General features: G+C 38.7%; 2 protein-coding genes and 1 long non-coding RNA gene across 3 annotated transcripts; 1 reads left to right on the top strand and 2 right to left on the bottom strand.

The window, feature by feature from the left end:
• Positions 1–18,664: 18,664 nt before the first annotated feature.
• LOC107764638 (uncharacterized) lies at positions 18,665–19,114 on the top strand. The gene is made up of 2 exons (XR_001643264.2): positions 18,665–18,853; positions 18,953–19,114. It is a non-coding gene; the product is annotated as an uncharacterized LOC107764638 (long non-coding RNA).
• A 1,356-nt stretch (positions 19,115–20,470) lies between these two features.
• Positions 20,471–23,738, bottom strand: LOC107802417 (glycosyltransferase BC10-like). The gene is made up of 2 exons (XM_016625921.2): positions 22,349–23,738; positions 20,471–20,859 (listed from the first exon to the last, which is right to left on the bottom strand). Exon 1 carries the CDS (start codon positions 23,496–23,498, stop codon positions 22,359–22,361), a length of 1,140 nt encoding a protein of 379 aa, XP_016481407.1. The 5' UTR covers positions 23,499–23,738; the 3' UTR covers positions 20,471–20,859; positions 22,349–22,358.
• Positions 23,739–36,864: 13,126 nt separating this feature from the next.
• Positions 36,865–37,497, bottom strand: LOC142165775 (uncharacterized). Its single transcript, XM_075224147.1, has one exon. The coding sequence runs from the start codon at positions 37,495–37,497 to the stop codon at positions 36,865–36,867; it is 633 nt and encodes a 210-aa protein (XP_075080248.1).
• Positions 37,498–72,089: the final 34,592 nt, after the last annotated feature.

The raw sequence follows: 72,089 nt of genomic DNA on the forward strand, positions 1-72,089 counted from the left end.
GCGTCTCCTATTGGGAAAAACTGTCCTTAGGAAGTGCGTCTCCTATCGGTAAAACTGAACTTTAGGAAGTGCGTCTCCTATGGTAAAACTGAACTTAGGAAGTGCGTCTCCTATGGTAAAACTGAGCTTAGGAAGTGCGTCTCCTATGGTAAAACTGAACTTTAGGAAGTGCGTCTCCTATTGGGTACAATAAACTTAGGAAGTGCGTCTCCTATTGGTAGAACTGAACTTAGGAAGTGCGTCTCATATTGGGTGAAATAAGCTTAGGAAGTGCGTCTCCTATTGGGTAAAATGAACTTAGGAAGTGCGTCTCCTATGGTAAAACTGAACTTAGGAAGTGCGTCTCCTATTGGTACAATGGATCTAGGAAGTGCGTCTCCTATTGGTAAAACTTAACTTAGGAAGTGCGTCTCCTATCGGTGAAACTCAACTTAGGATGTGCGTCTCCTATTGGTGAAACTAAAACCAACTTAGGAGGAAATGCATCTCCTATGGGTGAAACTAAAACCAACTTAGGAGGAAATGCATCTCCTATGGGTGAAACTAAAACCAACTTAGGAGGAAATGCATCTCCTATGGGTGAAACTAAAACCAACTTAGGAGGAAATGCATCTCCTATTGGTAAAGCTTGCTTAGGAAGTGCGTCTCCTTATGGGCGAAACTATTCTTAGGAAGTGCGTCTTCTTAGGTGAAACTATTCTTAGGAAGTGCGTCTCCTTAGGAAATGCGTCTTCTACTGGTAAGACTTGCTTAGGACGTGCGTCTCCTATTGGTACAACTATTCTTAGGAAGTGCGTCTCCTCTGGTAAAACTATTTTTAGGAAGTGCGTCTCCTACTGGTGAAACTTATCTTAGGAAGTGCGTCTCCTATTGGTGAAACTAACTTAGGATGTGCGTCTCCTCTTGGTGAAACTAACTCAGGATGTGCGTCTCCTCTTGGTAAATCTTATCTTAGGATGTGCGTCTCCTCTTGGTGAATCTTATCTTAGGAAGTGCGTCTCTTATTGGGAAAAACTGTTCTTAGGAAGTGCGTCTCCTTAGGAAGTGCGTCTCCTATTGGGTGAAATAACTTAGGATGTGCGTCTCCTATTGGGTGAAATAACTTAGGAAGTGCATCTCCTATTGGTAAAACTTGGCTTAGGAAGTGCGTCTCCTATTGGTGAAACTATTTTTAGGAAGTGCGTCTCCTTAGGACGTGCGTCTCCTATTGGTGAAACTTTTCTTAGGATGTGCGTCTCCTTAGGAAGTGCGTCTCCTATTGGTGAAACTAAAACCAACTTAGGAGGAAATGCATCTCCTATGGGTAAAGACGTGGAATGTATTCCCTTGTTATACAGGTGGGCGCCTAATGGTAAAGACATAAAAGTATTCCTCTCGTTATTCAGGTGGGCGCCTAGTATGAAATTTAAAGACTGAAATGTATTCCTCTCGTTATACAGGTGGGCGCCTGGTATGGACAAAAAATAGAATCCTATTCGAGGGCGGATGAACCCAAAATATCCTATTCGAGGTCGGATGAACCCAAAATATCTTATTCGAGGGCGGATGAACCCAAAATATCCTATTCGAGGGCGGATGAACCCAAAATATCCTATTCGAGGGCGGATGAACCCAAAATATCCTTAAGGCTTGAAAATGTCTTACCTCAACACTTGCTGGGGATTATTTACTTACCTGCTGGGGGATAAAATGTTATCAGCTGGGGGTACCTGACTTCCAGAAAATTTTTCTAAATGGAAGGAAAATTTTCTGCCCCAGTTTGATAATATCCCTTGTGGCATGCAGTTCTGGCATCAATGCCATTTCCGTTACCTGCTTCAAATTAAACAAAATTTTGTTAGTTTAAAACGCGGTGGTTGGTTGTGATACTCCTACTGGGATGGCTTTCTCTTTCTCTCTTCCTTGCTCTATGCTCCACAACTTGTTGGGGATGATATTATGTGTTGGGGATAATCCCTTCCTGCTGGGGATATCCCTCTTCTTTTGTGGCATAGCTTGGAAACTGGCATTTCCCCGACCTTTTAGTCTAGTATGGATTTCGCCAAATCATGCTCACTGCTCTCCTTGCTTTGTTCACGGGCCTTGTCTTTGAGGTTTATAACCTTGGTTTTGGCAAGGATATCCCTCTTGACGCTCGTCAATCCTTTTGTCAATTCCCTTTTGCTGGGGATATCTTTATTGACACTGGCCTCGCGCTTGTTCCTTGCTGACTATACCATTTGGATGTACTAGTCAGATCTCATCTTGAAAAGCTGATGGCATATTTGAAGTCATTTCATACTTGTTCTGACCAGACAGACTCTATTGAGGAATTTTTCTATGAAAGGAGAAAGATAAAAGAAACAAAATAAAAGACAAAGGAAACGATGACTCTTTTACAAAAGAAACTATAAATAAAAATCTATCAAACGTAGATACCGACTCTAATGGCCATGACATGCGTATGTGGCCTATCCTCTACCGTCAATCATCTTTCAAGATCTTCAATTGGCGATTCCCCATCTGATTCTCAATCTTATTCGACTTGTAGTGCCCGAAGGGTTTTCACTATCAAGCCTCTCTCATTTTGGTTTTCTCTCAGCTTTCATCGCCTTACGGTGCCTGTGAAGGTTTTCACCAATAAGACTCTCTCATTTGTATCACTTTCTAGTTGGGGATTTGGAGTGTTGCCGGTATGACTCCCTCTGCTGGAGATTAGAGTCTTTTCTGCTGTGGAACAGAATGTTAGGTTCGCCGGTAAGACTCTTCATTGGTCTGACTTGACATCTTTTGAAGACTGATCGGAAGGTCTTTCTTTGGACCGTAATGTGGGTTTTGGATAGTGCTAGAAAGAAAGGGTATAAAAGGCTCAAAAATTCAAAATAAATTCGGGGTTAAAAATTACAACCTTCGGAACTAGATTTATTTACAACAAACGCAACCTCTGCCCCGGTTTCTTGCTTGGGGATATCCTAATTGATTTTTTTTCATTTTTTCAAAACTATGACCGAGCCGTGAAGCGCCTACGTATCCTCTTTGAGAAATCAGGTCAAACGTAGTTCCCAATTCCTCTGTTTCATTTGACTTTTTTCTTTGTTATCATTTTCCTTTCTTTTCTTTTTCTCTTTTTTCTCTTTTTTCGTTTTGTTGTTTTCTTTCTTTCTCTCTTTTTTTTTTCGTTGCTACTGATTCCGAACGAGGGGTATGAAAGAAAATAAATAAGGCTCAAAAGGGGTAACGAAGAATAAAGTGTTTAGGTAGCAGAACAAAATGCCTTCGTCATTCCAGTCTTTAAAAACATGCCAAGTGCAAACAACACAATTAAACAATAGATTTATAGTCTCTTCCGATGGTGCTGGACTTGATAATTATGTTAAACATTTTATTTTTCCTTGTCATTTCAAAAGCACAGTTGGGTGACACTCTCACCCTCATTATCTTGAACGGCCCTCATGCCAATTTGGCGAATCTTGCTTTTAACGGTTTTTCTTTGTGTTTCACTTGCCCCTAGTTCCACATGACTCGGGCTCTGAATAACCTCAAACCGATCTTATTTTCTTTAAATAGTCTGATCGCCTTTACAGGGTTTTATGATTAACTTTAAAGACTAGGCCCAAAGTGTGTGCGCATGTCATGTCACTAGAATCGGTGCTGAATAAAAATGACATAATGACTAAACAGAAAGATGACTGGGAATAATCAAAGACTGAATTTTTTGCATTGGACTGAACAAATGGTTTTAAAAACAAATCAAACCGGAATAAAATCCTAAACAACTTGGACAAAACTTAAACAAACCGCTATGACAAAACGGAAAGATAAGCGGAAAGATATTGACACAAAACAAATCCGAATTACAATCCTAATAATCCGAACAACGGAAATGACAACAAAATAGACCATCAAAGATCCTCTCCGGTTGACCCAAAATGGAGTGTCTTTCCAACTATCCAAGCACGGCATCTCCGGCTGACCCAAAATGGAGTATCTTCCAACTGCAAAGCATGACATTTTAGCCATTGAGCTCTATATCAACATTGCCAAGACCATCCCCAACTTCAGTATTATCAACATCAATCAACAAGTTCTCAAGATGATTCGCCTGCTCCCTGTCACTGTCGTCGATCACAATTGCCCCTTCCTGAATCATTCTTTCGATTTCCTTTTTCAAAGAACGACAGTCTTCAATGCTATGTCCTTGGACATTAGAGTGGTACATGCATCGTACATCAGGATTGAACCCTTTTGCATATGGATCTGGAGTATAGCCAAGGAGCGGCTCAATCAGTCCTGAAAGCTTTAGCTTTTCAAACAAACTTGCGTAGGACTCCCCAATTGGCGTGAAATTGTTTCCTTGCCTTTGTTTTCCCCCATGCCCCTGTTTTCTAGGGTCGTTGGGTGCTTGGAAACGATGTGAAGACAAGAATGCATTACGTGGTGTTAGCTCTCGCCAGCGGGGGTGACCTGATGGTTGACCCTGCGACCGGACCTTGTTCGAAGGATAATACTGAGGCGGATTATGTGGAGCTCAGGGGCAGGCTTGGGCATGATGGTCTGAAAAGAGTGGCTCTGATGGTGGGTAGTAGGGTTGTGGAAGGTTGTATGGAGTGTGTGGATAATTTGTATGACTGGGCCTGGGCTGGTAGTGAGGGGAAGGACCTCTGAATTTGGACCCAGTACCTGCTTCGACTGATGCGACCTCGAGCACACCTCCCGCGCCGCTCTGAATAGCTTGGGTCGTTGCCTTGAGCGCTGAGTAATTTAGGATTTTGTCAGACCTTAGGCCCTCCTCTATCATGACCCCTATCTTTACCACTTCATTGAAGGATTTCCCAACCGTTGTCACCAAGTGACCAAAGTAAGTTGGATCAAGTGTTTGCAAGAAGTAGTCCACCATTTCTCCCTCTTTCATGGAAGGATCAACTCTGGCCGCTTGTTCTCTCCAGCGGAAACCAAACTCACGAAAACTTTCCCCAGGCTTCTTTCCAGTCCTCAGCAATGTGAGACGGTCAGGGACTATCTCGAGATTGTACTGGAAATGACCTGCGAAAGCCTGCGCCAGATCATCCCAAGTATACCACCTACTGGAATCCTGCCTGGTATACCATTCTAGTGCAGATCCGCTCAGACTCTGGCCGAAATAAGCTATTAGCAGCTCATCCTTGCCGCCTGCCCCTCTTATTTTGCTACAGAATCCCCGCAAATGTGCCATGGGATCACCGTGCCCTTCATATAAATCAAACTTAGGCATCTTGAACCCAGCTGGGAGTTGGACGTCTGGGAAAGGGCATAGATATTTGTATGCTACGCTGACCTGGTTGCCCAAACCGTGCAGGTTCCTGAAGGACTGCTCCAGGATTTTGAACTTTCTCAACACCTCATCCTGTTCAGGGGCTTTAACCGGCTTTTCGATCTCTGCCGGTACCTCCAAGTGTGGATTGTAAGCATGTGGCTCGGGGGCATGGAATGTAGGCTCAAGGGGATAGTATTGCGTATCGTGAGCCTGAAACAATGGCTCACTGGTCGTTCTGTGCAAGATGGCTGATGTGGGTCCCACAAAAGTGGGAACATTTGGTGTTGGGAGAGGTTGATGGGATGGTGGAGCTTGGGAATCATGGGAGCTTCTCTCCTGAAGACAACGGTGATTTGGGAGGCTTGTTGAAGGGCCGAAGTGGGGGTATTCGGGCACGTGCCCTAGTGGCTCAGGGCTCTTTTGTGCTTTGGCTAGAGCTAGCTGCATTGCATTCATCTCTAGTCCCATCCTTTCTATCTTTTCCATCGCTTCCTTTAACAACTGGCTCATCGGCCTTTCTTCCTCGGTACTATTCTCTGAAGTAGTCATGCTTGTTGTTATCGGTCCTTTGGATCTAGTTTGGTAAGGGTGTGTTGCCAGAATTCTTCAACAACTAACTGTTTGAGATTCGAAAAACAACAAACTTGTTAGCGTTTAGAGTTTAACAGATTTGATAACAACACATTGAGGATGCAATGCCCCTAGGCAGTTAACCGTTTCTAACATGCTTTGCTTCAAACAACATGCGTCATCCCGGCTTGCTTATTTGCCCCTTTGAAGTACTTTGGGAACCCCTGTATTTTATTATATTTTGTATTTTCTTTTTCTTTAGATTGTTTCATTTTTTTTCTTTTTTCTTTTTTCTCTTTTTTCAAAAATTTTTTTTCTTATTTTTTTATTTTTTTGTTGTGGTCGAATCTTATGGAGATTGCCTACGTATCATGCCCCCGCATGAATCAGACCTTGCGTAGTTCGGACCAATAAAAGATAAACAATAATAAACATTTTTTCACAATTTCCATATTAAAACAAATTGGGTTTCAAAGGTTTGAAGATGACCTACATACTCGAAAATCAAACAACCCACATATTCTAATCAAAAGATTTACAAACGGCCAGTTTCTTTCCCCGTTTGACAAATGCAACCAAACGGCTATTTTTGCAAATGTGGCCCCTTCCAAATTTCACATGAATTTTGAGGCCGGGGAGGATTATTTTATGACACCTTACAAACTTGTCCGTTCTTTTACGAAAATAACCTTTCGACAACTGAAAGATACTCTAAGGCTATTTCGGCAAGAACGGTTTAAGACGCGACCGAGGCTGGCTCGGCTTATTATGACAAAAAATCCGAACGGTATTCACCTAACTGCTGACTCTTTGGTTTTTTTTTTCAAATTACAATGAAAACGTGGAGTTGCAAACACGACCCTTCAGCGCCTCGGGGACGAAGATTATTAAGGCTGTGCGGGTCAACTGGACCAAACTCCTAAACATGACCCAAAAGGTGGCCGTTTATGCAAAGTCAGCCTTCCGGCGTCCCTTTCGGGAACATTCGGCTATTTATGACAAAACAGTATCACCTGACTTATTTATGACTCTTTTTATCGATTTTCAAATTAGAAAACTCAATACTGCAAACACGGCCTTTCAACGTCTCGGGGACGAAGATTTTTAAGGTTGTGTGGGTCAACTGGACCAAATCTTAAATATGACCCAAAAGTGGCTGTTTATGCAAAGTCAGCCTTCCGGCGTCCCTTTCGGGAACATTCGGCTATTTCTGACAAAGCAGCATCACCCGACTTATTTATGACTCTTTTTATCGTTTTTCGAATTAGAAAAGTCAATATTGAAAACACGGCCTTTCAACGCCTCGGGGACGAAGATTTTTAAGGCTGTGTGGGTCAACTGGACCAAATCTTAAAAAAATGACCCAAAGGTGACTGTTTATGCAAAGTCAGCCTTCCGGCGTCCCTCTCGGGAACATTCGGCTATGTCTTGATAAAACAACGTCACCCGACTTCTTTATGACAAAATTAAAATTTGACATATTATTCTTTTATTATTATTTGTTTTTGGCTTTTTAGCAAAAGGTGGGGTTGGGCCCGATGAGGGTTGCCTACGTATCTCACATCCGGTGAGAATCAAACCCGCGTAGTTCGGGTTATAAACTAACTTGGAGAAGACCCTTTTCCATTTTCTATGTTTTTTATTATATTTTTTTCCACAACAATCAAATAGACTATTATTTTTCATTCATAACAAACAAACAAATTAACAAAAAAACATACAAAAAACATAAAACATTCCTTCTTTTTCCTTTGTTTTTCTTATTCTAAAGAAAAAGAAATTTTTTTTTTGGAATTTTTACCTTGCTTAAAAAATATTTTTTTTTGAATTTTGGATTTTAAAGAAGAATCAAAATGTTTTCGGATTTTTTTTTAATTTTGAATTTTCTTTTGAATTTTTTTTTGATTATATATATATTTATTTTGGAACAGATAATAAAATCACGTTAACGCCCGACTCTTTTTATTTTTATTTGGCATTTTCATAGACAACCAAAATAAGATTAAAAAAACATTTTTTTTAAAAAAAAAACAGACTTTTTTTTTATTTTTATTTAATGGCACAACAAACTATTTTCTTTTTGGAAGAAAAAAAAACAAGACAGAACAATGATGATTTTTTTCTTCTATTTTTCCTTTGCTTTTAATATAACAAACTAATAAGACATTTTTTTTTATTTTCTCAAAATTTCGGCAGAGTTTCGATACTACTTGGACATTGCTTTTTTTCTAAAAATAAGTAGTTATATCTCTACACTGTTATTTTCTCATCTTTTTCACGATTTTCTAATTTATGGAAAATGATGACAACATACAAAATCTTTTGAATTTTCATGCTCTTTTTTTTTTATATATTTTTATTTTTTATATTTATTGTATTTTTTCAAAAATGTGGCATGGGGGACATAGGGAATTCCAAGACTTCTTGGATTCCGCAAATGTTCCCCATGTGCTTTTCCCAAAAATGAAGCATGGGGGACATAGGGAATTCCAAGACTTCTTGGATTCCACAAAGGTTCCCCATGTGCTTTTTCCCAAAATGTAAAGCGTGAGGGACATATGGAATACCAAGGCCTCTTGAATTCCACAAATGTTCCCCATACTTTTGATTAAAATAAGATCATGCTGGAAAAGCGTGCGGCCTTCTTATTAAACGTGATCAACATAACAATTCACCCTTGAATAAGTACAACATGTAGCACATAGGATGCCAAAAGATGGTCTATTATTTTCAGGTTGCTTGTCCTAGACGGACCCAACTCCTGTGTTGAGTCCCCTAAGTCAAATGCACATGATGCAAATAAACGTTCCTACTAGGGATCCGGCATGTGGCTTTGTTATACTAAGTTCAGAACCTGGGTGTTTGTTCTAGACCTGGCTTACCCGAGCGGACACCTCGAGCCGAGGGGGGGCAGCGTACCGGGAATACAGAAGCTTCACTGGCTTAGCAACTTGTCCGAACCTCGTTCTAAATTGGGATTTGACACTATACAGAAAAGAAGTCGTACGAAGTACACCCTTCTTCATGATTTAGAAGACTCAGAAAGGATAGGGGTTTCGGCACAGTTTATATACAGTTCACGTAATATCAAAGCGGTAAAAGACAACCAATTAGCACACTAAGCACAGATCATGTAACAAAATCAGATAAAACCAAATATAACAATTTATCTAAGCTCGAATTTCTAACCCTGAACCAGTGGTTCTGGGCCGATCCCCAGCAGAGTCGCCAGAGCTGTCACACCTCCTTTTTCCGCACCCGCGAGGGCGCAAGGGAGTTTTTTCCAATTAAAGGACAATCGAAACGGGATTGGTTTATTTATTTCAGAGTCGCCACTTGGGAGATTTAGGGTGTCCCAAGTCACCAATTTTAATCCCGAATCGAGGAAAAGAATGACTCCATATTACAGTCTGCGTACCAGAAATCTGGATAAGGAATTCTGTTAACCCGGGAGAAGGTGTTAGGCATTCCCGAGTTCCGTGGTTCTAGCACGGTCGCTCAACTGTTATATTCGGCTTGATTATCTGATTTTATACAAATGTGAACTTATGTGCCAATTTTATCTTTACCGCTTTATTATTATTATTTCAAAAGAATGTGAACATCGCTTAAAACATGTCTTTGGACTGCGTCACATGAAATGCACCTACAATCCGGAATATATTTTATTTGATGTTTTGGGATTTGGATCTGGGTCGCATGAAATGCACACCCAAGTTTTAAGAAAGTAAATTATTAAACACGCGCCTAAAGAGACTATCGTGTTATTATTTTGGGGAGACCGTGAAATTCGTTAAACGACCCTCCTGAATTCTAAGTAATTTAAAACAAATATTTACTGAGGGCCCCGCAATTTGTATTTTTATTCGGCGAGGCTCATCTCCGTCTTATTTTTTAAAGAAATTTGCAACGTCGTGGACATGCATTTCGAACCACGTTACAATCAATGTACCCGCGATTTAGAGACATATTTCAACTCCGTTGAGATTTGGATTTGGGTCACATAAATGTGCACCCGAGTTTAAGAAAATAAATTATTAAAGGCGCGCCTAAAGCAACTAGCGCATTGTTATTTTGGGGAAGGCCGTAAAATTCGCTAAACGGCAAGTCCCGAATTCTAATTATTTTAATATATTCATTTAGAGGGCCCCGCAACTTGTGGATTTTCGAGGCTCGTCTCATTTTATTAAAGGCGAACCTAAAATACAACTATGATTCTTTATTTTTTTTTTATTTTTTTTTATGAAGTCATGCGAGGTTAACTAAAGCAACAATTTTAATAGGGAATAATATCCAGGGTAAATGAAAAAAAGCAATTCAACCAAAAACGACACACAAACAGTTAATAGGAAATCCATATCATTTTTCCATTCCATTTAAACAAATATCACAAATTTGGAAATATGTATGCACCTGTTCGAAGCATGAACAATAACCGGACTGGACCGACAACTATCGGAAACCTCTCCAACGACGGAATATCGGAACCTCGATGTCAACCTCAACGTACCGGACCTCGAGCACAACCCAACGACGACCTCGAACGGAAACGAAAACTCGAAACAAGATTGTCAACGACCTCGACGCTCACATTCTCTCTCTACGACCTTGACGGGCAGTGGGTTATTTGGGCAATGGAGAGAGCTGGTGACGAGCCCGTTTAATGGTAGTGTTTTCGTTTTGTTTTGTTTTTCGAAATGGAGACGTTGGCTTGGTGGGGGTGACGACGGGTCTTGAGGCAGCTGGTTGTTTGACGACAAGGGGGGGAGCTGTTGGTCGTGGTGCTGGTTGGAAGCTGGTGGCGATGGCGGACAGCGGGAGGCAGAAACAGTGATGGGTCTCGACGGGGCTCCGGTGGTTATGGTCGTTTGAACAGTTGATGGAGGTGGAGGGAGCTGGTAGCGGCGGGGGTTTGTGACGACGAAGGTGACGCAGCAGGGCTCATCGGATTTAATGGAGGAAGGAGGCGATGGTCGTTCGGACGTGGAGGAGTGGCGTCGCGACTGGTTTTGGGTTGCGACGGGTGTGATGGAGTTGGGAGGAGACGGGGTGGTTTGGGTGAGTTTGACGCTTGGTGGACTGGTTGGTCGCGAGGGAGTAGGGGGCAGGGACGACGATGGTTGCTGGTGGGTTTTTTGCTCGTCGACTGGTTAGTGACGACGGTGGAGGGGGTTAGGAGGAGGAACGATGGTGGTCTGTCCGGTGGCTGCTGGGTTTTGCTCGCTCAACAGGTGGTTTTGGGGTAGGGTTTTGGACGTGAGGGAGTGGTCGTTTTTGGACGTGGAGGGGCGTAGGGTTTTTGTTTTACTTTCTTCAGGAAGAAGAAGCATGAACAGTGCTTCATCTTTCAAAATCTGTCCGTTTTTCAATTTTTCAAAAGTCCCCCTCTGCTTTGGCCTTGTCCGTGTATTTGATACACAATGCCCAGAAAAATGAGCCCCACGCGTGGTGTGGTTCAAGGTTTGTGTCCCCCACGCGTGGTGGGGTTCCCCATGTGTCCTGGACTCGGTTTATTATGGGCTAGGTCCGAAATTAGGCCTAAAACCGGGTAGTTTGAACCCGAATATTATTCTTTTGCCCGGACCCGAGAAATAGGAAACGTTGCTTAACTAGCCCTATGTAAGCAAAACAACTACCAAAAATAAGACTAATATTTAAACAACACTATATCTTTTTTTTAAATATTTTTTCAAGATTTAAAATAGCTACAAAATATTACTAAAACTATTTTTGTAATTTTCGTTTTTATATGTAAAGATAAAATATGAAGTAATATTTTTTGTATTTTTTCAAAATTATAATGACTGCAAACATTAATAGAACTATATTTTTGTGATTTTCGAATTTATATAAAGTACCAAAATAAAGTACAATTTTTGTATTTTTTTCAAGTTTATGAGAAATACATAAACTAAAATTTATATATGTATTTTTGTGATTTTTTCTTTTTGCAACGAAATAAAGTAAAATAGTTAAAATGGCTATATTAGACCCAATTACATATTTATGCTAACAAAATGTGAAAATCCTCGGGGAGGGTCAAAAATCACGTGCTTACAAGACCCACAATTTTATACGAAGACAATGCTGCATGCATAGCACAATTGAAGGGAAGATTGATAAAAGGAGATAGAACGAAGCACATTTCACCAAAATTATTCTACACACACGATCTTCAGAAAAGTGGTGACATTGATGTGCAACAAATCCGTTCAAGTAATAATCCAGCAGATTTATTCACTAAATCTTTGCCAACTTCAACTTTTGAGAAGATGGTATACAAGATTGGAATGCGGAGACTCAAATATTTGAAACAAGGTTTTCATCAGGGGAGTAAAATACGCGATGCACTCTTTTTCCCTTGCTAAGGTTTTTCCCATGGGGTTTTCCTTATAAGGTTTTTAATGAGGCACCTAACAATGCGTCTTACTAAATATGTGTACTCTTTTTCCTTCACTGGGATTTTTTCCCACGTGGTTTTTCCCAGTAAGGTTTTAATGAGGCACATTATCTTTTTAATGAACATCCAAGGGGGAGTGTTATAAATATATTATATTATGGATGTTCATTTAGTACTCCGTTGTAAATAAGCTTCCTGAAGAAACTTATCCATATGGGACTCCACCGTAAATATGTTTATCTATTTAGTACTATATTGGAAATAAGCTTCGTGAAGAAGCTTATCACTTCGGTACCCAGTTATGGATAAACATTACCCCCGGTAGAAGATTATCCATACCAGGTATAATGAACTTATCTTTTCAGTACCCGGTTATGGATAAACATTACCCCCGGTAGAAGATTATCCATATCGAATATAATAAGCTTATCCATTCAGTACTCCGTTATAGATAAATATTGCTCTCAGTAGAAGATTATCCATATCTGGTACAGCAGCAGCTTATACAGCAGCTTGTAGCAGCTTACACAGCAGCTTGTAGTAGCAGCTTACACAACAGCTTGTAGTAGCTTACACTGCAGCTTGTAGTAGCAGCTTACACTGCAGCTTGTAGTAGCAGCTTACAGAGCAGCTTCCTTTCTTCTATAAATAGAAGAAATTTCAGTTCATTATGTACATCAGTTTGAATTCGAATAATATATCAGTTTCTCTCTATACTTGTCTTTACTTTATAGTCTTTATCTCATAACACTCTTTTTATTTTTCTTGCAATTTATGAATCTTTTAAGCCACGGCCTAAAGATTCTTTATGAACAAATTGAAAGTCTTATAAGAAACGTAAGATCACAATCTAAAATCTTATAAGTTATCGCAAATATTAGGTGATAGACTAATGTTTTACCTGGAAAGTTGAGCAATATATGAATAAATATTAGACTCAAGTCTAATATTATCGGGAAGAGTAAATTTTTAAGGGTTGTAGTTGCACAACTTTTAGAAATAGGGACAAAATCTAAATAGCGACCTGAAAAAGGGGACATTTGCATAAATCAACCTAGTACAATACTTGTATCAAATTCAACATTAGTTATACCTTGTTTGGTTACTTTTCAAGTGTCCCCATAAATTATGCAGAATTTTATGTATTAACTTATCCGTGATAGAATATGAAATACGAATATAACTATCAGTAATATATGGATTAGAACACTAAAATAACAAAATTAATTCTCATAATAATTATTGCATTATTAATTCATGCACAACTTATCTTTATACCAAACAAATCATTGGAGGGGTAGGAGAGGGAGTCAAGGGATTGAACCCTACCCAAATGGAACTTCAGAGTTTTCTATTACTTCTTACTTCGTAGGTAATCCTTTGCCCAATTCCTTCAAAGCTGACCTAGAAATCGGATAGTTTTTTTTTTAAGAGTAATATTTAAAATCTTCTACTATTTCTTTATATGCCCAACATAAAATATTGAAACACCAGTCTTTATTGCTATTGTTCTTATCACTCAAAACTTTCAGTTTGTCAACTACCACCACTTACTAATTTGAAAATTTCAGCTTTTCTTTTGAAATTTTAATTAATAACTCCCTAAGTTGGCAAATTAGAAAGTTGCATTAATTGTTCCAAATGTTTTGAGAGTCAAATATACGAAAATTCAGATTTTTTTCTCTTAGGTTCTCCTTTGTCCAATTCCACCAAAGCTGACCTGAAATCGGAGAGGAGCTCTTTTTTGAAAAACTAAAAATATTTTGCAGTACTATTTTTGTTAAATTTATTTGCTTTACTTAAAGTATTGAAACACTTAGCGTTATTTATTATTTCTATCACTCAGAACTTTCAATTTGTCAACTACCACTCCCTTTCATTTGGTCACACTGATGATTTTAAAATTGGCAATAATTTCTTTGTTTGAGTACGAAGAAATCTTGATTAATCAGTAAACCTTTAACAAATCAACTGTGATATAAATTTAAGCCAAAAGAAGATATGCCTTTTTCCTAAACTTTTTTAATAACAAAGGCTAACTACTACACGCACCCTCGTCAATTGACCAATTCGAAGTGACAATTCAATACCTTATGGTGTGAAAAGTAAATTGTTATTTGAATCTATAATTTAGTCTTAATAATAATTTTATCTTTGTGTTGTCTTTCGTTCTTATAGGGTGTTCATGTTTGATAAAAACTTATCTACATCAGGTATTTACATAATTTGAGAAACACAAAACTTCATAAATGGACTTTTCTTGTACCAATTTAAGAATTGTTTATGGCTTCTTTCATTCTAATGATTAATTATTTGTTATTGGTAATAAGTCATCTAGTTCAACACATTTAAAATCGGAGGCTAGATCACGAAGATGTAACAGAGATGAAATAAAAGATTTGCAGGAGTTTCAATTTAAGAAACAAATCAAGGATCCGAAAATTTGGCTGTCAATATTAAATATATGGGATTATATCATAACCTTTCTCAAATTATTGCCATTTAAACTTAAGTAACTGGATTAAATTATGGGGATAATTGCCATAAGTATGTTTCAAATTATTTAAAAATAAATTATAAATAACTTTCTAAAGTAAGTTTTGAAGAAGATGATAGTAACTTGTTGCGACTTACGATTAATAAAGTATAATGACTCTGTAAGAACTTGCATAATCAGTACGTACATGCATGTAAATGTAAGTCCATTTCCTTTAATTCACATTCTATTATTTTTTTTTGGATTCAGCTTTGTACATTATCAATACATTTTAATATGTTGTGCTAAATCATTTATCTATTTTTTTAAGTTACTAATTCTACTTATGATAAACTTATTATCTGTACAAAAAATCAATTACGTGATAGCATGAAACATGCTGAAGTTCAGCAAATATAGAACAAAACTTCAGCTAAAACATGCTGAAGTTCAGCAAATAGAAAACAAAACTTCAGCTACTAGAATGCTTAAGTTCAACAGTTACAAACAAAAACTTCAGCAAATAGAGAACAAAATTTCAGCTACTAAAATGCTTAACTTCAGCAACTCAACAACAACAACAACAACCCAGTGTAATCCCACAAGTGGGGTCTGGGGAGGGTAATATGTACGCAGACCTTACCTCTACCCCGAGGGGGCAGATAGGTTGTTTCCAGGAGACCCTCGGCTCAAAGAGGCAACAAGAGACACTATATTAGTACTATCAATAGACTCATAATAAAACAATATAAAATACCATAAAATCCATAACATAACATAAATACTATAAAAACAAAGTAACAACAATATAAGCGATATAGGAAATACGAGAAAGATGTAAGGTATTAATACACAGCAGATAAAGCCCATCATCAGTAGTTGATCAATAGCATCCTAAGACTAATTCCTAACTGGCTAGTCTCACTCTAGTGCGCTGTAAAAAAGACGTCACAATTTCCCCTAACCTACAACCTTAATGCTCGATCTCCACAATTCCCTGTTTAGGGTCATGTCCTTAGTAACCCTAAGTCGCGCCATATCCTGCCTGATCACCTCTCCCCAATACTTCTTAGGTCTCCCTCTACCTCTCATCGTACCCACCACCGCCGGTCGTTCACACCTTCTCACCGGTGCATCAGTGTTCCTCCTCTGAATGTGCCCGAATCATCTGTGTCTTGCTTCCCGCATCTTGTCCTCCATGGGGGCCACACCCACCTTCTCTCGAATATCTTCATTTCTAATCTTATCCTTCCTTGTATGCCCGCACATCCACCTCAACATCCTCATCTCTGCAACTTTCATCCTCTGGATGTGTGAGATCTTCACCGGCCAACACTCGGTCCCATACAACATAGCAGGCCTAACCACTGCCCTATAAAATTTACCTTTCAGTAACAGTGGCACTTTCTTGTCACACAGGACTCCCGTCGCTAACCTCCATTTCATCCACCCCACCCCTATACGGTGTGTGACATCCTCGTCGATCTCCCCAGACCACTGAATAAACGACCCCAGGTACTTGAAACTACCCCTCTTAGGGATGACTTGAGAACCAAGCCTCACTTCCACTCCCGCTTCCGTCGGCTCTGCCCCAAATTTGCACTCAAGGTATTCCGTCTTCGTCCTGCTCAACCTGAAACCTTTGGACTCAAGGGTATGTCTCCAAACCTCTAACCTCTCGCTGACGCCGCGTCGTGTCTCGTCGATTAGGACTATGTCATCAGCAAATAGCATGCACCATGGCACCTCCCCTTGAATATGATGCGTTATAGCATCCATCACCAGGGCAAATAGGAAAGGGCTGAACGCAGACCCTTGGTGCAACCCCGTAATAACCGGAAAATAATCGGAATCGCCTCCTGCTGTCCTAACCCGAGTCTTAGCTCCATCATACATGTCCTTAATCGCCCTAATGTAGGCAACCGGGACCCCTTTAGCCTCTAAGCATCTCCATAAGACCTCCCTAGGAACCCTGTCGTACGTTTTCTCTAGATCGATAAACACCATGTGGAGATCCTTCTTCTTATCCCTGTATTGTTCCACCATCCTCCTAATAAGGTGGATAGCTTCTGTGGTAGATCGCCCCGGCATGAACCCGAACTGGTTGTCTGAAATAGACATCGTCCTTCGCACTCTCATTTCTACCACTCTCTCCCAGACTTTCATGGTATGACTTAGTAATTTAATACCCCTATAGTTGTTACAGATCTGAATATCGCCTTTGTTCTTATACAACGGGACCATTGTACTCCACCTCCACTCTTCGGGCATCCTATTAGTCTTGGATATAACATTAAGCAACTTAGTAAGTCATTCCAAGCCTGCTCTACCCACACACCTCCAAAGCTCAACCGGAATTTCATCTGGTCCGGTAGCTCCGCCCCTTCTCATCTTACGCATTGCCTTCATGACCTCATCGACCTCAATGTCCCGACAATCATTTAGTTCATGGGGGCTGTCGGCGTTCTTCAATTCACCTAGTACAATATCCTGATCTCCTTCCTCATTTAGAAGTTTATGAAAGTAGGTCTGCCATCTCCTCTTAATCTGGTCATCCCCCAACAAAACTTTGTCGTCCTCATCTTTTATGCACCTCACTTGGTCCAAATCCCGAGCCGTCCTCTCTCTCACCTTAGCGAGTCGGAGTAACTTCTTCTCCCCGCCTTTGTTCCCTAGTTCCTCATACAAACGAGCAAAAGCTGCCGTCTTTGCCTCTGTCACTGCCATCTTAACTTCAGCAACTACAAACAAAAATTTCAGCACACTTGGTTCGGCAATTTTTGCTACTTCAGGTCCGTCTACTAGAATGCTGAAGTTTGCGTGATTGCCTTTTCTACTTCAGGCCCGTATGCTGAAGTTACGCGAAAAAGTGGGTACGTTTACAATTTTTTTCGCAAAGCGGGTACAAGTTAAAACGTGACCTAAAAGGCAGGTATAAATGCAAATGCCCTGGGTTAAAGCTTACTGTGTAACTTATGAATCAGGCACCCATTCATATAAAATAGCATGGGCTAGCTAGTTTTCGCACTGGTAATTAAAAAATGGTCAGTGTTTGAAAAGTCATTGAAAAATAGTCACTATTTTACTGCAACACGGAAAGTTCCAGCATAATATAATGGAGATTGAAGCACCTGCGTATGAACTTCTAGCATATTATGCTGGAACTCCAGCACATTATGAAATTCCAGCATGTTATGCTGGAAGTTCTCATGTAAAAAATTCGAACTACAACATATTATGGTAGAATATCTGGATTTTGAACTGTGTTTTTGTTCAGATTTATCTTTACATGAAATGTGGCTAAATTTCGATTACTTTTAAAACTGTGATTATTTTTCAATTACCACTTATATATCTAGCTATTTTTGAATTTCACCCACCGACTCATCACCTAATATTAAATTAACACTCCATTTTGTTCATACACATTCCAGTTTATTTGGATAACTAGTAAATTTGTCCGCGTTTCGCGGCAGTTGTAATAATAATCAATAAATTTATCGTATTCTATGATTTAATTGATATAAAAAGTTTAATTTATATGCAGACAAAATTTAATTCTATGAACTAATTTAATAACAAAAAATAATATTTAACTTCATCGAGATGATCAATTTGCTGGAGGATGTTACTTACCTCACTTAATTAAAGTGGATATTTTGAGCATTGGCTTGACAATAATGCTTAAGTGGCTGACTGATAGGACCAAACCCATTATTGTACGTGAAAGTAGACAAAACAAAAAAAAGAAAAAAGAAAAAGAGATGAAAATATGATGTAAGCGCTTACATCGGCATTCTTGTGATGTAAGCGCTTACCTCGGCATTCTTATGATGTAAGCGCTTACATCGGCATTCTTATGATGTAAGCGCTTACCTCGGCAAGACATTCAAATGCCTATAAATACGGGTCTACATTTTCATTTGTAGATCATCCCAAAACTTCTTCTTTCTCTCTTCAATTAATAAAGAGTTATTCTTTGTATGGCCGTGGAGTAGGCAAAAATTGCCGAACCACGTAAATCTTGTCTTGTCTTGTCTTATGCAATTTATTGTTTTTCTCTCTTAAATATTCTTTTCTTTCTATTAGCTTGATACACTTCCCAACACTGACCTCTTTAATCGACTTTGCGAAGGTATCGCTTATACGCATCTTTAATAGGTTCTACCATATAAAATGTATTTTCTAGTGTATCTTCTGGAATTTTAATCAATTTGTTAATTTGGTTATTTAGGAATTTCAAGCAGGTGTACATGAACTAAGACCTGGGGGAAGATAAGATGTTGCACCACTGGTTATAGAGAGAGAGAGAGAAAAAAAAGTATGATGTAAGCCATTTAACCAATTCCCTTCCTAATTAATATTCATTATTATTAAAATAATCAATATTTATTTATATTAGTTGTATTTAGCTACTTTAAAATAGAGAAGAAAATACTTTAATATTATATTCTGGACTAAATTCAATAAAAAAGAGAGACAAACTTAGTAGTTGGTTTTTGCATTCTTACTATGTTTAAAAATAAAAATGGATGCCACTATATTCTCAATAGAATAAATCGAAGTAGTTCTCTCTTGTCGAAATGAAAAGAGAAAAGAATATTTTTATATGAGAAAGTTAAAGTAAAAGGTAAATCGATCAAGTTTAGAAAATAATTACAATAATGTCATATCCAGGTAATTATAACCATAATTAAGTTGCAAAAGTATGAGCTTGACCCAAAAACAAAAAGAAGAAAAAATATTTGTGAACACAAAATATATCACTCTTGACCGTATTTTAGTCTTACGGTCCGAACACAAAATATACCAATATTTGTGTAAATAGAACTTTTTTATTTCCAAATACCATGATGTTTGCTTGTTGAATAGTTGAATAGAAAATTGATATTGCCCCATATTTAAACACAAAAGAAAAATGTGACAACAAATGCACATCCAACAAAATGCTTGGATAATGAAATTATTTAACGGCGTAAGTTACGAGTGCATGAATTAAATTTGCCAATTCTATTGCAACTTAATCTAGGATTTCATCCCTTATGGTTGCTTTTATTCCAAAAATAATGTCCTAATGTTGATGTTTTGCATCTAAAAAAAACAGAAGATTATCATAATTTCTAGTGGAGCGAACAAAAAGATAATAAAATGTGTCTAATAACTGAAAGATAATCATTTATTCAGGGTTTTTTTTTTCTTGTGGATTAGTGTTTTCTACACTGCAATTGCACAAAAATTTGGGCATTTCAAATGACACAGTTGTGAGTTACTTGAAGAAAATGACGGCAACACATATCTGTTGATTTCTTGCAACTATAAAAACAGAAAATAACGTATCATTAATATTTCTAAAGGAGCAAAGCATGTATACCTAATAATAACAATGGAGCTGAAAACAGAAAGATATGAAATCCACTAACAGATACAAAATCAAGCTAAAGATTGTAAAATTTGTTTAGTCACTCTCTAAAAAGAAGAAGATAAATATGCAATTTAAGCCTTGTCCCAAGTTGTCTCTGTCTCAACTTGCTCCCATAGCCCAAGTTGTAGCTCTCTTTTGTCATGCGCGAATTGGACAACTGACCAATTTTTAGCCTCTTTGTGGTAGGAATATAAATGATCATTCACATATTTAAATTTTATACGTTGAAAACGTGAATCAAAGTATGGCGCTTCGCAAAAGTAAACTCCAAATTACCAAACGATAAAAAATTAAAAAAGAGAGTAAATAGACAGGAAGAAGGATCCTATATTTTGATCCAACTGCAAAACTATCATTAACACGAGGAAACCTGTAATACAAGAAATCAACACAAGGTAAGAGAAGAAGGGGGAGCAAACGGGAGACTTTATTTTCTTTTCTTTTTAGGAACCAAAAAAGGGAAAAAGAGAAAAAAAAAGAGCAATGAGCCAGTTGCTACTTCTTGCCCATATTTTCCTTGAAATACCCTTTTGGGAACTCCACTCTAAGCCCACACCCCTATATCTTTTTTTTGAGTTGTGACCAATTTCCACAACCACTAATTCACACCTTATCCTGTCTTCTGTACATAAGACCGCAACAAACACGCATCATTATTTGTTTATTACAAAAGAGCTTTTCGCTTGCGCCTCTGTCTCTTCATTGCTTTAATAAGATTCCTGCAAATCCATTTGAAAAATAAACAGTACGTTAGTCAAGACTTGTTGAGATACCCATATGCCACATCCAAAAACAAGGTCATTCAACAAGACAAAACAATATTCCCACCATCGATTAAAATAATCGGCTAAACTAACAAACTCAATATAATCTCAAAAGTGGGTCTAGAAAGATTTAGTGTGTACTCAAACTTTATCCCTACCTTAATTATGAAGCTAGAGAGGTTCTTTCTGGTAGACAATCGGCTCAAGGAACAGTTGAAACAAATAAACCATATCATATGTTTACACCAAATTGATAACTACTTACAGGTTAGGAATTTTCCATACATGATACGTATTCCCATTTTATTTTTTAGACAAAAAGTGTAATTCATGATCAATGTACAAGGCATCCATGTTAGCGTAGGGTCTGGGAAAAGGCTATACACCACAAGGGTAATGATGTACACAGACTACTCTAATGCAAACATTAGTGATTGGTTCTACGGCTCGAATCCGTAAAACTCTAACGTTGTTCATTCTATTTTTAAGAATTAAATTGCTTAGTTTGGTGTCTAACACTAACACTAGATGGTAGTTGTGCCATCCACAAAGATCAAATTGGAATCTTTCTATACTTTGGACGAAAGTTAAGGCATCTTTCCCTTAAATTACAGGAAGATGTCTTAACCAGTCAAAAGGAGCTTATATCAACCACAAAACAAAACAGTGAATACATAGGAGTAGCAAAGTTTTAGGAACAATGATGAAATGGCTCAGATTTGAACAGGCATTAAAGTATACAATTACTGATATTGAATGATAAACCTTTCTAAAAAGCATTGGCTCAAATCTTTTACAGTAATTTGTAGGCTGGATCGGGAACTCGAAAATATTAGAAAAACTAAAGCTTGACTTTGACTGACACATCATCTGATGCAAATATTATCCTAATATTTGAAATTTCATTTTGAGCATCTACAGGCTACAAGCCTACAATTAACTAAAACCCATTTTCAGGCAACTTTTGCGACCACCTTGTAAGTTGTAACAGTTCCAACTCATAAAGATAATAGAATAAGGTTATTCATAACACGACAGGTCGAAGCCCATAAGATGTGAATCTCAATCGAAGCCCACCGCTAAATTTAATAAAATTATGACTACGAGTATATATACAAATCTTATTCCTATTTTATGGAGGTCAAAGGATCATGACATATACTTTTAATTAAATATTTTTATTTTTATTATTCGGACCGAGCGTCCCTCAACCATTTCAACCTTCCACAAAGTAAGTAACTAACCCACACCTAAACTATTTCATTCAACACATAATAATAGTTGTCTGATATGTTTTCTTACTTTAATTTGTCTATCATAGAGTTAAATTAATGAATTCTCTAAACCAACTAAGACATGGCCAAGAAAATTACCATAGTTAAATCTAACAATCAAAAAGCAAAATAAATAAGAAAATAAGCTAAAGATAAATAAAAATACTTACCGGACTCCATTTACTCCCGGAAAATGACCTTATCCGCTATATCCATCAACGGCTTCAAACAATCCGACGAAAATTTTCTTGCAAACAAGTGTGAATACGTATTATTTGATGCCCCGAGCTCCTGTGAGATCTGGGGCGGGTCATAAGCATCTGGGTGTCCGTCCACACTGCCCGTCCAGTGAGCTCGAGTAAGAGGTTCCCGGAGCTTGTAAATAAGCTCCGGTGAGATCTCGAGCGGCTTATAAGTATGTGGATGCCCACCCACACTACCCGTCCAGTTAACCCGAGTAAGAGTGTAATGGGTACACCTACCCGGATCCTCCATCGATAATAGGGTCGGAAAATAGTGCTCTTCAGGATAACACGAATCCTTGTTCAAACACGGCAGTTTGAACTTCCTCCATAACCTCCTGTCCCTAATTACCAACTTAGCATGCTTAAGCGACAACACGAAGAACTGTGACCCCACCCGAAACCGGTCAAATGGCACTTCTGGTAGCATAACGTTTTCCCCTCTGGCTATGTACCGGTCCCATAACTGCGGCTCGCCGGAGAGTATTTCGATGAAGCTCCGGCTCGCCGGGAACTGCGCCGATGAGAAGAGAGAATTGTACACAAAGCTGAAAGAGTGGAGCGGAATGCAATGTTGAGAAACGAGGGCAAAATAGGAATTTGAGGAGTCATCTAGGATGGCGGTGGCTAGGAGGCGGCGAGCGGCGGAGATAAGGGAAGGGGAGGCGCGTTGGGTTCTCTTCCCGGCAATAAAACGGTCGTTAAAAACACCTCCGGGAGAAGCGACCTTACTAGAAGGATCCGCATGAACATAAATATTAAACGAATCTTCATGTCCGGTAAAAAACCGTTCCCAAAGAGGCGCAAAATGGAGATCGGTATTAGTGAGGAAGAGGAAAGCGATTTTGCGGCGTGGATTGGTGGTGCCAAGGCGGGAGACAGCCCTAAGCCCGCCTCCGCCGCTACGTTTGTGGATGGAATTAAGGGTTGCGCGGCGGAAGAGAGCGAGGTCGTCGATCTCATCGGGGAGGGAGATTTTATCGGAGTGTTTGTGTGGGAGAACTCGTGGGGCGAAGAGAAAAAGCAGTGGAAATGATAATAAAAGTACAAAAGAAAGTACTAAAGGTGCGTTCAACATAGTATAGTAACTGAATCAGAGCAAAAGAGAAAATGGGATAAGGGTCAAATCTGAAAATAACTAACTAGACATGTACAATGGCGAAAAAAGAGCAACTGACACAGAGAAGATTGTGGAGAAAAGGGATAGAAGTCAGGAGAAGAAGAAGAAGTAGGGGGTGATGTAATGTAAATGTAGAGTCAGAGAAGCAAAGGTGGAGGTCTTATCATGGCGATATGGATCAGGACTGAGTATGGTTTAATTATAAAGACGACAAATTTGGTGATTGTTTTTGTGGATTAGGATCCTATGCATTCGGTCGCATGTAATACAATGTGCTGTCTTTCCTTGATGAGCTTTTAGAAAGATGTAAAATATTGTTAGGAAATTAGCATTTTTAGTCCCTTATATATCGACAAATAGCGATATTGGTCTTTATGCTATCTAGGTAAGGAGTCCGAAATTGAAATGATGCCTTTTTGGACACAAAATACGTTTATACAATTTTTTTTTAAAAAGTTACATTTCTAACTAAAACGCAGTATTACATTAACAGAAATTTAGTCGTTAAAGTTAAAAATTTTATTGTAATTTGTTTATACAATTTAAAATCTTATTGCCAATAATAAGAGTTCTGCAGGACTGAAAAAAATAATTTGTTTTTAGTGTAAAATATATTATAATACTACGTTTTATACTGAAACATAGTATTATACTGCGTTTACACTAATTTTTGGGCCCACCAATAAGTGTTCTGCGGATAACTAACATAACAATAATTCAAATACATAAAACGTGGTATTATACTGCGTTTAACATAAAAAAATTCTGCACCCCAAATTCGAACTTGCCTTATTTAAAGGCGTTAGAATTTTATGAAAATCCATTCAAAACTTTCCTTCAAACTTCCGTTCATACTTCTCTCTTCTTCTTATCAAGCATTTTTTAATAATGTCTGAAGACCCAAAAATAAGGGTTTCATTATATTGGGGAGATGAAGTTGTAATGGAGAATAACTCTGTGAGATATAGCTCACCTCCACAGTGTCATGTTAAAATGCCGCTTACAATGGAGTACGCTAAATTGGTATCGTTGTTACGTAAAAAAATGAGTGTGAGGAAACGTTCGGTGAACCTTAAAGTAACCGGTAGATTTCCGTATTCAATGACTCCGCAGGGGTTTGCTTATTATTTTGAGTTTAACATCGAAGATGATGAAACTCTTAGAGATTTTTTTGCGGATTCCGAATGAATACAGGGAATTTATTGTAATAAAATTGTTAAAAATGTACGTCAAGGTTGAAGACGTTCCCAATAATGAGGGTGTGCATAGTAGGGATAACCTCCAGTCATCGGGTGGTTATTCTGGAGCAGTTTTTGCCGGACAGATTGCTGATGAAAGAGCTTGCCTTGATTTAAACTTGTCACCACCGGCGAATGAGCAGCCACAAAATAATTTTTCGACTTTATATAATCCATAAGACGACTGGTAAACTTCAATTTTTCTACGCTTTAGCGATGTTTATTTTATGTTTGAATTGGATTTGTATTAACACTCATATTTTTCATAGGGGGTACCGTCCGGATATGGATTTTACAAGTTATGACCCCGCCCTTAGTTGGAATATGCTTAGTTCTGGCGTATTGGACCACGGTGGTCCATCCGGGAGTCATCACCAACAAGAAAATATCCATCATGGAACGTCAACACAGTACGACTTGTAAGTAAAGTGATATAGCTATATGTAAAGTATTTATCTAGTTGAGTAGCTTATCATTTTGTTCTTTTTGTGCAGTGAAAACGAGCAACTTGATGTCCTGACCTCACACAGTTGCCCATAGACGACGTACTGACTCGTGATTTGCCAGATGCGCAAAGTCAGGAAGATGATAGTGATTATGACAACAATGCCGATGAGTCTGGAGATGGCACACCCTTCCATGATGGGGGTGATGACGAGGAGGAAGTGGATGCCAAACCTGAGCTGACGAGGGAGTATGCTCCTCCATCTCCCGTTAGACCAAGAGTGTACGAGTCTCACGTGCCCTTTCATGAGCGGAATATTCCCTACCTTGATAATTTTCCAAGTATGCCGAAAGTGGATGCCCTCACAAGGGATGATGATGAATTTCAGTCAGCGATGTAGGATGAGTTTTGACCAGCGGTGCTTGTAAAGGGCATGTATTTCCCCGATAAAGCTCGCCTAATCAGGGCTATAAAAATCTACAGCGTAAGATAGTGCCGTGAGATGAAGTGAGTCAATTACAGAGGTATACAAGGCTGTATGTGGTAGAGACTTTATGGGTTGTCACTGGATGTTGCGTGCCAGCAAGAAGAAATCAGGTTTGTGTAAAGTGGGTAAATTTATTAGCACCCACAGATGTGAAATGGACATATTCAATGAGAATCACTTCAACCTGGATGTAGACTTGATTTTTCTTGTCTTGATTCCATATTTGGAAGTGTCCATTAGGTTCAAGATTAAAGAGTGTATTACAGTCGTCCACCAGGAGTATGGTTGTACTATAACCAAAAGAAAGGCATATCTCGGTCGCAAACGTGCCTTTGAACTTATTTATGGCGAATGGGATTAGTCTTTTCCATATTTGCCTAGGTACATGGCCGCAATGTAACACTTTAACCCCGGGGCTGTTGTTGAATGGAGGTGTGAGCGGAGTCCGGACAGACCCGAATATATTTTTAACTATGCGTTCTGGTAATTTAAACCAGCAATTGATGGTTTTGTGCATTGTTGTCCTGTAATTTCCATAGATGGTGCTCATGTCTATGGAAAGTATGATATTAAGCTTTTGATTACAGTTGCAGTAGATGCCAACGGACAAATATTTTTACTATCTTTTGCCATTTGTGCCAACGAAAGCGAAGAGACGTGGACATTTTTTTGAACCACTTGAAGCAGCACGTTGTCATACAACATTCAGGTATTTGTCTAATATCTAATCGACATGGTGGTATTTTAACTTCTGTACGGCACTTGCCTAAATGACAGGAACCCTATGCATACCACCCTTACTGTGTGAGGCAACTGAAGGCCAATTTCTAGAAGAAATATCCTGACAAGACCTTGCATGATTAAATGTGGATGGCTGCAACTAAGCACCAGTAGTGCAAATTCATGAGGCGCATGGAAGCGATCCGACAATTAGATCCACGAGCCTATACTTGGCTGATGGGACATGACTTCACATATGGACATTGCATGTTGATGGAGGCAGACGATTGGGAGCCCTGACTACAAATGTGTCGGAGTCATTCAACGGCTTGTTGAAGTCTGCTTGTGGATTGCTTGTCACTGTCATGGTCCGCATGATATTCAAATAGAGTGCGAGGAGGTTTGTTGAAAGGCATGGAGCTGCATCGGCATTGATGGACAGGGATGTTCAATTTATGCCAATACCAATGCGAAGATTTGAAAGGTACAGGAGGCGAGCACATTGGCATTCATTTTTATAGTACGATCACGACCGAGGTGTTTTTAAAGTTAAGACCGCTATCCGCGGACATCGGGAGTAATCTACAGACGGCGAATGAAGCTAGCAGGTTGTGTTCATGTGGGAAATGGACCATCTACCACATGTCGTGCGCACATGCCTTGAAGTGCTTTCAACAAGTTGGTTTAGGGGCAACCAACTATATTGATAGGCAATACAGTGTTGCTGCATACGTAGACACGTATAGTGGGCAGTTGCAGCCATTGGGTGCTGAGCATTATTGGCCGCCAGAACCTTTTAAGATGGTGTATAACAAGGACTATTTGTGCAAGCTGCAAGTGCAAAAGAGAACGCGTATACGAAACCAAATGGATGTTGGTGACACCGTTTATGCGCGTAGATATGGCATATGCTCGCAAACATGACACGACCGTCGTAAATGTCCTTCAGGTGGTGTGCGTGGCGGTGGTAATCCAACTCCTGGTGCAAGTTCGTCGAATGTACCCAACTATCAAGGATATACCTAGTCTTTTATTTTCGTATTATTTTTTGTAATACGTGTCTATACTTGTCTATGTTGCAATATCTATCAAATAAAATTATGTTCCACAATCTTGTTACATATTATTTTTTAACATGACTTTTTGAATTGGGATGCTGATATGGTTGTTCAAATATTCAACTTATTGGTGTTAGTAAAGAAGACCAATCTAAAAATTAAAAAAAAATATAAAATCAAGACATCCTTTATTATCCTTCTTAAAATTTAATATGTAAAACGTGGTATAATACTACATTTTGTGAGTTGTCTTATCATTCTAAAAAACGCTGAAACGACTACGAAAAAGCTGTTTCGTTTCAGAAAAATTAAATATGTAAAGCGTGGTATAATACTACATTTTGTGAGTTGTCTTGTCGTTCTGAAAAAAACTGAAACGACTGCGAAAATCCAGTGGGAAAGAGAGCGCCAATCCAAGAAAGAAGTTGCGAAGTTGAAGGCAAAACTCAAAGAGGTGGAAGAAGAAAAAAAAAGCTGGAAGACCAGCTCAAGTGGTTGGAGCAGAGAATACTAGGCGGTCGTGACTAAATAATGACATGTACGTGTTGAGCGTAGTAGCATATCTTTATGTTTCCCTTGTCAAGTATTTTCATTAGTTGTACTGTTTGTGTTGTGTTAGGTTTGCTATGTTTGTATTTGTGTTGTACAGTTAAAATAAAATTGTTGTTAAAATAGAATTGTTGCCATTATTTACATAATGTAGTATTTAAACAAAATACAAACAAAAGTAAATCAATGAGTCCCGCAGCCTGTGTGCTTCAGTGTTGCAGCTGGCCTGAGTCGCATCCCCTATTGCCCTGGTACACTATTAGGATCATCATCATCAAGTTGCCTCTTTATGTGAGGATGTGCAGCAGCATCGATAGTACAACTGGCAAGATCGGTAGAAGGGGTCGTCGGGCCGTTAGACACCTACAAAATAATTACTAAGCTTAGCGTGTGAAAATGTATATCAGTATTGTACGTGTTAAGTCAAAAACATTTTCTCACCATGGTCTCGTCGGTTTCCTGAGTATAAGCATCCATAGTGTCCTCATTATCACATACAGTGGCCTCCGTGATGGGCTAGGACGAAACCTTAATAAGAAAATTAAAAATTAATTTATGGCAAATCATTAAGGAAAAGAAAACAAATTGAAATTTTACAGTAATACAAACATACCTGCGCTTGTAGTAGATCCGCATCAGCCGCCGGGGATGAGGCATAACTCAACCTGCGCCCGCCATCCACGTCTCGGGTCGGCCGATCCTCAGCTGCAGTAGATGGGCCTGAAAAGAACTGGTCTACATCTCCATCGAATGCACTCGTGATCAATAATATATCTGACGGGGTGACCTGTTATACTGGCAGAGATAGCTGAAGGCTGTACGATGGCATGCTGCTGGAAGACTCATCTAGCTGAGGGAAATAACCCGGCTAATCATCTCCAAGATCCTCATCATGTGCCTTAACAGGTGGGTCGACAGGTGCTTCAACGCCCCCTTGTTGGGGACCACCTCCTTCCCGTCCCCCGCGAACCCGTGGGGCACCCCTGCCTCGTGGGACAGCCCTACCTCGTGGGGCAGCCCTGGCTCGTGCCCTACCCCTGCCTCGTGGGATAGGCCTACCTCGATGGTACTCCTCTGGCACCGCATACTCAGCCTCGTGATCCAACCTCGCGCCATCTCTGGTTCGCTGCAGGGTCCGGAGAGCCAGCTCTTCCACCCGCCGGCCATACTCAATGACTGCAGCATTGTCGCCATGCTGCTGCATCTTCTGTCCCAACTGGTAGAACATGTGATGCCCAATAGCCTGCGCAACATTTAAAATATTAATTAAATAACGTTATATCACAATTATAAGACCTATCCCACAAAAACATACCAGTGCCTCGTGCCTCCCGTCGTATGGTCTGTACCGATAGTCAAGTACATGAAAGGGGTTCTCGATCATTAGTCGGGTGTGACGGCAGTACCATGACATATAGAGTTCAATAGTCGCCTCATGGATCTGTAAAGGTGGTGGCAGAATCAACTCCTCTCGCTGGTCCCAAATATGGACCTACGCCTCTAGCCATCCTACAAATTCATCGTCCACCCTAGTACGGTCATCCCGCTGATAATGTGTAGGCACCCATGCAGGCTCCCCCGGTATAGTCTAGGGATGGTGAAACTGGCGAAGTACACGCTCTGTGGCATGATGCTCCACCACATCGAAGAACATCATTAGGACAGAAGTTCTCCAAAGCAGTCAGTCGACTAAGCAATAATCGGGCAGATGAGCTAGCAACTCATCGCTGTATGGAATCCAGATGAACTATGAAATAATAACATAAAAGTGAGTATGCGCAACACAAGTGAATTTATAACAAGTAAGTTTAGGTACATATTTTACCTGTCCGGCCACCAGCATATCTAACACATCCCTGGTAAGGGGGAGATTATGATGAGCATCAGTACCTCGGAAGTTCCCACGGCGGAGAACCCACCTCGTAGCTAGAGGGAGAAACGGAGGTGCTACACCCGGCTCTAGTGGTGGTAGAGGCGGCTGCAACGGCAGGATCCCCTGCCAGGACCAAACCTAAGATAAAAGGTTGACGTAAAATTTTAGAGTCATTTTGACTATATAAAATTCGGAGTAATGAACGGAGTATTCAAAAATGTTGTCACCTGTAGAAGCGGCAGAAAACCACATATGTCCACCTGGGTGACCATGCTCGCCCGACACATACTCTTGTACAAGTATGCTAGAACAGCAGCACCCCAGCTGTACTGGGGTAACTCATCTAGCTGCTGCGGATGATGCAGAAAGCGCAGACTCACTAGATTTCCCGAAGTGTTCGGGAACAAGACACCCCTAAAAAGAAGGAACATCGCCAACCTCGTGTACCAGTAAATATGGATATCCTCTATCTCGCCGATAATGTCGGGCTGCAATACCTCCATATGCTCTCTGATAGCTGTCACAGAAATGCGACTGCCCCCTCTAAGTGCAGCCTTGCCCTGTGGTCTGAAACCAGTATACTGCCCCATCAAATCCAAATACTGGGGACGTGTCATAGCTCTCATATACTGGGGTAGTGCAACGGCCAGTCCATCTACACGCAGCCCATACAAAACCTGAACATCCTGAAGCGTGATGGTGGCCTCTCCAGTAGGCAGGTAAAAGGTGTGAGTCTCCGGTCGCCACCGCTCTATCAATGCCGTGATCAGAGATCAATCGAGCTGCATCTGCCCAATCTCAAAAATCCTAAGGAAGCCAGTATCACGCAGGCGATGGACTACGCGGGGATGGAAAACTCTCTCCCTCAAAAAGTCCCACAAGTCGTCCGGTTTCCTGGTGCGGAGAATCTGATCCAATAGATGTCCCTCCCATACATTGGCGGACCTATGGTCGCCCTGTAAAACTAATATCTGATCCGCGACTGGTCCAGGATGCACAGGCTGCAAGTCCATGTCGTCTACTGTAATTTAAACAATATTAATTGTGTGTTTGTGTTTTAATAAATTAAATATTTAATTTTATGCATGGACAGAGTAATTATCTATGGGTTCCAGACTCGATATTTGAGGCCTAGTAGCACCAAGCTATCCTTAACTATTCTGTGTGTCAATTTCAATAAGTTTAAAATTTTGTTACTTTAATAAATTTAATTATTAATTATTTAATTGAACGGAGTAATTATCTATGGGTTTCAAGCTCTATATTTGAGGCTCAGTAGCACCAAGCTATCCTTAATTATTATGTGTGTCAATTTCAATAAGTTTACAATTTTGTTAGTTTGATAAATTTAATTATTAATTATTTAATTGGACGGAGTAATTATCTATGAGTTCTAGGCTCGATATTTGAGGCCTAGCAGCACCAAGCTATCCTTAATTATTATGTTTGTCAATTTCAATAAGTTTAAAATTTTGTTAGTTTAATAAATTAAATTATTAATTATTTAATTGGATTGAGTAATTATCTAGGGGTTCCAGGCTCGATATTTGAGGCTCAATAGCACCAAGCTATTCTTAATTATTATGTGTGTCAATTTCAATAAGTTTAAAATTTTGTTAGCTTAATAAATTAAATAATTAATTATTTAATTGGACTGAGTAATTATCTATGGGTTCCAGGCTCGATATTTGAGTTAATTTGACAACATATATTAATTTGTTAGTTTTGTAAGTTTATTTTATAAATTAAATAATTAATTTTGTAAAATATAATTGGATAGAGTTTGTAGTTAGTACATACTTAAACTACAGAGACTCTACGCTAAAAGACTCTATATTTTACTATGATAAAAGGCTCCTTATTTTACTACGCTAAAAGGCTCTATATTTTATTACGCTAAAAAGCTCTATATTTTACTACGCTAAAAGGTCACTATTCTTTAAGCAAATAAATAATCTAAACTAAATAAAAACAACAAACATATGAACATAACATTCACGAAATTATATATAAAACAGTAAAAGATATTTGTGAACAATTTCATTAACAATAAAAATTATTTATCAAGTTTTAAGTATTTTTTGTCCCAAGGCTAATAATTCAATCCGGGTAAAAATAACATATAAATTTAATCGCAAACATAACACAAATCAACGTGGAAACACATTCAAGAAAACAAATATGCATATGCTCTGCGAGTTTTGACATAAAGTAAATCGAAATACCTCGATTTAAGTTTTTTCAAATATCGAAAATTCGAAATTTTGACCCCGAAAGAAGGAATCCAAGGCTTGGGTTGTATGCGGGACCTACGCTCTTCACTTTTTGTGTGACGGGCGGGGCCTAAGATTTTTTTTAATCGGGGGGAGGGGGGACCAGCAGTGGTGGGGGAGGTTTGTTTTTTAAAAATGGAAGGTCTCTGTCGTGGGGAAGAAGGAGGGGTTATATTTTATTAAAGGAAAACGCAGTATAATACTGCATTTTCCTTAAACGTAGTACTATACTGCGTTTTCCTACAAAAAATAATTTATTAAATTAAACGCAGTATTATACTGCGTTTAACTTTGACGACTAACTTTCCGTTAAAGTAAAACGCAGTATTATATTGTGTTTTATGTAGAAATATAACTTTTTTTAACTGTATAAACGTATTTTAAGTACAAAAATACATCATTTCAGTTTCAGACTCTCTACGTAAGATATTTAACTCTTAACTATCTGAAATCGACAAGGGGTTTCCCGCTCACAAAACTGTAATATTTTTTTAAGTAAAATGCATGTCAAAACATAATTTTAAATTTAAAATAATATTTTTCAACTTAACTCCAAATACTATTTTTTTAATAATTATAATTTTTAGAGAAATTTTCATAAAGCACTATCTTTTAGTGGTAATTAGCTATCTATAGATACCATTTGCTATATTACGGATTGTAGATATGTTTTCTGTTGTTATAAGATGTATTAGATGTATTTAAGCTACTCTATTCATGAATACAGTAGCAAAAATAGGCGTGAATCAGGGAAGTCCAGCTAATCAGTTGTTGTATTCGAGTGTATTCGACTGTATTCATGGCGTCAAACATGAGATTACTGTTGGATATATTATTGTATTCGACTGTATTCATGGCGTCAAACATGAGATTACTGCTGGATATATTATTGTATTCGACTGTATTCGATTGTATTCACGTCGTGAAACATGAGATTACATTTAAATATAAAGGGAATCAATTAACACAATATACTTTTAATATAACTCAACAAACTCAATTACAACACATAAATTTTGTATTTCTAGTTATAAAAAGGATTCTCAACCGAAAAATACCCCAAAAACATAGCAATCTTTGGAGAAATTATATAATACATCTGAATACATAAATTATATTAATTAAAAAAAATATATGAATACATTCATGGCATATAGCGAGACAGTGAATACAATGAAATACATAGAATACAACGGGATACATTGAAATACAATGAAAAAAAGACAGTGAATACAATGAAATACATGGAATACAGCGAGATACATTAAATTACAATGAATACAATGAAATACATAAAAATACAGCACGATACATTGAAATATATTAACAGAAAATCAGGTTGCTCAGCCCCAAACTCCGTCATCTTTATTCAAGAACAAACCCTAATTTCCGACGAAGCTGCCGTCAAGCAAAAATCCTGAATCTCACTGTTCCCAACATGTATGTATATGCAACCATTAGAGACCCTATGCCAAAGATAGCATGCATAGCAAAATTGGACGTATCAGTAGCAGAAGCTGATCGGCGCGATTGCATAATGGAGTGCCGATTATTTGTAGAAGAGTGCTCTTTTGTGGAATAAAATTGGAAAAATAGCTAAAAGGACAAGGGCCAAATATTGGGTCCAATTAGCAAGCAAATAACACCTAAATCGTCAAGCGGGTCGGGTTCAGCTCAATAGAGAAGAGAACGTCGAAGCAGAAAAGCTTCAGTTTCATACATTGTTCATGGTGAAGTTTTAATTTTTCGTTTAATTCACTCTCCTAAATTTCGTGTTTTGCTTTTTATAACTTCACTAGGTTTGTTGTATGACTCTTTGATTTTTTGGCAATTAAAGAAATTTTATTAATTACCGAGTAGCTGTACAAAACGAGGGCAAAACAAACTAGTTCATGCCCCTCTCAAATAAACTGTATCCTATGCAACTAGAAGCCTTAAAAACATCCAGATACCTATAGTGAACGTCAAAACACCTATAATGAACAAATAAACTCAAATAATTTCCCGTTGTCTCTAACTCTTATACATAGATAAGTCTTCAAGTCATGTAGTATTGCCTCCCTGCTTTTGGCCTTGTGTTGATACACCCGATTATTCCTCTCAATCCATATTTCATATATAACAACAGCAAAACATGCCTTTAGCAGAACACCTGGTGCAGTTCTTCTTTTAGCTATCTCAGAAACCCATCGCCACTCCAATTCCCAGTTCAAGATGGTTCTTTGCCACTTCATCCAACTTAGCACATCCTGCCAGATTGATCTTGAGTAAGGACATTCAAAAAAGATATGTGAAGAGGTTTCTGGGCAGGAGTTACATAACATACATACACTATCCACACTAATGCCCAACTCAGTAAGACATCTTTGGTTCTTAGTTTACTAAGCAACGCAAGCCATAGAATGAATACTTGTTTAAGAGCAGCAACATTGTGACAAGTCAACTTCTTCCAAGGAACATTTACTATTGTACCTCTCAAAGTTTTATAAGCAGCTGTAATCTGAAACTTTCCCCTCTTGGTTAGCTGAGAACAAGTACTTAGTTTATGCCAATTCTTTCTCATATTCATTATTTTCCTAACCATCCATGAAGCCTGATTTGGCACCACCATAGTGAATAGATCCAGTTTCTTTATATAGTATGTATGTATCCATGTGATCCATAATTTCTCCTTGTATTGGCTTAGAGCCTAGAACAACTTGCATATAGCAGCCTGGTTCCATATCCTTAAGTTAAGAACATTTAGTCCTCCTACTCCTTTAGGTAAACAGATTTTCTCCCATGCTACTAGGGCTCTTCTAGAGATAGTGGCTTCACCTGTCCATAAGTAACTTCTACATGTAGCCTCAATTAGTTTAATCACTTTCTGAGGCAGAAGAAATAACTGTGACCAGTATGCTTGAACCCCAAATAAGACAGCTTTGATGAGCTGCAGCCTCCCTGCATATAACAAGCTTTTAGCCATCCAAGAAGTAATTCTAGATGTAATCTTATCCACCAATGGCCAGCATTGTATAGCTGTGAGTCTTTTAGTCGACAGAGGAACTCCAAGATATTTGAACGACAATTCCCCCATCTCATACCCCAGCAAGTTCAGAATATTCATTCTTGTATCCTCATCTATCCCTCCAAAATAGACTTGACTTTTGTTTAGATTTGCTTTTAGCCCAGAAGCCTCAGAGAATAGGGCAAATCTATTCCTAAGCATCTGGACTGACTTGGTATCTCCCCTAGCAAACAGTAGCAAATCATCTACAAAGCAAAGGTGTGTGATTCCCAACTTCTGGCATCTCGGGTGAAAATTAAACTCAGGCTCATCCTTCAATGTACCCAAGCACTTGTTTAAATATTCCATAAGCAACACAAAAATGTAAGGAGACATAGGATCACCCTGTCTCAAACCCCTCCTTGCCTTCAATGTATCTGACTAACCCCTATTAATCAATAAAGTGTAACTAACTGAGTTTATACATGTCATGATCCATAATACCATTCTCGGGAAATCCAAGTTCTTTAAGCATTTGTTCAATGAAGTACCATTCTACTGAATCATAAGCTTTCTACAAGTCTACCTTGATCATACACCTTGGAGATATGTGTTTTCTAGTGTACCCTTTGACCAACTCATGGCTTAAAATTATGTTATCTGATATAAGTCTTCCAGGTATGAAGGCAGACTGACTATGCCCTACTATTTTATCAATTACACCTTTGATTCTTCCTGAGATGATTTTGGATATAATTTTATAAAGAGTAGAACAACATGCTATAGGTCTAAAATCTCGCACAGTCTCTGGATGAGTAGATTTTGGCACCAAAGTCACCACTGTATTGTTCACAGCTCTTAGCATTTTGCATCTTTGGAAGAATTCCTGAACAGCTTCACATGCATCCTCTCTAACAATAGGCCAAACTTTTTTAAAAAATAGAGCATTAAACCCATTAATCCCTGGGGCCTTGTTATCATCAATATCAAAGAGAGCAGCTTTGATTTCCTCTTGAGTTATCTCCGAACACATATCCCTTTGTTGTTGCATGGTAAGACTAGGTCCCTGTCTCATAATATTCAAGTCAATACAAGGCACTCTGTCAGTATCAGATCCTAGGAGCCCTTTATAGAACTGAAGGATTTCATCTTTAATATCATCATGCTTCTGCAATACTCTACCATCACCTCCCTTTAATACAGATATATTGTTTGAATTGGCCCTAGCCTTCATACAAGCAAAAAATATCTGTTATTCCCATCCCCAACATTTATCCAGTGTGCCTTAGCTTTTTGCTTTAGAATTCTTTCCTGTATGTCCGACCACTTATTTAGCTCATCCAATGCTTCCTTCTCCTTTCCCATCAAGACAATATCTGTATGCAAAGTAAGTAAAGTCTGGATATTCTGCAGATTATCTCTAGATTCATTTACCCTTTTGTCAATACTACCCACCTCCCTGCACATAAGATCCTTCAAAGGGTCTTTGCACAATTTTAATTTAGACCAGACCCTAAACATGCATGTCCCCTGGACGTCTTGTTCCCAAATGCTAGCTATTAGTTGTAGGAATTTATCATTGTCAGCTATCACATTGATGAATCTGAAAGGTCTCCTCATAAAGCTGTTAACATTAGTATGCTCAATGTGGATAAGGGTGTGATCTGGAAAAAAAATTCTCCCTAAACTGAGCTGTTAGATTACCAAATTCCATGATCCAAGGAGCATTACATAAAGCTCTGTCAATTCTGCTCCATACATGCCTATTTGTCCAAGTAAAAAAAATCTTCCAGAAGCTTTCATATCTATCAAGTTGAGAAAGTCTAAGACTTGCTGAAATTCTCTTGTTTCATATTTTGTGACTGACTGCCCACCTGTTCTGTATGTAGAGTGTAAGGGAGTATTAAAATCACCACAGATGCACCATGGTTCATTTATAGCACTTCCAACCCTCAAAAGTCCAGCCCATAGGTTCCTTCTTTCCGCTATAGTATTCTTTCCATATATCACTGTCATTACACATTTAAAATTAGACTTTCTATCAACGACTTTACAATGAATATATTGTCCATGTATGTCCAATATTGAAACATTAACAGCAACATCATGCCATATTAGCCATATTCTACCATTTACAGCATGTGCATAGTTATGAGCAAACTTCCATCCTTTAGCAATTTTGGCTAGGCTATTAGTAAACTTAGCTACCTTCACTCGAGTTTCAAGTATCCCTACTAGTTTTATTCTATGCTTCTTCAAATAGTTTCCTATCTCCCTCTGCTTGAAGGGATTATTCATGCCCCTCACATTCCATATAAGCCAATTCATTGTAAAGGTTGTTCATTCCTTCTATCTGGAGGTTTACCTGCTTCATCAACACACAAAATTCTTTTAGACAGAGGAGAGAAAACATTACTAGTTCTCACAGGAGCCCCCACTTGTAAGTTACTTGTTCCTTGCTGAACGAGAGCTGAATATGACATAGTGTCCGGCCTCTGTACCTGAGAGGAAGAACCAATATTAACTATCTTTCCTGCTTGTTCTGTTTGAGGGGTCACAACAACAATCCCTTTCCCAGGAGATTGCTTCCTCTCACTCTGATCGTTCTTTTGTAATTGATTCTCAGGCCTCATCTGTTGTATCGAAACATTTATAGGTTCCTTATTCTGTGGAGGCTTGCTAACCCATTGCATATTCAAGTCCTTTTGTGCTCCCCTTTGCCCCCCTTTGTCTATCTGCCCTTTCCTTGGTTGCTCTTGATGTACTGGGCCATGTCTCAGCTGTTGATTCACCTTTCTATTGTCTATTTTACACTCATGCCCATACATGACACAAGCTTTGCAAAACACAGGTTTCCAATCATAAGTGACTTCTTGTGCAAATGTCCGTCTAGATGGATCAACTATTTCAATTTCCATCCGCAATTCATGTATCACATCCATGTCGACTAACACTCTAGCATACAACACTCTGATCTGCTTTCTGGTACATTCATACGCAAACAGAGGATTTCCAAGTCGGCTAGCAATTTTGCTTAGAGTAATCGAGCCCCAGCAGTTTAATGGTAAATTAGGAAATCTAATCCATAAGGGCATAGTTCTAGGAAATTCCTGTTTGAAATCAAAATCTGATGACCAAACCTTTAGAATCATTGGCATACTATTAATAGTATATAGCCCTGAGTATAGGATCTCATCCCTATCATGGATGTTTTTGAATTTAACAATATAAAATCCATCATCATGCAGATATATATCAGGGGCTGCCACTGAATTCCAATTACGAGCAATATAACTACTCATATAAGAAAAATTTGGGGTTTCACCAATCACATAAAGCACCAGTGCATTCCTCCATTCCTCAGTTTGCTTCACAATTTCAGAATGCTCCAATGTTACTATAGGTCTACCATCGATTACTGTGGGAGGAATAAAAGACAAAGGCATACCATTAGCCGCTACTCGATTTTGAGAAAACAAACCAGACCATGTCTTAGGTTGATTCGCCTTCTCCCCATCCTCCTTCATCAGTTGAATTTGACTCACTTCATCTTTAGATTGAGTTGCAGCTTGAATATAAGGTGTATGTTGCAATTGAATTCCAGCTACCTCTGGTCTATCTGATTTTGATCTAGATGCCTCACCCATTTGAGGGCTTATAGATACTAGACTATTCTCACTCGTCATCACTTGTGATAGCGGGGTATTCAAATTAGCATCATTTCCATATCCACTTTTAGTATTGTCCATTGTTGTCGTTGTTCCATTCTCTGCGTGTTTCCTGGGTCTCCCCCGTCCTCGTTTCGCCATGGAAATGGGTCACAAGTGCACGTTAGCAGGAGGCTCTAATGTATGCCATGACTCTTTGATTTGTCATTGGATTCATTGTGTCGTATGTGCACAATGAGAAGACAAGAGAGTCAAGGTTCTTGGTCATGGATGCAAAGTCCCCTAATCAGAGAAATTTAAGGCTCAAAACAGGGAATGGATAAGAGAATGACATGTATCAAAGTAGAGAGAGAAAGAAAATAGTGTAACTGAATAGCGTATTTAGTGGCTTAGGGGTAGGAGGTAACCAAAATTAGATATTTTGCTATAAACATTAAAAGATATCTATAGAATATAAATTTCTAAAATGGTATTTATTTAAAATAAATAAAGTGTTAACCTTTGCTATAGGAGGTAAAATTTCTATTTTTTATAACTCATTCTGGCCCATTAAGCAGCACAAATACAACTCATAAAACCCATCCAAAACAAAGGGATCTCAACCCAACTTATCTAAAAATTTACTTAGTTGTTCCAATTTTACTTTTTTTTTTTGTATTTTCAATTTTCTATTTTTTTATTTTTCTGCACCATCCACCCACCCTACCCATTAACCCCCCTCCCCCGTGCAAACCCCCTTAGACAAAAAAAATTTACTTTTTTTTATTTTCAAGTTTTTTTTTCCTGCACCACCCACCCACCCTACACCCTACTCCCCTCCAACCCCGTCAATTTTTTTTTTACTTTTTTCTTTGTATTTTCAATTTTCTGCACCACCCACCCATCCCAACCCGTCCCGCAAAATATTTTTCAACTTACACATTTTAAGGTAAAAGGCTTTGTTATGTAAGATGGGCATTGTTATAAAACATGGGGCAAGTTGGGCGGGTTGGACTATGACCCATTGTTTAGCCATCTTGACCCAGCCCATCTTAGCCCAAGTATACTTTGGGCTGGGTGGGCATTGACCCATTTATTGACGGGAGAAATTCAAAAATAGCCAGATTTACAAGTGGTCATTCAAAAATAGACACAGTTTCAAAAATAATCGAAATTTAGCCACTTTTCATGTAAAGATAAATCTGAACGAAAACACTGTTCAAAATCCACAAAAAATACTTCAGCATAATATACTGGAGTTCTAGTATATTTTACAGGAACTCCAGTCTAATATACTGGAGTTCCAGTATAATATACCGGTCCAACATAATATATTGGAACCAGCAAAGTATTCCGGTCCAGCATAATATGGTGGAAGTTCATACACAGGTGCACCGAACTCCAGTATATTATGCTGGACCAGTCTCTGTTACAGCAAAATAGTGGCTATTTTTCAATGACTTGGCAAACACTGGCTATTTTTGAATGACCAGTCCGAAAATTGGCTAGACCGTGCTATTTTAACTTTATTGACCTAACCCATCTTGACCCGCTCGAATTCAGCCCAACCTACCCATTTGCCACTCCTATTAGCACCTTCACTTACAATTTCAGGATCGTTGGTTTGAAGTCACCAAAGAAACAATAGCTCCAATAAAGAATATCAAAAGGGGGGAAATCAAAACAAAAAAAAACTAACTAATTGAAATCTGTACTTTATATCTCTCTGCCTGTAAATTTATATAAATTTAAAGAATTTATTACATCAGTTAATTGTTCATATGTTTATCTTAAGTTTGTGTTGTTACTTCATATACGAGGATAATATAATTTTAAAAATAGTGCAATTGCGACATATTCTCTATATAAAGGAAATAAGGCATATTTTAGTTAATTGAATGTTTTTTTTTGGTAATAAAGATAGATATTCTATTAAACAAACATATGCATACAGAGGTTTTCGTGCTTAAGTTTCACTATATAAGGTAAACCATTACTACTACTAGCTATATTGTTTGTAGTTTTAGCAAGCAAGTTACTCGTACAACATCTCAAAATATTGTGACTATTGACATAACTTCTAGTTTCACACACTACAAGTTGTACTTGCAAGTCATATGTACAATGTGGTAGCAAGCGGGTAGTAGATATACTAAGCTTGTCCTCATCCCATATCTTACTAACAAAAAGTGGTGGTTCAACAAAAACTGCATAGTAGAGTCTCCATTCAAAAAGCTTCCTGCATTTGCTAGTCGATCTGCTAATCTATTCTGCTCTCTGTATGCATGGCTTACTGATGGATCATGTAGCTGTCTCAGTAGGTGCCTGCAATCATTTAGTAGATTAGCATGTAGTATATTATTATTCTGAAGTAGGCTAAGTACCTCTTTAGCATCAATTTCCACTTGAATTGGTGTTAAATTGTGTTGCACCGCCAACGTAAGTCCCTGTAATAGAGCAAGTATTTATGTGGTAATAGGCGCTTGAGAGAGTATTGTACCTGAGAAGCCCAGTATCCAATTTCCCTCATGATCTCTAAATATTCCGCCAATACCATTTTACTAGTGTGTTGTGAATGTGCTGCATCAGTATTTAATTTATATATGTTAGGTTCTGGAGGAATCCATTTTAGTGGTACTCTAATCCTTTTTTGAATTTTATGTGACGAGGCGACTAGATAACAGAATTCAGTCGCTTGTTGCGTGGTGAAATTTTTATTAATGAGATTTTGCCTGCCCTCATACATATTTTTATTTCTAGTTATTCAAATATTCCAAAGACTTAATGGAAGATAAGTGCGCCTATTTAATTTATAAGGAAATTTTTTCTGACTGTAATTTAGTAGAGGAATTAACCATTCCTGGGGTATGTTATAAGTTAACAAAGTATTTATATAACTCCCCATGCCCAACATATTCCAGAATTTTTTTGCATTCGTACATGTAAGAAACAAATGATTTAAGGATTCTTCTTCTTTGTGATAGTAAGTGCATTCTGCGTTATCAGTGATGTTAAGATGATGTAGGTATTGCAAGGTTGGTAGTCTATTATGATTAAGTAACCAAATGAAATATTTGATTTTAGAATGTATTGGCAGGTCCCAAATCCATTTGAAATGGACAGTGGTACTATTTTCATTTTTAACTTGATTATGTAGAGCTTTATAGATAGAATTTACCGTAAATTTTCCATCCCTAGTTAATGCCCAAAAAATATGGTCATCTTCGCAATTGTACTTGGAGATATAAGTGCTCCCAATTACATTTCTTAATTCCTCCGGGAACTAAAAAGGGAGGTTGTTCCAGTTCCAACTATTGCACTTGTAAATTGAACTAATATTATTATTAAGATGTGAACTTGGTAATGAGCCACTTATTAAAGAACGAATTGTTAGGCCAGGCTTTATCCACGTATCATCCCTGAATTTTATATGCTCACCTGTACCAATTTTCCAATGTAATCCTATTTGGCAAGATTTCCATCCTTTTATTATGTTACACCAAATAGTGGAGTGATTTGTGGCGGAACATAAAGGAACATATTTATTAATCAAAACTTGAGCCCATAGACTTTGACGCGAATGAAATATCCTCCATGCTAAACTACCCAGTAAAGCATTATTCTTTTGCTGAAGACTTTGAATTCCTAAACCTCCCATATCAGTGGGTTGTGTTATTTTTTCCCATTTAATAAGGTGAATCTTTTTCCTCGTTGTTGTAGATCCCCATAGAAAATTTTGTTGGTATTGTTCCATCCTTTTTATAATTGACGCCGGAATGTGAATATATTGCATAATATGGTTTGACAAGTTATTGAGAGTTGATTTGATAAGAGTAGATCGTCCTGCCATTGTAAGAAACTTTGTTTTCCATCCTGCTAATTTAACTTTAAAATTATCTAACAGAAATTGAAAGTCCGCCTTTTTTTGACGTGTGTGAAACATTGGAAAACCCAAATAGCGTCCAAAATTTGTTCCCTCCTTGATATGGAAACAGTCTATTGCTGATATCCAGTCATTATTCGTGCTATTTTTTGAAAAGAATAATTTTGATTTTGCAAAATTTATTCTTTGTCCTGAATGTTTGCTAAAATGATTCATCACATCTATAATGACATTACAACTTGTAGTATTAATTCTTGAAAAAAGAATTATATCATCAGCGAAGAATAGATGCGATAGTTGTGGACCCTTTTTTGCTATCTTAAGTGGTTGCCATTGAAGATAGTCTACAGATAAGGTAATGCTACGTGAGAACATCTCCATACAAATTATGAACAAGTATGGCGATAAAGGATCACCCTATCTAATGCCTCTCGATGGCAAAAAAAATTCTGTATGTGATCCATTGATAAGAATTGAAGTAGAGGTTGTAGTGACACATGACATGATAAGCTTAGTTGTAGCTGGAGGGATATTGAAATATTGAAGTGTTTTCCTAATGAACGACCATTCCAATCGATCAAAAGCTTTTTCCAGGTCTAATTTTAGCAACATCTAACTATTATTACCTTTTATTTTTGCTAAATGATTAATTGCTTCCTGGACTATTATTGCATTGTCAGATGCACATTTTCCTTGTTGAAAACTAGTTTGTGGTCCTATTATCAAAGAAATAATAGGCTTAAGACGATTCACAAGGATTTTTGTAATTAGTTTATAAGTAGTGTTGCACAGACTAATGGGTCTAAATTGATGAATTGACTGAGCCTGCCTTACTTTTGGAACAAGACATATGTATGTCTGATTGAGTAGAGGAGGTATTACATTTGATTCAAAAATATCATGACAAAATTGCCTAACCTTACTACTAACATCAGGCCAGAATTTTTGATAAAAGAAAGGATGAAGTCCATCCGGACCCGGTGCTTTATAAGGACCAAAACTAAACATGGCACGATCAATTTCAATGTCCTCAAGCGGTTTTTGTAGAATCTGATTATTCATATTACTAACTAAATTGAAATTCGAATTAAAAGTAACATTAGTAGATTGATTGTGGTCAGTTGTAAAAAGATTTTTGTAATAAGAGAGGATGTGATCCTGAATAGCTTGGTGGTCATGAAACCAGTTCCCAACCGAATCTTTGAGAGAGATTATTCTATTTCTCCTACGTCTTTGTAATGTAGACATATGAAAATATTTCGTATTAGCATCCCCTTCATTAAGCTAAGTCACTCTTGACTTAAGCTTCCAAAAGTCCTCATCTAATCTAAGTATATCACTAAATTCATTATTTAATTACACTTCTAAATTTTGAAGGAAATAATTAGTGGGGTAGTGTATGGAAGATTGGATTCCAATAACTCTAGCTAGTATTTTTCTCTTACGATTATAGATGTTTCCAAAAGTATTATGGTTCCAATGTATACATGTGTTTCATCTATATTACAAGGGCCAAATTTGAATTTACTATATAGTTTAAAAAATGACTTTATAGGGAACACATTCGTAACTTTTAGAAACACAATAATTTTCGTCTTTTAACTTTTAGAAGAAATGTAGGTAGTTTGTTCTTAATTAATTAAAAACAAAGAAAAAATTTAACTGATGAATTCATGGGAGAAATTCAAAAATAGCCAAATTTATAAGTGGTCATTCAAAAATAGCCACAATTACAAAAGTAATCGAAATTTAGTCACTTTTCATGTAAAGATAAATCTGAATGAAGACACTGTTCAAAATCTGGAAAAATACTCCAGTACAATGTACTAGAGTTCCAGTATACTTATCCTGGAACTCCAGTATAATATACGGTCCAGCATAATATACTGGAGATTGGAGCACCGGTGCTCAAAACTCCAGTATATTATACTGGAACTTTCCGCATGTTGGAGTTCCAGCATAATATGCTGGAAGTTCATACACAGGTGCACCGATCTCCAGTATATTGTGCTGGAACTTTCCGTGTTGCAACAAAATAGTGGCTATTTTTCAATAACTTTGCAAATGCTGGCTATTTTTTGAATGACCAGTCTGAAAACTGGCTAACCCGTGTTATTTTTCCTGAATTCACACTCATGATATTGTAAATTTAGTTCTTGCTTTTGGGCTATCAGATTTTTGCTGGGGAGACGAAAATGTGGGAGTACTGTGCAATTGAAATTTTTTGTTTGAAAGATAAAACCAAGAAAACAAAAATTTGTTCGGTACATAGGATTTCCAATTTCTCTTTACAACTAGTAACGGGTAGGCCCAGGCCCGAGCTCAAATGTTTAAGATTTTAATTATTATTTATTATATTTCTAATAAGAACATAACAAGAAAATATTAATATCCTTGTACAATGGTGAATAATTAAATATTAATATCCTTTTAAAAATGTGAATAATTTTTTTTGAATTTGTTTCTTTTTATCACTCAAAAAAGATAATAGAAGTTTATTTAGGAGCTCAACCTTTCAGCCAGTCGTGTCAGGCTCAATAAAGTGCATATGGTCATCTAACTCAAAAGAGTATCGTAAACGTTGTTGAAAGAGAAAATCAATGGAAACTACACTTAGAATTGGTAACAATGAGAGAAGACATCAATTCAAAGGAGGCCTCTAAGATAAAAATGATAACGGATATATATCACATTAACAAAAAACAACGGATCTAGCTACCTTATGGTGTCACAAACCATAAATATAAACACACATGACCCCAACATTAGGAGAAGCCAATATAATGAAATGACCAATGCTGCTGATACGCTCACATATATTTTCTTAATATGAACAAGAAATTGTGTCCGAAAATTAATTTGTTATGACATAGTAATTCAGAGTCAGTTGCAGCTCCGCTCTCCAAGAACCTTGGGAAGACAAGGGATTTAAATCTGGAGATGGCAAAAAACACTTTTATGCCATAACAATTCCACAAACCTAGGGAAAGTCTACATGTAATTAATGTTCGCGGTCAATTTCACGACAAATAGACATCCAATTAGATCTTTACAATACAAAGAGGTACACAATGAGACATAAAACTAAAAGGAAAGAAAAAAACCTTTCAAAATACAAGCATAAAAGAGTAGATAAGGAGTTCTCCATTTGTTTGTTTTCATGTATGTATGCGTGTTACAGTGGAAGCAGGGAGGGGGCTTCCATCCATTTCTTGGACTTTCCTCAACAAACCAAACTTGTTATGCCTTTTCCTATAGCAAAACAAAAACGCACAAATTTTGGAGGTCAAGCCGTTATAATGCCTGGAATTAGGTTTTTAACTTCAGAGAGAACCCTTAATTTCTCTCTAAAATTTTCGCAAATTATACTGATGTCAGACCCTCATTTGTTGTCCTAAGTCGTAACGCCATCCTAGTGAACCTGTCGATTCAACCAATTATACTACCCCCGAATATTTTGAAGAAGAATTATGTTATTTCAAATCCTTAATCTTACCAAAGAGAAGAAATAAGATGGACACATAATAAACCCGGGAAGTATCAAGCGATGAATTAATTTTATCAGTACTACCCTTATGCTCCCTTTTGCATCAAGAAGCTTACACTAAATAATCCCCTCTTCCTATAGGCGTTGCGTAACAATATGAATGTCCTGATCATTCTTGTTTTGTAGCCTACTGTATAATAACTCCAAGGTCAACAAACTGGATCAAATGAACCTTTTGGTTCGCCTTCTTACATTTGATGACGCTTGCTTTGAATATGTGTCTTATATAAATTCTTAACATTTTATTTAGCTTTTTTTTTTTTTTTTTTTTTACATTTGATTTTTGTATTTCCTATGGACAATGTGTTAATGATTAACAGTTTTTATCTTTCCCCTTGAACAATTGCTCTTCATCCCTAAAAATATTCCTAGCTAGAATTTCCAGAACTGCTAATGCAAATGCTATGAGCTACTTGACATATCTCCTTACTGATAGACTAATTGCGAGAACCTTATAATGTTTAAAAAGACACGCCCCATGATCCCTTGGCCGTGCCCCATGGCGGCCTAGGAAGCCTCACAATGCCTAGCGCCATAGTCGGCCCCGTGGTCTTGGCTGCGCCAAGTGACAAGCACGCATGCACTTCTGTCGCCCCACCGATGCCTCTCGCCAGCGCCCAAGGGCTGGCCAATGACAACAGCGCCGCGCGCCCTGACAATGCCGCGCGCGCAGATCCTGATGCCTCGCCAGCGCCCAGCTGCAGGCCCATTCCAGCAGTGCCTCGCGCACAGACCCTGATGCCAAGCACCAACGCCCAGCCTCAGGCCAACACAGCAAGTGTCGCGCGCGCCCACAGCAACGCGCGCGCAGACCCTGACCCGCAAGACAAAGTTGCTGCCATCGGACTTAGTTCTACCTTGTAATAAACTAAGTCCTTTTCATTGTATTATAGGCTAGTTTACATCATTTTCATTCAGTGTGCTTCTACAGCTTTATTAGGACTAGTCATGTAATGTTGGTTTATTTTTTTTAAGCATTATTAAGGGGGACCAAGCAATCAAACATTTTCAAGCAAGCAATTTTCTGGTGTCTCTCCCCCTCGACACCGCATCTTTTGTAATCAGCATTTCAGTCATCAATAAAATCATCATCATCATTCAAAACCCAATTCTCTCTCAGCTTCCGCAATTGCTCGTGACAATGGTTTTCCCGCACGACACTGACAATCTAGTCTAGCGTGCGGAGGGGACCTCATTGGCGGACAGCAACCGCACTGACATCGGTTGCTTAGCCTTACGTTGCCCTTCCAAAGAACATCAGGAAGGCGTTGCGTAACAGTTGGTATCAGAGCCTAGGCTCGACATCGAACGAGGGAACACATTTGCCATCATCACCATTTCTGACCATGGTGAATCATTGGGAGCGTCTAGCATCCCTAGAAGAGACGGTTGACCGATTACGACCCATCGTGGATATGGTGCCTGATCAAAACAACAACCTAGTACAAAGGTTGGACGACCTGGACCGCCGAATGCGGAAGGCAGAAAATGACATTGCAAACATCAGTCGTAACTCTGACGAGGACCAACAAACGGCAGCCATCGAAACTGCCAATATTCATGGCAAATTTGAGGACCTCCAACAGGAGCGTGCCGACGATTTAGCCCATCGACAATAAGAGGCAGACAGACTAACTGCCATGCAGCAAACCATAGACGACTTGACAGGCAAGCTCAATGTTGTCAATGCTGCCCTACAGAGCCTACTTCGAGGAGGCGACAACCACATCAGGGGTGCATCAAACCTCACCCCCATTCCACAAAATCTTAAGATACCAGAGCCAAAGCCATACGACGGATCCTGGGATGCTAATGAAGTGGAAAACTTCATCTTCTACATCGAATAATACTTCGATGCCGTGGGCCATTTGGAAGAATCCAAAAAGGTAGCGACTGCTGCCATGTATCTTCAGGGCGATGCCAAACTTTGGTGGCGGGTCAAATACAAAGCCATCAAGGCCGGTGAAGATACTCTCCAGACATGGGATGAATTGAAGGTAGCCATACGCCTGCAGTTCTTCCCCGAAAATGTGGAATACAATGCAAGGAGAAAGCTACGGGAACTCCGCCACACCAAATCAGTGCGGGAGTACGTGCGCGAATTCTCCGCACTCATGCTAAACATACGCGACATGAGGGACAAAGACAAACTCTTCGCATTCATAGAAGGTTTGAAACCTCATGCCTGTATGGAACTACAGAGACAACGGGTAGACACCCTGCCCAAGGCCATTCAAGCTACAGAATGACTTGGCGATTATCATTTGGGAACTCAGAACGACAGGCCCCAGCCGTCTGTCCGAGGGTGATTCAACGGGAACCATCCCAGCAATGGTGGCCCAAGCAAAAGTGGGGGAGATCGGAGTGCATCCAAAACTAAGACTCCTCCCTCCAACAGCAACAGTGCTGCATCCATCAACAACAATCAGGGGAGAAAGCCTCCCTCAGAATGCCGTCATTGCGGCGGGGCACATTGGAACAATGAATGCCCAAACATAAAGGTCAATGCTTATCAGACTGTCGAGGATGATTAGGCGTATCAGACACATCAGAAGAAGACCGGGTAGGCACCTTCAATGCAAATGTTGGCTCTATCCCGCATGCCTTAGCGGGGACCAGTGCATGTCCTCCTAAGAAAACATTAGTCCCAATCACCAAGAAAGGGAAGGAAAAGCTGGACGAGAGGCCTCCTAAACAAGCGAGGACCCTAATGTTCGTCGAATTGAAAGTGTACGGCAAGCCCCTTCACGCATTGATAGACACGGGTGCCACCCACAACTACTTGTCATCAGCACAAGTAGAGTGCCTAGGTCTTGTTGTGCAAAAGAGCAAAGGCCGCGTCAAGGCTATCAACTCACCACCCCAGACATTGGGTGGAACAGCTACAAATGTCCCAGTGAAACTTGGCCCATACAAAGGAAGCATCGACCAGCACATCGCAATCATAGATGACTTCGACATCATAGTGGGTTTGGAGTTCATGAGGCAAACCAACACTATACCGGTACCATATGCCAACATGCTCCTGATGATGTGAGGAAACGGGGCCAAGCCCTGCACCATACCATGTTTTCCCATAAAGATGGCCGCTAAAAACATCTCGGCCATGCAGTTGGAGAAGGTAGTCAACAGACATGAACCCCTAGTTCCGACTACCCTTCGCAGCAACAATCAACCATCATGTCATCGACCTCAAAAGACTAGTGACGCTCCTCAGCGTGTGAAGACTTGTCAGCCATGCCACAAGGACAAGTCGGATCACTCATCACAGAAAGGACCCTCGTAGCCATTACATGTCCCACAGAGGCCATGGGAAAGTGTTTCCCTCAGATTCATCACGGGATTGCCCCAAGTCGGTTATCTTGCATCCATCATGGTTGTCATAGATCAATTTTCAAACTATGCAACCTTCATAGCAGCCCCGCAAAATGCATCAGCAGAAGATACAACTCGACTCTTCTTCTCGCACATTGTCGAATATTGGGGCCTGCCCAAAGGCATTGTTAGTAGGCACGACTCACGCTTCACTAGCAGCTTTTGGACCCATCTCTTCAGGTGCTTTGGATCAACATTGAGTCACAACTCAGACATCCATCCACCATCGGATGGCCAGACAGACCGGTTCGATGACATGCTGGAGGAATATCTCCGCAACTTTGCAACCGGATCACAGAAGCATTGGGTGAAGCTCCTGGATGCTACTCAACTGTGTTTCAATTCTCAAAAGAGCCATCATACAAACAAAAGCCCTTTTGAAATTGTTACCGGACAACAACCACTTCTCCCGCAAACGGTGAATGCATCAACCATGCCGAAATCTCCTCGAGCTGCCAACTTCTCGAGCGAATGAGAGCGCAACATGGGGATAGTGCGGAGCTATCTCGTAAAAGCCCAAGAGCGGGCAAAAAGATTCACTGAACAAAATCTTTGCTTTTGCCCAACATCAAACAGGGGACAAAGTAATACTATGCATCCCAAAGCGATATTTGTTTGTAAAGAGGACCCATGACCCTTGCATGCAACAAAAATACATCGGGCCCCTGCGCATCGAAAAACGCATTGGGAAGTCCACATACCAGGTGAAAACTCCATCCTGGTGGAAGATCCATCCAGTCTTCCATGTCAGCCGCATGAAATCATTGCGTAGCTACAATAGCAAGCTCACAGAACAGAGGGGCGCAGACCTTCCATCCAACAACCACCAGAATCATCATCATCATCATCATCATCATCATAAGGCTCCGAGGACGATGCCAACTCAGGTGGGGGAGAATGTCATGGTCTGCTTTCCAGACACGCCCCATGACCCCTTGGTCGCGCCCTATGGCGGCCTAGCAAGCCTCACAATGCCTAGTGCCATGGTCGGCCCCGTGGTCTTGGCTACGCCAAGTGACAAGAGCGCATGCGCCTCTGTCGCCCCACCGATGCCTCTCGCTAGCGCCCAAGGGCTGGCCAATGACAACAGCGCCGCGCGCCTTGACAATGCCGCGCGCGCAGATCCTGATGCCTCGCCAGCGCCCAGCTGCAGGCCCATTCCAGCAGCGCCTCGCGCACAGACCCTGATGCCAAGCACCAGCGCCCAGCCTCAGGCCAACACAGCAAGTGTCGCGCGCGCCCACAGCAACGCGCGCGCAGACCCTGACCCGCAAGACAAAGTTGCCGCCATCGGACTTAGTTCTACCTTGTAATAAACTAAGTCCTTTTCATTGTAATTATAGGCTAGTTTACATTATTTTCATTCAGTGTGCTTCTACAGCTTTATTAGGACTAGTCATGTAATGTTGGTTTATTTTTTTTAAGCATTATTAAGGGGGACCAAACAATCAAACATTTTCAAGCAAACAATTTTCTGGTGTCTCTCTCCCTCGACACCGCATCTTTTGTAATCAGCATTTCAGTCATCAACAAAATTATCATCATCATTCAAAACTCAATTCTCTCTCAGCTTCCGCAATTGCTCGTGACATTGGTTTTCCCGCACGACACTGACAATCTAGTCTAGCGTGCGGAGGGGACCTTATTGGCGGACAACAACCGCACTGACATCAGTTGGTTAGCCTTTCGTTGCCCTTCCAAAGAACATCAGGAAGGCGTTGCGTAACAATATGAATGTCCTGATCATTCTTGTTTTGTAGCCTACTGTATAATAACTCCATGGTCAACAAACTGGATCAAATGAACCTTTTGGTTCGCCTTCTTACATTTGATGACGCTTGCTTTTAATATGTGTCTTATATAAATTCTTAACATTTTATTTAGCTTTTCTTTTTTTACATTTGATTTTTGTATTTCCTATGGACAATGTGTTAATGATTAACAGTTTTTATCTTTTCCCTTGAACAATTGCTCTTCGTCCCTAAAAATATTCCTAGCTAGAATTTCCAGAACTGCTAAGGCAAATGCTATGAGCTACTTGACATATCTCCTTACTGATAGACTAATTGCGAGAACCTTATAATGTTTAAAAAGATTCTTCGCTATATTTAACAGTTGGTATGATAAAGTCCTTTACAAAGCTAGAAGCTTTACTGTTACACAATCTTCCACCCAAACTGTATTGGGAAAAATCAAATTAATGTATCGAATTAATTATATGGTGACATGTCATGACACGTGGATTGTAAAGAATGACAGTTGGCAAAGAGTATTTGAAGAGGCATGAGCTTTACCAGGCGCGGGCAAAGATCCAAGAAAGCCAGAAAGGATATATAGGTGCTCGAACCTCTTGATATTCTGAAGATGTATATGAAGAATGAACCTAAATAGCAAAAGGGGTATAGATACGTATTACTGGTAATTAATAAGCATTAATTACGGAAAACGTTATAGAATCTGTATTGAAACAATTACGATTGCCAATTACAACGTTACATTAAAGCGATTAATTGTCCATAATGACTCCATTATGAAAGGAGAAAAACGTATTACTTAGAAATAGCTATAAAATGTGAGGAATGGACATTTGTAAGGACACAAAATACTATTGGAATATACTGATTTACTTTGCTTTATATTCAGCTATTATTTATACCAATTATTTCTATTTCTACTTGATTATCAGTAACCCGAGTTCTTCTAAAAACAAGCTTTGACTGAAATTCCAATTTCTGATTAAACAAATTGGTTCCGTTACCGGAAATCTGATAATCATTTGCTTTCCAAATCGATTCTTTTATCAAAAATAACCATGTCGAATGTCAATGACAATATCCAACACAATTTACCACTCCAAGATCCACAACATCAACTGAACGAACAAGATGACAGAACCCCACCTTCTTCGCCACAACATTCTCAGTGACAATCACGAGAGGGGACTCCAAACAGATCCGAATCAAATGAAAATGACAGAGTTGCAAATGAACAAGCTATTGATGAAGCTTTTAAAAAATTAATTGCTCAACAGGTCAACAACGCTCTCCAGGCTTTTACCAGCCAGTTGCTGGTTGTACCGCCAATACCAACTCCAAATAACAATACTTTGAAAAAACCTCGTTCTAGACTCGTTAATTCAGGCAGTGGTGGAACTCCCAGCGAGTTTAGTGATGGAGAACCAGGTAACACAGTTAATTATGATTTACAGAATTTAGTATTAACTTTGCAGAAACAGCTCAAGGAGCAAAGCGACCACATAGAGAAAATACCCGGAGTACCGCCTGTAATCAAGGGAATAGATATGAACAAATATTCACAACAACCTTGAAAGCCGAGTGCCGCTCCTCTACTAATTTCGAAGAAATTCAAGATGCTCGATATTCCAAAATACGATGGAACAACTAATCCATGAGACCAGTAACTGCATTCACAACCGGTGTAAAGGGCAATGACTTAACCAAACAAGAAATTGAATCAGTATTGGTCAAAAAATTCGGTGAAACACTAACTAAGGGAGCATTAACAGGGTATTCTCTTTTACCCGAAAATTCTATAAATTTTTTTGCTGAGCTTGCAGATTCATTTATCAAAGTACACTCGGGAGCTCAAAAAGTCGAAAAAAGAATGGAGGATATTTTAAAAATATAGAAAGGAAATTCGGAGCGTCTCAGAGAATTCGTAGACAGATTCCAGCGTGAAAGGATGATGTTGCCACGCGTACCTGATAACTGGGCAGCTATGGCTTTTGCCAGTAATCTAAATGCGAAATGCTCAGAATCCACAAGACGACTCAAGGAAAGTCTGCGTGAATTTCCAGCAACAACTTGGAATGATGTTTACAACAGATACAGCACGAAGCTGCAGATAGAAAAAGATACCATCATTCAGTCTCAAAAAGAGTCAGGGGGAGTTCAAGACGTGCTGAAACTGAAAAAAGATCTGGTAAAAACAGGTACGATCCCTACATGGGACCAGCCGGAAGAGACTCGTGTTCAAAGCAGGATAACTCAAGGTACGATCATAGATCGAGAGATAGAGAATCAGGCTTATCATCAAGGTTTGGAAAAGAGCGAAATGCGCGAAAGGCGCGAGATGATGATAGAGGCTCGAAGGCGAAGTTTGGCGGTTACAATTTCAATGTTAGCACATCAGAGTTAGTAGCAGTATTAAAAAGCATGTGAGATAAGGTGCGATGGCCAAAGGAAATGAGATCAAACCAAATCCTGATTTCTGGTGCGAGTTTTACAATGATCATGGTCACAAAATAGCAGATTGTAAATTGTTACAAGGTGAAATTGACCATTTGTTAAAGCAAGGATATCTAACCGAATTGTTTAGTGAAAAAGGTAAGCAAACATATATGAAGAACAGGCAGGAGCCCCCTAAATCCCCTTCACCAAAAAGGACTATTAATGTTATAAGCAGAGGAGAAGAAATTAATGTCGTGACATATACGGCAGCCAAGAAAGTTTCAAAATTTGCAGTCACACACGGGAAGCGAGTTCGACGTATTTTAGAAGAAGAAAATATTATATTTGATGATGCAGATGTAGATAGCGTACTAACCCCATACAATGATGCACTGGTAATATCTTTACTTGTACATGACACTAATGTAAAACGAGTTTTGATTGATCCAGGTATCTCCGTGAATATCATTTTGCTAAGAGTGGTAAATGAAATGTAAGTTAAAGATAAGCTGATACCCAAGGCGTACACTTTATCTGGTTTTGACAACTCGAGCGTCGTAACAAAAGGTGAGATAATACTCACCACATTCGTAGAAGGAGTTGTCAAAGACATGAAATTTCAGGTGGTAGAGATGGACATGGCTTACAATATGATTCTCGGTAGACCATGGATTCACAAAATAAATGCTGTGCCATCTACTCTGCATCAAGTTATTAAATTACCTTCACAATGGGGAATACGCCAAATCCGAGGTGATCAACAAATGTCTAGGAGCATCAACTCCATAGCAGATTCAAGTGCAAAAAACAAAGAAAAATAGCAATCACAGAATCCAGTTGAGGATGCTGCAACACCAACCTCAACTGAACACGGGCGAACAGACGTAGACTCGAGGCTAGATTCTATCCAAGAAACAGAGGAAAATGAAAACATTAAAACGACGATTGAGGAATTGGAAGCTGTAGTATTATTTGCACCTTAGCCTGAAAGGAAAGTCTACATTGGGGCCAACCTAAACCGTGAAATGAAAGGTAAGTTGACTGAATTTTTGAAAACTAACGTGGATTGTTTTGCCTGGTCCCATTTTGATATGACAGGAATACCTCCGGAAGTGATGACTCACAAGTTAAATGAAGATCCATCATATCCACCTGTCAAACAAAAGAAAAGAAAGCAGGGATCTTTCAAAAATCAGGTGATTTGAGACGAGATACAAAAACTTTTAAAAGTTGGGTCCATCCACGAGGTACAATATCCAAATTGGTTAGCTAAAACTGTAGTAGTACCTAAAAGGAATGGCAAGTGGTGAGTTTGTGTAAATTATACTGACTTAAACAAAGCTTGTCCTAAAGATTCTTTTCCACTACCGCATATAGATCAATTAATTGATGCCACTGCAGGACATGAATTGTTAAGTTTTTTAGATGCATATTCAGGGTATAATCAAATCAAAATGGATCCCATAGATGAGGAAAAAACTTTATTTATAACAGATAAGGAGACTTACTGTTACAAAATAATGCCATTTGGTCTCAAAAACGCCAGAGCCACATATCAAAGGTTGGTGACCAAAATGTTTCAAGAACATTTAGGGAAAACCATGGAAGTTTATATAGATGATATGCTGGTCAAGTCACAACAAGCGGGGGATCATATCCATCACTTGTCTGATACATTTCAGATTCTCCGCAAATTTAACATGAAGCTAAACCCCGAGAAATGTGTATTTGGAGTTTCGTTAGGTAAGTTTTTGGGATTTCTTGTTTCTAACCGTGGTATTGAAGTAAATCCCGCATTGATTAAAGCTATTGAGGAAATTCCTGATACACTTACAAGTAAAAAAAGTACAAAGACTAACGGGAAGAATAACAACCTTGGGAAGATTTATTTCCAAATCATCAGAAAAATGCTTTAGGTTCTTTTCAGCTCTAAAAAAGTAGGATCAGTTCGAATGGTCTGAGGAATGCCAACAAACACTTGAAATTTTGAAAGTATACTTGTCAAATTCACCATTGCTTGCGAAACCTAAGGATGCGGAGAAACTACTCATCTACCTTGCTGTTTTAGAAGTAGCAGCCAGTGCTGTTTTAGTTTGTGAAGACCAAGGTAAACAGTCTCCAATTTATTAAGTTAGAAAGTCATTATTAGATGCTGAGATTCGGTATCCTCATCTAGAAAAACTTGCACTTGTTTTAATTATGGAATCTAGGAAATTAAGACCTTATTTTCAATGCCATCCCATCTCTGTAGTAACTGCCTACCTCCTACGTAATATATTACATAAATAAGAGTTATCAGGTAGTTTAGCCAAGTGGGCCATAGAGCTAAGTGAATATGACATTACATATCAACCTAGAACTGCAATAAAGTCACAGGTGTTAGCAGATTTTGTGACAGAATTTAGCCAAGGGATGCAACTAGAAGTAGAAAAAGAACTACCAGTATTTAATGGGTCTAATCCAGGAACCTGGACTTTATTTACTGATGGTTCATCGAATGTGAAAGGGGCAGGTCTAGAAATTGTTTTGTTACCACCTACGGGAGAAACCATAAAATGTCACCCTATTACTAACAATGAAGCAGAGTATGAAGCTGTGATTGCAGGTTTAGAATTGGCACTCGAGCTTGGCATAGAACATGTCGTAATCAAAAGCGATTCACTGCTCGTAGTTAACCAAATGCTAGGTACTTATATAGCCAGAGAGGCAAGAATGCAGCAATACCTGGAAAAGGCACGTGATCTAGTTAGGCAATTCCAAACCTGGAAAGTCGTGCAGATACCAAGAGAAGAAAATGTCAAGGCAGACGCCCTAACTAATCTTACATCTGCTGCAAAAGTGACAAATAATGAAAATGCTTCTGTAATTCATTTATTTCATTCGCTACTTGATCAAGACAAAAATGAGGTAAATTTCAATAATTTAACTTGGGATTGGAGGAACGAGATTGTCATTTTTTTGCAGTATGGAACTGTACCTGAAGATAAGAAAAAGGCTCAAGCACTTTGCAAAAAAGTTGTTCGGTACTGTTTAAAGCAAGGAAATCTTTATCGTAAAATGTTCGGTGTGCCTCGGACCTTCTCAAACAGAGTATGTGATGAGAGAAATACATGAGGGACATTGTGGAAATCACGCGGGAGGAAGATCCTTAGTAAAAACCATGATTAGAGCCGGTTATTATTGGCTCAAAATGGAAGAAGACATGGAAAATTTTGTGGCTAAATGTGACAAGTGCCAAAGATACGGTAACAACATGCATAGACCTGCTGAATTATTGCATCTGGTAATTGCACCGTGGCCTTTTATGAAGTAGGGGATGGATATCGTGGGTCCACTACCATAAGCCAAAGGCAAGGTAAGATTTTTACTAGTACTCACTGATTACTTTACTAAGTGGGTAAAAGCAAGAGCTTTCAAACATGTACGAGAAAAAGAGGTAAGAGATTTCATTTGGCGAAACATCATATGCCGATTTGGCGTACCAAAGGAAATCGTATGTGATAATGGTCTGCAATTTATAGGCACACAAATCACAGAATTTTTTCTAAGTTGGCAAATTAAAAGGATTACTTCAACGCCTTACCATCCGGTGGGTAATGGACAAGCTGAATCAACAAATAAAGTCGTTATCAACAATTTGAAGAAAAGGTTGGAGGAATCTAAAGGCAATTGGCCAGAGGTGTTACCTGGAGTCTTGTGGGCTTATCGAACAACCGCAAAAACAAGTACGGGAGAAAAACCATTCTCACTTGTATACGGAGATGAAGCCTTAATCTCAGTCGAGTTAGGAGAGCCAAGTACGAGATATACACAAGCAACTGAGGAGTCAAATGAAGAAGAAATGCGAGTAAACCTGGATTTACTCGAAGAGAGGAGAGAAGCTGCATTAATAAGGATGGCAGTGCAAAAGCAAGTTATGGAGCGATACTATAACCGGAAAGCTCGTCTCAGATGCTTCAATATTGGGGACTTCGTACTCAAAAAAGTTTTCCAATCAACGAGGGCAGCTAATGCAGGAAAGTAAGTCCAACTTGGAAAGGACCTTATAAGATTCATGGTATCGCAGGAAAAGGAGCATACGAGCTGGAAACAATGGATGACAAGATTCTACCTTCACATTGTAATGATGTTCATATGAAGAGATACTATTTCTAAGGAAAGGAAATATCCACGGGCATGTACCCTCATTTTAAACTTTTATTTTTGAATTGTTAAAATTTTACTAACGATTTTAGATGATAACCAAAAAGCTAGCCCGCACTAAATGATGAATTACGACCTGAAAATACACGTGGAAAGAACATAATTCCCGGTCTAGGGTTACAACTATTCTGATAGATACTCCAAAGGGTTAAGCAGTCTTCATCTAAAATCGTACCTCCGAGTCCCGTATATTTTTCCTTTTCAGGAAAAGGACCGCATGGAGGGAATAATCAAGTGCTCGAGATTTCATACTTCAAAGCTCAAACACTTGGAGGACTATATAATATACATATGATATATGTATAAAGAAGGCAAAGAAGACTGAAAATAATTAAAGTTCAAGTCAAACCCAAAAGTCTACTCATCAAATGTATCAAGTTCAGAGCAAAGTCACGAGTCAATAACACAAGCCAGTCAGAAAACCTTCATATAGATTTCAAAATCTTATGATGTCTAGGTTAAAGGCAATGATTTGGAGTTTATTTCCTTTTTTGCAATCTGTTGTAAAGAAAATAGTTACAAAAAAATTATAGAAGATATTTAAATACATGTAAGATGTTATTTAAACTTGACAAAGTTCAAATGAAGACTTTATCAAAGTTATTTCAAGAAACACGTATGTTCCTATTTCTTTTTTCGTATATTTACACCGTTATGAAGTTGAGACGTCTTCTTCATTAAGTGTCGAATATAAAAGGGCCCTCTTTTATAAATTCATGTTTGATTAAGATATCCATGAAGTTAACAAATCATTTTTAAAAAAGAAAAATACAAAAAGGGTAAGACAAAAACCCACGAATTAACAAACAAAACCTTGAGTATAAAGGCAAAAAAGAGCAAAACAGAAGCTCAAGACAATTAAGTTAAACAAAAAACTTCATAATATTAAGTTTAGACTAAATATGAACTTAGTCATAAACTGATTGTCATTTTTATAAAATACCCCGAAAAGGTATGGGGACTTGTCATTTTCAAAAACTAAACCCCCAAATGGGACCAGGGTTAAAATCACCAATAACAAAAAAAGGGAGTAACACTTTAAACTTTCACTAAGGGGCAGAAGAAGAATCTAAAGCTGTATCATTAGCAGCAGAAGGTTCGAGTTGACTTAAAGGAGCCGGGGCATTCACCGTAGCTATATTATATTCAACATACTCAGGAGTATCAGCCATGGGAGAATGAAAATCTTGGCCTTGCTGAGTTTTTTCAATGGTCTCCTTTATCTTGGCTAACTCAGTATCCAAGTTAAAACCCTCTTGGCTAGCCTCCACAAGGGTATCATGGCGTGTGTTTAGAATAGCCCAACTCACTTCAATGACAGTCTTGTCCTCAAGAATCTCATAATCTCTCTCCTATTGGTTAATCTCGTTTTTAATCTTTTCTTTCTCGGCCAAAGTAGCATCATAAGAAGATTGCATAGGGTCAAGTGAACTTTCTAAAAATCTGACCTTATCAGAAGACTCACGAAGATCTTCTTGGGTCCGGGTAAGTGTTTGAACAAGTTCACCGGCGTAAACCTCTTTCTCGTTTAGCAATGCCTTCAACCCTCTAATCTCTTCACTGGCTTTGGAGAGTTGCTCAGAAAATAATGTCTCGAGGAGATTTTTATCCTTGTCAGCTTGATTTGAGGAAGCCTTCTCAATTGCTAACTCTAAAGTCAAAACCTTCAACTACTGCTCTAAGGTGCACTTGCTTTCTTCTAGCATTTCCATATCAAGTTGAAGGCTTTCATATTGTTTTTTCCAGTTGTCTGTGCCAATAAGATTGATCTAAAAAAAGAAGAAGATATAAGAACCTTAATAAAAGAAGGATGGAATAATGTGAAAAAAGAAGCAAATACCTTTAATGATGATTGCACTATGTCATTAATCCAAGTCAAAGAACTATGACTCTCGAGCTTGGATTTCTCAACTGGACCGATCAGAGGTTTCAACCATACGTCAGCCCGACCTGACTTTTTCAAAAGATTACCATCGGTAGGGACCTTAATGGTAATCTGTTTCATCGCACCACTTCCACTCGAAGAACCAACCTCAGTACGGGGAACGGTAGTAGGGGGACTGTAGAGGAAGTCATAACAATTTGGGGCGGAGCAGCAATAGTAGCAGTCACAACTGGAAAAGAACGTGCCACAGGAATATGTATGGTAAAAGAGGCAAGAGGTACTTCATCGGAAACCAAATCCAAATTTTCGCTATCAAACCCACGAGAAAAAAAGCTGATCATCAGAGCCACGAGCTGCTGCATGAGTATCATCAACAGAGCTCGCCAATGTGGCTTCAATAACCTCGGTTATGGGAAGAGAACGGGGTGGAGTCACTTCGTCATCTGAGAAAACACGTCTTCTGGCCCACAGCTTTTTAATCAATGAACCTCCATCCTGTTCCTCCTCTTCTTCAGAATCCTGGGTTGTATCAACGTTCCTTTTCGATGAAGAACTCAAGATTATCTCTTGATCTCTTTCCAAAGAAACCCTGGAAGCCACTACAACATCAACACTTACACCATGAATGGGAAATCCTGATAAAAAGAAGGGTCAAACAAATTCTAAGGGAAAGGTGAATGAAAATATGAAAAAGAGATGAGAAAAGCATTTACTATGAGTTTTAACCTTCCAACCAAACCTATGCGAAAGGTTTTTCCAAGATCTACCTTCTATTGGAGCAACTTTCAATAACTTTTCTACCCAACCACGAATATTGGGAATCTCATCAACAGTTCCCATGGTTGCTGGAAAAAAAAGAAAAAGTTAAACAACAACGGGAAAAATAAAGGGAAAAGATAGAGAAAGTTGTAAAAGGAAAACTTACGTGCAAAATTCCACTTCTCAGGAAATGGAACATTTTCTTCACCCTGTCACACCTCCTTTTTACCTACACCCGTAAAGGGCGTAAAGGAAATTTTCCAATTAAAGGACAATCGAAACGGGATTATTTATTAAAAGATTTAGAGTCGCCACTTGGGATAATTTATGGTGTCCCAAGTCACCGGTTGAATCCCGAATTGAGGAAAAGCTTGACTCTATTTAATAGTCCACGAACCAGAAATCCGGGTAAGGAATTCTATTAATCCGGGAGAAGGTGTTAGGCAATCCCGAGTTCTGTGGTTCTTGCACGGTCGCTCAACTGCTGTAAATAGCTTATTATTTGATTTTAAGCACATTTTAGCCTATGGTTCAATTTTAACCTTATAACAGCTTTAATTATTTTTAAGGAAAATTGCAACATTGTTAAAACACGTCTTGAACCACGTCACATAAATGCACCTGCGGTCTTCGACATATTTTGACATTGTTGAGATTTGGATTTGGGTCACATAAATGCGCACCCGAATTTAGGAAGATAATATTATTAAATGACGTGCCTAAAGCAGCTATACGTTTGCAACTTTGCGAGGGCCATGAAATTTTGCTAAATGGCGTGCCTCGAATTCTAAGGATCAAAATGACGTCAATTGAAATGAAAGCCACACAATTGTCATTTTATTTGATAAGACTCACCTCATAATTAAATACTAATCAGTTTAGGCGATAAATGAGCTTGAGAATTCTAGCTAAAAAAACTTTGGGTCGAAATCCTACACACAGGTGCTTTCAGATTTGGGCCCAAACGTGAACCCAATTTCTTAAGTGAGATAACTATCCAAGGTCATTCCCTCAGGCGGACTCATCTGACCTTGACTTTTGTCAACTGGACCCGTATTAGGCCCCTAATCTCAGAGTCGATGTTTAAGCCCAAGTCGGCTGGCTACAAATCACTCAAAATTATAAGCAGAGCGAGATCGGACTAACAATTAATTCTGAACCTTAACTAATCAACACAAATTGACTAACTAAATGTCTATTTCTATTTTTACATGTATTAAACAAATCCCCTTATAAAGGGAAACATCCAATGAACCAAACGAGCAAGCTACTGGGCTCAAGAAGCAAGCCCAAGTAGCGGCATCATGCCTTTTCTTTGCAAAGGACTTCAGTATCAAAGTCTCAATGAGCTCAAAGCCTTTAAAGAACAAGGCTAAAGATCCCAGACTCAATATCGAGTCTACACTAAAGCAAAACAACAATTACAAGTAAAACACGAATTGATAAGTCTCATCACTAACCAATAACTAGTATACCCAGAAGCTTTGAATATTGTTAACAGTACATGTCCGGAAGTAACTTGTAAAGAAAAAGAAAACTGACCACAACCTAGAACCCATTTGTCACACCTCCTTTTTGCGCGCCCGCCCCGAAGGGTAAAATGCGCGAGGGAGTTTTTCCATTTTAAGTGACAATATTCGAAATGGGATTATTTATTTAATTCAGAGTCGCCACTTGGGAAAGGTTTGGCTTTTGGTGTCCCAAGTCACCGGTTTATCTTGAATCCCAAATCGAGGAAAATATTCGACTTTCCAAATGAAGTCTGCGAACCAGAAATTCTAAGTAAGGAATTCTGTTGACCCGAAGGAAGGTGTTAGGCACCCCCGAATCCCGTGGTTCTAGTATGGTCGCTTAAATTGTTGTAATGGCTAAATATCTGATTTAAATACATGTTATGACTTATGTGCTTTTATTAAGTTTAAAACCGCTTTTATTATTATCATTTATTTTTTATAGAATTGCAACGTCGTGAAAATGCATCTCGAACCGCGTCACAATCAATGCACCCGTGGTTGTTAATACATTTCGACTCCGTTGAGATTTGAATTTGGGTCACATAAATGCGCACCCGAATTTAAGAATGTAATTTAATTAAGTCGCGCTTAAAGAGTCCAACGCGTTATTATCTTTGAGGAAGACCGTGAAATTCGCTAAACGGCTCATCCCAAATTCTAAGTATTTTAATATGTACATTTATGAGGGCCCGCAATTTGTGCATTTTATTTGGCGAGGCGCAATTCATTTATTTTTAAGGATATCCTAAAATGACTACATTTCTATTAAACTCGTCTCTAAAAAAGAAAAAAAAAAATCCTTGTTCATTGCATGCTAAAGAAACGTGACATATTAATGGCTAGATCAATACAAGTGTTAATGGAAAAGAATATTACAAAGATTGAAATTTTAAGCAAGATCGAGGTTGACAAGATGATACATTCGAATAAGATTAATTATCCTAGAACTGGGCTAACTCCACAAACCAATAATTACCTGGGACTATTTACAACTAAAATTACCCTTAATTATTGATGCTTATCCGCCAATCTATTAGATCTAAACACTAAACCTTCTTGCTAAATTCATGCTTCTTAGATTAATGCTCTTAAATTGTTACATCGATTCGTGCTCCCAAAAATGTAAACCTACTGATTCTATTAATAGCCGCTTTGTTTAAATGGCGGGCCAATGCCAGTATTAATTACTACTTTACGTTATTGAGACTGTATTGAAGCAAGGAATCCAACAAGAAAGCTGACGTATATCGCAAATCAGTTGGTCTTAACTAACACAATATGAAAATTTTATGTGAGATACATATTTCTTAAAGTCAAACTGAACCGGGCCATAACAAATTTAAACAGTCCAAAGATCCGACAGGGTACATACAGACACCTATTAGATTATGTGTTATGCCATCATCGTCAGCTAAGTTAAACTAAATTGCTAAACACATGGTACACATCTAATCAATATAACAACATACTACTTAACAGTCCACATTGGTTCGGGTACGCCCCAATTTATACAAAACAAATACGATTAGAATGAGCCCAAACAAATACGAACTAATTGAATCATTTTTATCCTATTGCTACATCTTAAACACAGATATTGTGAAAGCAGGTAAACGTTTCATTTCTTTGTTTATTTCAAATCAACTTCCAATTCAAGCTTACATCAACCCATAGTTTCAGAAGTGTGTACCTGGAAACGTTTACAATTGAAGAGAAAAAAAGTCAGCAAAGCAGCAGCAGTACACAGGCAATAGCAAAGGCAGCAGTTCCAACAGCACCAAATACCCCAAAAATATATTTAAAGGAGGCTCGAAGTGATTTGTGAAACCCGACAGCAACTAAACAAACCAGACAGAATCAACTGAACTTGAATTTAGACCAAAACTGGACCAATAGATAGCCAATAGGTTCTAACAAATTGAAATTAGTTGAGCAGACCAATGTCAGCTACTGGGACTTGACACTAAACCAGAACTCACTGAAGTAGTGTTTTGTTGCTTTCGCTATCAACTATTTTCAAAGCCTCTCTTTGATGCTATGTGAACTCTATCTACTTCTTCCAACTCAACCCTCGCTCACTCTTTCTTCTCTTCTGTTTTTCAGTCTTTTTAGCTTGTGTATCTCTGTATCCCTGTGTATTCTGTGTATCTCTCTATATCTATTTCTGTTTTTCTTGTTTCTGATTTTTTCAGAACTCTTTTTGATTTTCAGCTCTCTCTTTGATATTCAGAACTCTCTCCTTTTGAACTCTCTACTGTCTGCCCCCTTTAACTAATGGAATCCTCCTCTGTTTATCCTAGCATCAGCCCATTCAAAACAGCCTGTTAAAATCCACTGAACTCCCTCCCATGTTCTCCTCCTATTTTTCCACTCAAGGATTAAAATAAAAACCCTTCCCATGAGATTCCCCTGACATCCTCTTTTTCATTATTAAAATGGTTTATCATTTTATTAAACTAAGCAAACATGGGCAGCAGGAATATACCCTGACAGCACATGCTGTCCAATTAACCCTAATTCATTAAAGAACTACAAATTGCCATGCTTTCTGATTTCCTGAATCTAAAGTGAATAAACAAGGCTAGTAATCTCTATCTTATGTGCACAAACAGGGTCAGCAATTCAATATCAATCCAAACTCAGCTTAGGTTCAGTTTGAAACTAGTATGAACTCATGTGCACATATATTCAGCAGAATCAAGCTAACAGGAAGCTCAGAATCAGGGAATGTCAACAAAACTGGCACCAAACAGTTTGAAGGGAACAAATAAACTACAAACAATTAATCGACGAAACTTAATTAATCGACTACGTAGTGTACAACATATGACTGGCAACAAACAGTCAGAACCAAACAGGCAGACTTGTGATTTCAATGGTATTGACAAAACAGGGGCTAAAAGGAAACTTAATTACTCGATGAAACTTATCGAATCGATTACACAGCTTGTTATATACTTGAACAAATGAACAGGAATAATTCGATCAAATAAAAGGTCTGATTCAGAGAAAAGAAGAACAAAGCGAAGAAATTGGAAATAAAATCATTCTAAACAACGAACGAACAACAAACAAACAAACAACAATGGATCAAACGGAAAGAAACAAAAGAATACCTCAAGTACTAGGTGAAACGGACCCAAACTCAGACTCGACCTTTTGAGGTCGAACGGACCTTAATCAAGTGTTCTCAACAGAGAACACTTTGACTAAGGTCTATTAGACCCTCAAACCTCTGCTAATTAGGACAAAATCCTGATTTCTGGATTTCTAGGGTTCATGGGGCTCAGATTAGGGGTTCAGGTTTTTCTGGTTAGATTCAGACCAAACCAAGCCTGGTTTGGTCACGAGGGAGGTCAGGGGAGTGCCTGGTGTGAATCTGGGGTAGGTTGGTGTAGATCGGGGTTTTGTTTGAACCTTCAAATGAATATTCGAGGCAAGGGGGTAGCAGATCCTTGTTCAGGGGGTTGAGGTGTACTAAGGGTGTTAAGATGGTGGTCACCGGCGTCGTTGCCGCCGGGTTCACGGTGAAGGGAAAGGGGGGCGGCGCTAGGGTTTCGTGGGGTTTGGGTCTGGTGTGGGAGACAACCTAAAGAAAGGGGGGGGGGGTCTGGCTTAGGGGGCGCGGGGGTACGGGATGAGGGATTATATACGGGGTGGATGGTTTGATCTTGGCCGTTAGATCAGTCGAGATCAACGGCCTGGATCTCTCACTTAAAGGAAACGACATCGTTTGGTTAAGTGAGACCGGGTTGGTCTTTGGGTGGAATGGGTCGGGTCATGTAATGGGTAAGGGAGATGGGACGAGGGCCGTCAGATCAACTTGGTTTTAACGGCTGAGATGGGTTGTTCTTGAAACGACGTAGTTTTGGTGTCAAACTACGTCGTTTGGTGGCCTGGGAGATGGGTCTCTTGGACCGGCTGCCTTGGGCTGCTTTTGGGCCTCGAATTTTCTTAAGGAAAACTGGCCCAATCTGATTTTTAGACCAATTTGCACTCTTTTCTTTTATTTTCTAATTTAAAACACAATACCTAATTAAAGTAAAATTAAACACCCATTAATTAACACTTAACACAATTATCACACACATATTAAAATATTTAAATAGGTAAAATCATACCATGACAACAAATAGAATAAAAGATGCATATTTTGTGATTTTTCTTTTAATAACCGAATTATGGTTTAATTACACACGACATATGTTTTTTTTTGTATTTTTGTTTGATAAGACTAAATAAAACGGACAAGACCACAAATAACTACCAAAAATGCCACGTAAATTCCAAAAATTGTACAGCAAGACCATTTGTTATTATTTTTTGATTTCTTTTGGAGTAATTTCCGTGAAGCAAAAATCACATGCTCACTCCATCCAATTAGCTATTTCGTGAATCTGAATATTGTTTAAACATGACACGTATGCCATGACAATTTAAGTGAATCATACAGCAAAAGATAGCTCTAATACAGTCCTTTTACTTAAATACATAAGAGGATGTAGGATCTAACTTCTGACTCATTTAGCACACACTACATCAGGTCCAAAATGTTCTACATCAACTAGATTCAAACAGGACCATATTTCCTAAAGTACACATGTAACATTTAACGACATGATAGACTATACATGAGAGAACTTAACTATGAGAAGCATGAAGCAGAAGATATTCATATACAAAAGAAATAAAGCTAAGCTACGAATCAGTAACTTAAAAATTAAACTTCATCATTCCATTTCCATTTCAATCTTCAATTTGAGTATCACATTGTATGAGTCTCAAGAACATGTACCTGGAATTTGAAAGGGAAAAAGAGGTGAGGTAACAGTAGGCAGCAACAGAACCAGAACTTCAGTAACAAGAAATAACCAGTAAAACCAATTTTAGTGCAACAGTCTAAAAAAACACAGTTCAATCGAACAATCACCAATCAAACTTCAAACCAAACTTTTACAAACCCAAATTCAATCCATTTCCATCCCAGATGAATCAGAAATTATTTCAGAAATTGAAAACTTCAAAAATCATAGAAGAAGTTCAATGAAGCAGTGATTTTATTGAAATTTTTAGCTGTTTTTTTTCTGGATTTGTTATCTCTGAATTTCTGCCTTGAATGCCAAGTTAAAGAGCCTTTATAGACAAGGCATTTAGGGTAGCTAAAGGAGGATCAGATTTGCACCTAGACCCTTTTGCAATTTTCATTTTTGCTTAGGAAACCGTAGTCTAAAAATCAGACTTTCAAATTAGCCCCCACCCCAGCTTCCTAGAAACTTCCTCAATCAGTTTTCAAAGATTCCCTAAACCAGAATTCCTAACTTACCCATTAGGACCCCTGTTATTACCCTTGGGCCAGGCAGAATATGGGCCAAATCGACCCAATTCAGAGTGCTAATGGGTCTGTTAAAAAAAAGCAATTCGATTCTCTTTTGGGTTTTTTGATTTCCCAATTGAAATCAAGACTGAAAACTCAGAAAACTCTTGAATAATCAATTACAGAGTCGTAAGACTTGAATAACCAGTACTTCAGTAGCAGGAAATAACCAGTAAAACCAATTTTAAACCAGAAATAGGATGTGAAACAGTCTAAAAAAACACAGTTCAATCGAACAATCACCCAGCAAACTTCAAACCAAACTTTTACAAACCCAAATTCAGTCCATTTCCATCCCAGATGAATCAGAAATTATTTCAGAAATTGAAAACTTCAAAAATCATAGAAGAAGTTCAATGAAACAGTGATTTTATTGAAATTTTTAGCTGTTTTTTTTCTGGATTTGTTATCTCTGAATTTCTGCCTTGAATGCCAAGTTAGAGAGCCTTTATAGACAAGGCATTTAGGATAGCTAAAGGAGGATCAGATTTGCACCTAGACCCTTTTGCAATTTTCATTTTTGCTTAGGAAACCGTAGTCTAAAAATCAGACTTTCAAATTAGCCCTAGCCCCCACCCCAACTTCCTAGAAACTTCCTCAATCAGTTTTCAAAGATTCCCTAAACCAGAATTCCTAGCTTACCCTTTAGGACCCCTGTTATTACCCTTGGGCCAGGCAGAATATGGGCCAAATCGACCCAATTCAGAGTGCTAGGGCCTGTTAAAAAAAGTCAATTCGATTCTCATTTGGGTTCTTTGATTTCCCAGTTCAAATCAATACAGAAAACTCAGAAAACTCTAGAATAATCAATTACAGAGTCTTAAGACTTGAAAAGTTTAGGCCCAAACAGAAACAAAACCTAACACCTCTAAACTTAGCACTAGAATACAAATAATAACTAAACACATCCCAAAACTAACATGCAAGTGGACGGTGTGAAGAAAATGACAAAAAGATGGGAAGTAAATTCAGAAAACTAACAGAACAAGTAGGAGAAGATGAGAAAAGAACAAAGAAATAGAAATTAAATAGCAAAAAGGTAAGGAATAGAAAGAAAAACGATCTAAACAAACCCGGACCAGTAAAGAATGGCGACGAGTCTTCAAATCTTGCAAATTTCCGGCCAAACCTGATACCAATCGTGTGTTCTTATAAAGAACAAACGAACAAAATCAGGCTAGACACGAAATTTCAACAGAATCTCGATTTGCAATTTTTAGGGCTCATCTTCAAATCCAAATTCGACGAGTCTGGTGAGGATTCGAGGGAAACCAATCAGGGATTTGGAACAAGGGGGGCGTGGTGGTCTTGTGGTGTAATTTTGGAGTGGTTTGGGAGAAGTTAGGTTTTTGGTCTGACTTTTGATTGAAGATTCGATGAGTTCCAGTAGGATTCGAGGGAGGGAGTTTGGAGATTTGGGAAGAGGAGAAGGAGAGGAATCTATGGTGTTAATTTGGTAGTGATTGGACCACCGGAATCGCCGTGAGGCGATTTCCGGTGGGCGGAGTAAGGCGGAGCAAGGTGGGGGCGATGGGGGTGGAGGCGATGGGGATTTGAGGGCGGCGGTCTCTAGGGTTTGGGAGAGAGGACGGGACGAGGGGTTCTGAGAGGGGGGTGGGCTTGCTCGGACAGATTTATAATAAATCCACCCTTGCTTCCCAGCCGTTGGATCAGACCAACCTCGACGGCTCAGATTGTTTAGCCATCTAAACGGGGTCGTTTGGTCTTGAGGGGAGATAGATTGGGTTAGGGGACGAGTATTGGGCTAGGACAGGCGGGTTTGGACGGATATTTGATGGGTAACATTTGGGCTCCAAACCAACGGCCCAAATCTGATTCTCCTATTATTTTAATTCCTTTTCTTTTCATCATTTTTCACAAATTCTTTTTTCTTCCTTTTCCAAAATTAAATTAAAATCTAAATTAATTCCTAGAATCTAATTAACCTAAAAACAATAATTAGACCTAAATGATGATTAACCCAACTAACAAATTAAAAGGAAAACAACTAAAATCAAAATTAACATTAAAAGGTGCGAAATAACTATTTTTTGTGATTTTTCCATTTTTATAAAACGCTAAATTACTAATTATTTCAAGAATGCAAAATTAGATCCTAAATGCAAATGCAGTGTATTTTTTGTATTTTCATGAATTAAATAAAATAAACATGCATGGACAAATGCAAACAATTAGCAAAAATCCTACGAAAAAATCTACAAAAATTGCAAATAACGGGAAAATTTATTTTCTTGAATCTATGAGAATAATTAATACAGGGCAAAAATCACGTGCTCACAGCTGCCCCTCTTTGCCCGGAAACACGAAGAGTTTTCCTGCAAAGGTAAAATGAGAGGATACGAGCGATTTTTGCCCATTTGAATACTCCGTGGGAAGCATTTTTGAAATATTTGACCGCACCCTGCTTCCAAGGTTGCCTACATATCCTTGGCTAAAAAGGAATCAGGTCAGTGTAGTTCAGGAATGTTTGGTAGCTGGAACTATCATGAAGCTGTGATTTCACTGTTGTTGTTGTTGCTGCTACTGCTTACTGCATCCCCTTATTACATCATGATAAAATAAAAAGATTCTAGACTATACTATTATCTATGCATTACGAAATCCTATCTATATCTTCAAACTTGCTCTTGTGGTTCTTGTTGCCTTGTTGACTTGTATTCTCCCGGTGGAATCCCTTTGTTGCCGCCTTGAATTATAATTTGAGATGTTTTCCTTTTCTCTAGGTGGATGCCTGATTGCTGAACTTGAATGTATTCCCTGCTCTCCAGGCGGGCTCCTGATTGCTGAACTTGAAATGTATTTCCTGCTCTACAGGCGGGCTCCTGACTGCTGACTTGAAATGTATTCCCTGCTCTCCAGGTGGGCTATTGACTGCTGACTTGAAATTTATTCCCTGCTCTCCAGGCCGGCTTCTGACTGCTAATCTGAAATGTATTCCTTGCTCTCCAGGCAGGCTCCTGACTGCTGACTTGAAATGTATTCCCTGCTCTCCAGGCGGGCTCATGGCTTCAACAAAATAGACAAAAACAAAGAAAATTCTTCTGCCCCAGTTTGGGTATCTAGGCACATATGTAAGTGTAAAATGAACCACATTACCAAATATCAATAAGAACTTGAAAACTAAAACTTGAGTTATACTCCCTTGTTCTCCGGGTGGGCTCCTGATTGCTGACTTGAAATGTATTCCCCGCTCTCCAGGCGGGCTCCTGACTGCTAAATTTGAATATATTCCCTGCTCTCCAGGAGGGCTCCTGACTGCTAGACTTGAATGTATTCCCTGCTCTCCAGGCGGGCTCCTGACTACTAGACTTGAATGTATTCCCTGTTCTCCAGGCGGGCTCCTGACTGCTAGACTTGAACTGCTTTTCCCTATTCTCTAAGTGGGTACCTGATTTCAACAAAAAGTAGACAAAACAAAGAAAATTTTCTGCCCCAGTTTGGTAACTGGGCACATATGTGAGTGTTAAACTGAATCATATTACCAAATATTACTAAGAATATGAAAGCTAGGTCCCATTATCCAGGGGGGTCCTGACAACTCTTAATTAAACGACAATTTTAAATCTAAGTTGTATCTTCTAAAGGTGTGACTTATGCTAAGTTTTGCTATCCAAGCAAGTTTTAAAACTACATCTCATTATCCAGGAGGGTCCTGAAACTCAAAATCAAGTCTTGTCCTAAAAAATAACACTTTTACGACTGAATTATGCTACCCTACGACAGAATTTACGATACATCTTGTGATCTAATGGAAATCAAAAACTAGATCCCATTATTCAGGGGGAAGGGGGGGGGGAAATCCTGAAAACTCCTAATTGAATTCTATCTTAAACATGCAAACTTTGAAACCAACTTACCTTCCTCTATGCTATTCATGATTGTTTTGAATTTTAACTAAGCAACATTTTCCAGGAAGGTCCTGAGAGTTTACGGTCAAACCTGTCTGGTGCTTGTTTTTCCTTGCGGAGGGTTTCTCCGAAACAAATGAAGTTTCCTACCCTATTTTAATCAAAGAAAAATATTATCAGTTTAAAATGTGGTGGTTAGTTGATGGCATTCTTGCTGAAGGCCTCTCCGCTGCATTATTTGTTTTGATTGGCTTCCCCGTACTGGCCCTGAACCGCTTGACTTTCTGACTGACTTTCAAAACCCCATGACTTTGGATGACCTGAGTATTTTGTACCCGAACCGTTATTTCACACCTCTGACCCCTTTAACTGAACCTCTGCATCTCCCATGAAATTAATAAATCATTCTGCCGGTGAAACTTTGCTGGCACTTTATCCCACTTCACATCATGCTATTTTTGGTATGCTCTGGCCGCACTATGCTTTGCAATCTTGAGGCTGGTAGTGAGCTTTGAAATTCCTTCTTATTTGCTTAAACAGGACTGACATCGGGAAAATCTTAGAGAAATATACCCAAAAGAAATGAAATGCAATGACTTAGAGAGTTAAGGATAAGAAAATCCAAAACTGGAAAACTATCTGAAGGGGAAAAAGAAAAAAAAACTTATCTGAAT

The sequence above is a fragment of the Nicotiana tabacum genome, chromosome 11 (genome assembly GCF_000715075.1).
Source record: "Nicotiana tabacum cultivar K326 chromosome 11, ASM71507v2, whole genome shotgun sequence".
In the NCBI taxonomy this organism is placed as follows: domain Eukaryota; kingdom Viridiplantae; phylum Streptophyta; class Magnoliopsida; order Solanales; family Solanaceae; genus Nicotiana; species Nicotiana tabacum.

Bases quoted from the DNA above. Each gene is read 5' to 3' on its own strand.
- LOC107802417 (XM_016625921.2), bottom strand. From the start codon at position 23,498: ATGTTGAACGCACCTTTAGTACTTTCTTTTGTACTTTTATTATCATTT.
- LOC142165775 (XM_075224147.1), bottom strand. From the start codon at position 37,497: ATGAATTGGCTTATATGGAATGTGAGGGGCATGAATAATCCCTTCAAG.